The sequence below is a fragment of the Staurois parvus genome, unplaced genomic scaffold, assembly GCF_062004578.1.
Source record: "Staurois parvus isolate SC_StPar_1 unplaced genomic scaffold, SC_StPar_1.0 ptg000306l, whole genome shotgun sequence".
Lineage (NCBI taxonomy): Eukaryota > Metazoa > Chordata > Amphibia > Anura > Ranidae > Staurois > Staurois parvus.
This window is the reverse complement of record NW_028318102.1, coordinates 8,072,985-8,145,073: the sequence shown is the minus strand read 5'-3', so window position 1 is coordinate 8,145,073 and position 72,089 is coordinate 8,072,985.

Sequence of the window (72,089 nt, the reverse complement as noted above, 5' to 3'; positions counted from 1 at the left end):
TGCGTGAATTGGGCATAAATTGTGCTCTGAATGTCATCTAAGTCACGACAATAGAAGAACAGTCTGCTGAACATAATACTACACAAACATTAGATGTTGCCATGGTTTAATTGCACATAACATGTAAACATTCACAGTGCAGGGAGGAAAAAGTATGTGAGGCCCTAGCTTAATGACTTCTCTTAGAGCTAATTGGAGCCAGGAGTGAGCCAACCTTGACTCCAATCAGTGTGATGATATGGATGTGTTGCTGACAGCTGTCCTGCCCTTAAAAAACACACACCTGTTTTGGGTTTACTGGTTTCAAGAAGCACTGTCTGATGTGAACCATGCCTCGCAGAAAAGAGCTCTCAGAAGACCTACGATCAAGAATTGTTGACTTGCATGAAGCTGGAAAGGGTTACAAAAGTATCTCCAAAAGCCTTGATGTTCATGTGTCCATGGTAAGACAGACTGTCTACAAATGGAGAAAGTTTAGCACTGTTGCTACTCTCCCTAGGCGTGGTCGTCCTGTAAAAATGACTGCAAGAGCACAGCGCAGAATGCTGCATGAGGTAAAGAAGAATCCCAGAGTGTCAGCTAAAGACCTACAGAAATCTCTGGCACATGCTAACATTTTTGTTGACACATCTACAATAAGGAAAACATTAAACAAGAATGGAGTACATGGGAGGACACCACGGAGGAAGCCATTGCTGTCCAAAAAGAATATTGCAGCACGTTTGAAGTTTGCAAAAGAGCACCTGGATGTTCCACAGCACTACTGGCAAAATATACTGTGGCCAGATGAAACCAAGATTGAGTTGTTTGGGAAGAACACACAACACTATGTGTGGAGAAAAAAAGGCACAGCACACCAACATCCAAACCTCATCCCCACTGTAAAACATGGCGGAGGGAGCATCATGGTTTGGGGCTGCTTTGCTGCCTCTGGGCCTGGACGGATTGTTGTCATTGATGGGAAAATGAATTCCAGAGTTTATCAAGACATTTTTCAGGAAAATGTACGACCATCTGTCCACCAACTAAAACTCCGCAGAGGATGGGTGATGCAACAGGACAATGACCCAAAGCATACAAGTAATTCAACAAAACAATGGCTGCAACAGCACAGAATACGCCTTCTGGAGTGGCCCAGTCAGAGTCCTGACCTCAACCCCATTGAAATGCTGTGGCATGACCTTAAGAGAGCGATTCACACCAGACATCCCAAGAATATTGCTACACTGAAACAGTTTTGTGAAGAGGAGTGGTTCAAATTACTCCAGATCCTTGTGCAGGTCTGATTTGCAACTACAGGAAACGTTTGGTTGAGGTTATTGCTGCCAAAGGAGGGTCAACCAGTTAAGTCCAAAGGTTCACATACTTTTTCCTCCCTGCACTGTGAATTTTTACATGTTATGTGCAATTAAACCATGGCAACATCTTATGTTTGTGTAGTATTATGTTCAGCAGACTGTGTTCTTCTATTGTTGTGACTTAGATGACCTTCAGAGCACATTTTATGCCCAATTCATGCAAAACTCCACGTAAACCCAAGGGGTTCACATACTTTTTCTTGCAACTGTATATATATAGACTGAAGTGGTATTTTTAATCCCAGACCCTATATCATTTTATAAGTATATTAAAAAGTAAGGGTCCCAACACTGAACCTTGGGTTACACCACTGACAGCCCTAGACCATTCAGAGTATGAATCATTAACCACTACTCTCTGGATACGATTCTTTAGCCAGTTTTCTATCCATTTACATAGTGTAATCTATGTTCCAGAGAAAGAGAGAGCAGAGTAGGTTTTTATTCTCACGTGTTTTTGAGGAAACAAACGTCAAAGAATTGCAGAATGATCCTGAATCTGAAACAGGTCAACAAATGTGTCCAATACAAAAAGTTTAGAATGGAGTTGATATATTTGATCAAGGATTTGGTTCTGGCGGGATCCTCCATGGCATCTTTTTAGATCTAAGAGATGCTTATCTCCGTGTTCCCATCAGGGAAGAATCAAAGAAATACCTATAGTTTGCAAAAAGAGGCCCGGCAGGGATAGTATGCTTCCATTTCAATGCCCTTCCTTTTGGACTATCTTCAGCTCCTCAAATTTTTACCAGTCTTGTCATACATTTTGAAGAATCTAAGTATGAAAGGCCTGAAAATAATTCCTTACCTGGACGATCTGCTAATTTTTTCAAATACAGCAGATGCAACCATGAGGAACCTAGAGATTGCAACAGCTTACCTTCAAGAAACAGGTTGGATAGGGAGAAATCACAGTTAGTGTCATAACTGGGCAACATTCTAGATTCAGAGAACTCAAGACCTTTGCTGACAGAAGAAAATATCAAGAACTTGCAGCAAGGGGCAGTGAAATTCCTGATATCCTCGGATTGCTTCATAAGGGAAGCCATGAGGCTGATGGGCTGGATAACTACTGCAAGTCCTGCAGCTCAGTGTGCCCTGTTGCACTCAAGGCCCCTTCAGAATTGCTTCAGAATTATGTCATGCCAAAGTGGGATGGGCTCCAACAATCCTTAGACAAGAGGATATTGATCCAAAGTCCCTGAAGGACACCATCAAATGGTGGGTTTTCCCACAAATCCGAATGATAGGCCAGCAATGGAAACAAATCCCATAAAAGATAACCATGGATGGAAGTGCCTGGGAGTGGGGAGCGCACCTGGACAAACATCTAAACCAAGGAAGATGGGATCACTTCTGGGCCTCCCAATCCTTGAATGGCAGGGAATTGAAAGCAATATGAGAAGCTCTAAAAGTTTTCAAGTCTCTAATTCATGGGAAGGATGTCCAGATCCTCTCAGGCAACAACACAGCGATTGCGTACATCAATCGACAAAGGGGCACAAAGTCAAACAGGCTGCTGGCAATAGCTAGGGAAATTCTCCATTTGACAAAAGAAAATCTGCTATCAATAACAGCCGTTCATCTGAAGGGGAAATGATATTGCTTAGTGAACAGTTTAAGTCAACACCAGTTGCGCCAAAATAAGTGGTACCTGAGTCAGGAGACCTTTACATAGATATGTGGAAGATGGGGGATTCCAGAGATTGACCTTTTTGTTCACAGATCAGCAGGAAGGTGGAAAGATTTCTCCCTGCAAAGAGACAGGCAAAGTCTGCAAACAGACGCAGTGGCTCATCAGTGGGAAGGGAAGTTACCATATGCCTTCCCGCCTATCCGGTTAATCCCCAAAGTAATCCAGAAGATACAAGTTTCAAAGATCAGAATCATTCTTGTGGAACCGTTTTGGCTGAAGAGGCCCTGGTTCTTGGCCCTGTGCAATCTAAGTTTAGATTTAGTTTCTTGGAAGTATGCCTAACTGAGGTCCCCTTAATAAAGCGGTTCCTGATTTCTGTCTCTAGAAAGAGAACCCCGCCAAGAGCGAAGTTTCCATCATGGGATCTGGGCATGGTCCTCAGAGGTTTTCAAAAAGCTCTGTTTGTACCTCCTGGATGAATGCTCCATTAAGATTCTGATATTAAATACTGTTCTACTAGTAGCTCTAGTTTCAACCAGAAGGGTAGGGGAGATGCATATCTTTTCTGTGGCAGAGCCATACTGTTGTGTGTTTTTTTTTTTTTTTTTATAGAATTGTGCTTACTCTTGATCCAGCCGTTCTTCCCAAGGTAGTGTCAGATTTTCATAGATCACAGGAGATAATTATCTCTTTGTTTTTTGGGAAACCCTACAGTCAGATGGAAACCAATCTCAGAAAATTAGACAAGAAAATGCTTAACCAAGAAAAGATTGGAGAAAATCAACCAACATGTTTGTTCTATTCAACGGGTCCAGGAAGGGCAATAAGGCCTGAAAGAATACTATAGCAAGATGGGTGAAGCAAGCCATAGAAGAAGACTACAGAAGTCAGTCACTTGATCCTCCTGGCATACTCCACAAGAGCCATGGCAACCTCCTGGGCTGAAAAAAGCTAGTGCCTCCTCTAGCCAGATCTGCCAAGTGGCCACCTGATCTAGCTTCCTCACCTTTTGCAAGGCATTATCGGTTGGAACTTCTGTCCAAAGCAGACCAGTCTTTTGGGAGAAAGGTTTGACAGGCAGGAGTCCCACCCTAAGCAGGTACTAGCCTATTCTTTCAAGTAGCTATCCTGGAAGATGACTGGGGAAAACAAGGTTATTACCTGTTAACTGTATTTCTAGGAATCTTCCAGGACAGTGCTAGTTCCCACCCGTACTATTAGCTTGTTCAGTTCTTTTTAGAACGTGACGTGTGTTTGAGTTACTATGTGTTTGTCCTTTTGCTGGCCTTCGGTAATTTCCATATTACTGAGGGGTCATGGCAGTGAGGGTCCTTTTTTAAAACTAATGTGGATCATGTGTTTCCTGTTTTAGGTAGGAGGAGCCTATAGCTGTCCTGGAAATACAGTTAACAGGTAATAAGCTTTATTTTGTTACTTGGGCAGAAATCATTGTTAAGCATGGTTGTCATGACCAAAGAAGTAAGCAGATCTGTATGATCTACCACCAGTGTCAGTATTGAAGATCATTGATAGGATAGTTGGGGAATATTTTTAATATGATTGACTGAAAAACATTACAACCATTCATTAGACATTGAAAATTGTGAAAATAAGGTGCTTGTTACAGCAAAACATATATGTGTGGATTACATCTAAATCCAGTAACAGCATTCACCTCTAATACAATGGAATAGCCAAGTAAGCGCATTGGAATCTTGGCTGTAACTTTCTAAAAGCACTTCATCTGATTAAAATATCTCTTTAATCAGAGATATGGCAATTTCCTTTTTCTGAAATGAAACTGGGCTAGGTCATGTCTGGAAATTGCTAGAGTGGCTTCTCTTGTTCTTGTCTCAGGGGAGCCAGATGTCATTTATTACTGTTAAAGCAGTGCTGAATTATGCTTGTAAAATATTGCTAAATTAATTTAGATGGTTCAGTAAATCAAATAATTGATCGGCTTATGCTCAAAGTCTGCGTCACTGCAGGTCAGACTTACTGCATAGAATGGGCAATGCTTCTATATATTCTTGTTGGAGCCAGGCATACGGGTACAAAACCGAATATTTATAAAGACAGCAATAAAGCAACCAACATCTATAACGAGAAAGATAAATAGAGGGTTGACCCTGACACTGAAAAAAAAAAGTTTAAATCTCTTTACATTTTAAGTAAATGTAGGTAACTAAATGGGAAAGCAGCCATTTTCGTAGGGAGTTGAGCTACAGAATAAACTTTATGGGATCCCTTCTTAATTATTGTGTTTAGAAGCACAAAGCTTTGTTTGTAAATTTATGGTTTTATAAGTTTGATGTAGAGAATCTTGAGTGGCCTACATTCTCTAGCACACCTTTGGGAATAAGTGAAATGCCAGGACTTCTCATCCAACACTAAGTACCTGATCTTATAAATGATCTTTTGACCAAATGATCTCAAATTTCCACAGATACAGTTTAAAATATTTTTGCAAACCTGTCTAGAATAGTGGAGGCTACAAAGGAGTGGGGGTGGGGGAAAAGGCGGGCAGTTCCATATCCATGGTTTTGGAAGGGGACATCCAACAAGTTTCCAGTATATAGGTATGATGGATAGATATCCACAAACCTTTGACCTTATTGTGTATGTCACAGGTGACACCCTGTAGTGAAGGCATAAAAAAGAAAAACACATGTTAACTAGCAGCATCACACACCCTCAATACTGAAATTCCAAGCCACAGACTGAACATTTCTACGTGGGGCAGCAAAAACAAAAGGATGTACAGTAATACTTTGAAAAGGACAAGCAGGGTGCCAGGTCAGCGTGGGTTAAAATATAGCTTTATTTGAAATAATTTACATCTCAAACTCCCTCGGTCAACATGCGGGATGTGTACAATTGGCAGAATCAGTGAAGTCACAGATCACTGGGAAGGTGGAGCCGATGATTACTTTGGAGAGACTTGCTTGTGGGCTCCACGGCGTTTCTCCAGGTCTTCCAGCAGAGTGAAGGAGAGTTGTGACAGGTGCCGTGAATGGCTAGTGAGTGGGCTGCAATGCGTTTCAGAAGCTCTGCCTCCTTTGTCAAGCAGGCCCACCCATGGAGGAGAGGGGTATATAAGAGCTGTCAAATAACGGGAAGCCGATGAGGAGAGGAAGGAGGAGGAGTGAGGATGCAGGCAGGACCGCAATAGAAGTGTATAGGATCTCTAGAGATCGTCATGGACATAGACGGGACATGTATGGCACACCAGATAACCACATCTTGGTGGTCCATCTGACCAAGGAAATACAAACTAAGGATCAAAAGTTAGAGGGAGGAAGGAAGGGAAGGGAGTAATGGAGAGGGAAGGAAAGAGGTCCAGAGGATAAAAATCTACATTTTAAAAGTTGTCATCACCCCAAATGATAGAAAATATTCCCAAGGGCCAATTTTGCAGATTACACAAGAATTGCACCCAGGACATCGACTATATTGAACAGGGACTAGTTTTAACAGACAGGTTTTTAGATAAGGGTGATGATCCAGACCTGGTGACCCAGGCATATGAAGCCTGCCAGTTTCCTTCCTCCAGGACCAAATAGATGCCCACCAATAGTTCCACAGATGTTAAATTTATAACACAATTCCATTATAAACACAGGCAAATGGAGAATATCATCAAATGCCATTGGGGCATTCTACTCACAGGACTCTAAATTAGGTCCAATACTGGCAGATAAACCAAGGTTTATTTACAGAAAAGCACGTAGTGTCAAGAACTTAGTTGCCCCCAGCAGAATTTACACTCCTGCACCTCACACAACACATCCACTGACCACTTTTTGTCACCTCACTGGTATGCATCAGTGCAAAATGTCTAAGTGTGTTACAAATCGGCAAAAACACTTCTCAGATTCGAGAGGAAAGAAATACACCATCAGAAACTTTTACACTTGTTCCACTGAGTATGTTGTCTACTGCCTATCCTGCCCCTGTGGACTCCTTTATGTAGGCCGTACCATCAGGATGGTTAGGGCACATTTTGAGAACACAGGAGGCTCATAGAGGATGGCAGCGAAGACCATTCATGGCACCTGTCACATCTCCCCTTCTCTCTGCGGGAAAACCTGGAGAAATGCCGAGGAGCCCACAAGCGGCTCTGTCCCAAGCCTATGTAGTGATTTGTGGCTTCACTGCTTCTGCCAATTATACACATCCCACTTGCTGACTGAGGGAGTTTTAGATGTAAGTTATTTAAAATAAAGCTATGTTTTAACCCACGCTGACCTGGCACCCTGCTTGTCATTTTGCTTGTCTTCGAGGGATTCCCCATATCCTTGGTGAGGAGCTACTGGTCCCCTTGCATGTGCTTCTGTTCCCATGGTCCATACCTCCCCTACTCTGCATACCTCTCAATGAATTGACTTTTTGGACACACTATTGTGACGTCACCTTCTGTTCAGTCAGTTTCATTATTCTTCATTTACCTTCACTCTTCTGCTGACCCAAACACCAGGCCTGGAAGGCATGTGCGCTCGTGTACATCCCGCTCCCATGTCACTCTCCTCACACTTCTTCTTCTCCTAACCTCTGGGGATATTTCCCCAAACCCTGGTCCTTCACCACCTCACTCACCCGCTAGGCACCCTCCTACCCCCACGAACCGCCGCAACCCCCTCAACCTTATACCTGTCCCCCTCCTCCCCGCATCCATCCCTCCACTCTCGGTTGCACTCCTAAATACCCGATCGGTTTGCAACAAGCTCACTGCCATCCATGACCTCTTTATCTCCCACTCCCTCAACCTCCTAGTGGTCACTGAAACCTGGATCCAAGCCACTGACTCCGCCTCCCCTGCGGCACTCTCCTATGGAGGTCTTGTCTGGTCCCATTCACACAGACCGAGCGGCCGTAGAGGTGGTGGGGTCAGTGTGCTCTTGTCACCGCTGACCACCTTCCAGGTCCTCCCAAACCCCCCCTCTCCATCCTTCTCCTCCTTCGAGGCCCACTGCATCCAACTCTTCTTCCCCACCCCTCTGAGGATTGCAGTAATCTATCGGCCTCCTGGATCAGTATCCAGCTTCCTTGATGACTTTTCCACCTGGCTGCCCTTCTTCCTCTCCTCTGAGCTACCCACCATCATCCTTGGAGACTTCAATATCCCTATCAATGTCAACAATCCGGCTACATCCCAACTCCTCAATTTAACCTCTTCTTTTGCACTCACACAGTGCACACAGTCCTCCACTCACACCAATGGAAACATCCTGGACCTCGTTTTCTCCCATCTCTGCACCCTCCACAACCTCCCAAACACCCCTTTCCCTCTCTCTGACCACAACCTCATTACGTTCTCCATCTCCCCGTCCTATAACGCCTCCTCCCCCAAACGTCAAACCATCACAGCCGTAACCTCCGCAACCTGAACCCGGCCCCTCTCCATTCTGCAGCTGACCATCTGCATGACAGTATCCTTCCACTGTCATGCCCTGACCTGGCCACTACTGCGTACAACGACTCGCTGTCAGCTGCCTTAGACTCGTTAGCACCCCTAACCACACATAGCATTAGACCCGACCGCTTCAACCCTGGCAGAACGACCACACTAAAAATCTTAAACGACGCAGTCGTGCGCTGGAGCGATTATGGCGCAAAACCAGATCGCCTCGTGTGTTCTCCCTCTACAAATCCGCCTTCCTCACCTACACCTCCTCCCTCCATGCTGACAAACAAGCCTACTTCGTAACCCTTATCAACACTCACATCCACCTGTCCTCGCCGGCTCTTCTCCACTTTCAACTCCCTACTCTCTCCCCACCCAGTACCTCACTCACTGCCCACGAGTTTGCCAATCACTTCCAAAATAAGATCGACGCAATCCGTAAGGACATCGCCAATGCTCAACCTACCTTCCCACCTAGCCTCCCTCCCACCATAACCCCACCAACTCTCCCCTCCTCTGACCTCGCAACCGCCCTACCACCCACCACACCTAACGTCCCGCACACTATAACCTCCCCAACACTCTGCTCCTTCAGCCTTGCTACTACTGAGGAGGTCACTAAGGTCTTCTCAGAAGCCAGCCTCACCACTTGCCCCCTTGACCCTGTTCCCACACAACTCCTCTGGTCACCCTCCTCCTCCATCCTACGCTCCATCACCCACATCTTCAATCTCTCTCTCTCTACTGGCGCATTCCCCTCTCCCCTAAAGCGCACATCATCCCCATACTCAAAAAACCCTCCCTGGACCCCACTGACCTGAACAACCTTAGACCCATCTCCCTGCTGCCATTTACTTCCAAGCTCCTTGAGCGCTTAGTCTACAATCGCCTATGCGCCCACCTCACTGACAACAACCTCCTCGATCCACTACAGTCTGGCTTCCGTCCCCTACACTCCACCGAAACCGCCCTACTCAAAATCACTAATGACCTGCTAACCGCCAAAGCTAATGGCCACTACTCAGTCCTCTTACTCCTCGACCTTTCTGCGGCCTTCGACACAGTCGACCACCCCCTCCTCCTTAACAAACTACACTCCCTCGGCATCAGAGACTCTGCTCTCTCCTGGCTCTCCTCCTATCTATCCCAATGCTCTTTCAGCGTTACCTATAACGCTACCACCTCCCCCTCTCTCCCCCTCTCTGTTGGGGTCCCCCAAGGCTCGGTCCTCGGGCCCCTTCTCTTCTCCATCTACACTTCCTCCCTCGGCAAACTGATACACTCCCACGGCTTCAAATATCACCTCTACGCCGATGACACGCAAATTTACCTCTCCACCACTCGCCTCACCCCTTCAGTCTCCGCCGTATCACCCACCTACTGAACGACATATCAGACTGGATGTTGCTCCATTTCCTCAAATTAAACCTTTCCAAAACCCAGCTCCTGATTTTCCCCCCAGCCCGTGCCCCCCTCCCCATCATGACCAACAACGCCACCATCAGTCCCACCCCACAAGCCAAAGTCCTAGGTGTCACTCTAGACTCAAACCTGTCCTTCCAACCCCATGTCCAATCGTTGGCAAACTCATGCAGGCTCCACCTCCGCAACATCTCCAAAATACGTTCTTTCCTAACCCCAGACACTACTAAACTACTCGTTCACTCCCTTATTATCTCACGTCTGGACTACTGCAACTCCCTTCTCACCGGCCTACCTCGTTGCAGACTATCCCCGCTTCAGTCTATCCTGAACTCAGCAGCCAGACTCATCCACCTTACCAACCGCTCCGCATCTGCCACCCCCCTCTGTCATTTCCTCCACTGGCTCCCGATTGCCCACGCAATAAAGTCAAACTACTAACACAGACATACAAAGCCATTCATAACGCTGCCCCAAACTACCTCACCTACCTGATACCCAAATACCACCCTACCCGTAATCTTTGCTCCTCACAAGACCTCCTACTTTCTAGCTCCCTGGTCTCCACCTCCCACGCCCGACTGCAGGACTTCTCCAGGACTTCCCCCATCCTCTTGAACTCACTACCCCAATCCATCAGACTGTCACCTACCCTCCTCACCTAGGTGCACCCTGAAAACCCATCTCTTCAGGGAAGCCTACCCCGCCCTCACCTAACAGCCGATCACCTCCTACCACTCCATCCCCCACAGCCACTTCCTCCTGTACCACTATCCCCTCCCTCCTAGATTGTAAGCTCAAAAGAGCAGGGCCCTTGACCCCCTTGTGTATTGTATTGTTACTGTATTGTCTCATGTACTGTCCCCCACTATAATGTACAGCACTGAGCAAACCTTTTAGCGCTATATAAATACTGTATAATAATATTAATACCTATTGTTGTGGACTGATATACCATTATCGATTTTCATCATTGTGTGAGAGCTGAATGTACTTGTTCATTTTATATACAGTAATACTTTAGATAACAGGTTTAAAACCTGAAGTCTGAAATAATTAAAACATTCCAGATATGGATAATTTTACATAGTTACACTGGTCCACCTTGGACCAATTGGATCCCACTGGAAGCTGGAAAGCACTGTAGTAAGCACCAGTACTCCAGCGATATCCACTAGCTTATGGGTCCTGTGTTGAGTGGTTGCCCTACTGCACTGAGAACACAGGTGGTCGACCGCTGGGCATGGGATTTCAGAGAATGTTTTGCATTTTCTCACTCCATACAAAAATATTCTCTGATTGTATTAGGTTGGCCAGAGTGACATAATTGTCTGGCCTTTCCACCTTATCCAATCCGAGAACGTTTTGCGTTTATCTGTTTATTCAGTAATTGTTTAACTTATCGGTCTTTGCCATCACTTCTCAAATTTCTGATGACTTTCTTTCTGCATTTAATAGTCTGTGCCGTGTGTTTTTTATATATATATATATATATATATATATATATAAAATCAGGAGAGGTGTGGTTGTGGGCTGGGACTGTGTAGAAGCCAGGAAGATGGAATAAACTAAATGGTTGATGTCTTTGGTGTGAAGCCTCACTTTTTGTGTCAGCTGCGTATACCAAGTGGGATGTGTACTTTTGGGGCTGGGACCTGGTGCACCAGGGATTGAAGAATTACAAACAGAAGGCTTGAAGCAGTGATGTGTGTTTTGATCTACAATAGTGAACTTGAATCTGATGACAATTTATTGTCCTGTGCAAAATATGCAAGAAATGTTTGTGAACTGCTCTTTCTTGCTTTGCACCAAAGTCTTTATTATTTGTACTTTTTGTTAAATTTGAAAATTTAATGGAAATGATAAGGTCTAAAAAAAAAAAGAAAAAAAAGTTAATTGCCAGAGGAGATCAAAGCATTGCATGAAAACAATAAAGTAGTATGGCCAAAGCCTGCTGTTGGCTACCATCATTCAGCTGGTCCAGACTGGTGAAAGATCTCAACTTTATAGTTGGGATCCACCCAGATGCCTGGACCAGCAGCTGGCTCAGCCTCTCAGCCGTGCACATCATTGGTCAATTAATTAAAGGAGAAGTATAGCCAAACTTTTTTAGTCCTACTACTTCTATGGATCAGAGGAATTCAGTTCATTCTGCACTGTTGTGACCCGTTTTCAGCTGTGCTGCTGGGAGACTGATCCAGCCACTCCCTTCTATCTCAGTGCTCCAATGAGTGCTGCAGGAGCAGAACAGAGAGCCAATGGCTGACAGAATTGTACCTGTCACAAGTTATCCTTCAGTTTCTTGTTTGTGTATTCTTACCTCCTTGATGCATTTATTTTCCTGATTCTTTTCACATGTGTGGTTTGTCTGTGCTCACCTATGGGCATCGTCTGCTATTCTCTGGGTTTTATTTCCTTCCCTTCCATCACTTCCTGGCCCTCTTCCTAGTTTGCTTGTCTATATAAGACATGCTCAGTCTATCCCACTTTGCCTGAGCAACTTCTTAGTTCTCTAAGCTCCTGTCTGTTGCTACTCCTGTATCTGACTACCTTTGTACCGAGCCCGACTCCGTCCACTGACTGTGCTTGATTTCCGCCTGTTCTGACCTTGGCTTGTCTATCGGATTTGCTGTTGTCTCTTGTCAATACTCTCTGCTCACGTGAGTGGTCTCCACATCTGCAGCTGGGCATACCTGGAGGCTGCGACCTGCTTCTAGCTTGTTGCAAGTCCATCCCCACCATCAGGGGCTCTGGTGAAGAAGCAGGCTGGGGCTTAGACTCCGCACCCTGAGGAACCCCGAGTTGGCGATCTATAAGGGCTCACTACCACACATGCTTGACAGTACCTAGTAGATTTGATATCACATAGTGGTGGGTGAATCTGCCCCTGGGTTCGATTTGCCATTGTTTGACAAATTTGGTTTGAAATTTAGTAAACCTGAATTTAGAGTTGAAGTTTATGGGGGGAGGGGAACAAATCTTGTTAAATTCTGGCCATTGCTAGGGGGCAAACAATTAAAAAATGCACGAGAAGCTGGGCACTCACATAGAGGACATGTATTAATGCAAAAAATAAATTTAGGAAAATATCGTTAGCAGGGAAAGGGTCTTCACATGTAGCTTTGGGAGTAACATTCAAAATATACAAATATTTTAAATAGCATGCTTGGAGGATGCCTTTAAGCTGTACTTAGTAATACTGTACAGTACAATTTCCATGGAGAATGTTAGCAACGACATTCACTGATGGACAATTTTTGGCTGTGAATTTTTTTCTTTCACAGTTAGCTTGATTTACATATAGTACATATAGAAGCAACATGCTAATCTGATTTATTTCATTAAAAAAAAAAGGATTTTTTTTCAAGTAGCTTTAGAATGTTTTTTTTAATCGAACCGTAATATACTTGCTTTGGACAGTGGATAGAAAAGGGCTAGTGGATTGCTGTGGCTTCCAGTGTTCTTGCTGATGCAGTCCTGCCACTCGCAAAATTGTATCAAACTCCCATTAAGAAATGCAGGTGATACAGCAGTGTAAAACTGGTCAACAGCAGACATTTTTAATGGTAAAAAACGAATGCACTAAAGAAAGAGTAAAGGCGACTATTTTACCTTTTTTAAAAAAAAAAAACCAACAGATTGACTTTGGTGTCACAAGAATATCTAATGTGACTGTTCCCTATGCATGCACTAAGTACCAAAGTCATCAACATAATTTCATATATACAAATTTATCTTTTTAATGAAAGATTGGTTTACAAAGAAAAATGATCTTTTTATCTATGTTTGAGGATTCTTTCCACTAACCAAAAATGTAAGGAGAATTCTTCCTATTGACCCTAATGCCAATGATCAGTAATCTCTCTAAATATAGTAATTATTACCAGGGTTATTGAGTCTGGAAAGTTATTTCAAGTTTACTTAAAAAGGTTGAGAGTCTTTGCGAACTTATTGGTCTAAGCAGTAATGGATAAAATCTGTTCAGAATATGTTCTAGTTTGAAGCAAAACAATTCTTGCAAGGTGATTGGCAACCATACAAGGAATGGCTGAATAACAGATGTTTTGTTGTATTAGTGAAAATTCTTCCTCTGTGTCTTTTTTTCAGATATAAGCATTAAAAATAGTCTGAGATATGAGATAATTTATACACAAATCTTTGTCATCCAAAGAACATTAATGAAATAGCATAAGACTGATTAACATCTGTTGTATTAAGAGTTCAATTTGTGTCCTGTTACATTACATCAACCTAATTAATGACATAAATGGAGCCATTAGAATGACTTCCCTAGGAGTATGTGTATCTATATATAAAAGGCACATAATATCTCAAAAAATAAATAATCAATTGCTTAACAGGACAAGAAACAGACTTTTATACACATTACAGGCACTGAAAAATAAATAATTTGTCATAGCATCCAGAAAAAAATATTTTATTAACAATTAGGTCCATATTAGGCTGGCAGACAGCTACATGAAATTTCTCACAAGCATTCTTCTTGGAAAAAATGTTTGCAGTCAGCAGCATGGCTATGTCATTTTAGTACCAGCAAATTTGTAGTTTGGCCTCAACCACGGAGGAATTCACCAAAGAATTTTGAGGTAGCTGCAAGTTCACCAGTTTCAACTTGTCAGACTAGAGAGCTGAGGTTGTATATAGAGGTAGCAAGCTACAACTTGCCATGGGAAGTGATAAAACAGATCTACAGCTGATACAAATACCTGCCACAACACTGTTCATGTAATATTTGCCTTTGAGTATCTTTGTCAGTAAATGTAAACCCTTTATGTAGTCATTTTATCATTACCACAGTTGCAAGTAGACATTGCGTATTTGTTTTTTGGATGAAAATTTCATGTTTTGGGATTCAAATGTTTATGAATCTCCAAACGGACATAGTAACGAATGTCAACAAATCCAAGAAAAGTTATAACGAAATTAACAAATGCATTTGTTTTATTTGGATGAGGTCACATGATGTGATAGTAGTTTGGAGCCATGGGTAAATTAATTACATTTTCAAATTCATTTGATAATAATTTGGATTATAGGTGGATCTGAATTTTGTTCCATTCATTAATTCGGATACACAGGACGCCAGTTGATACTGTCTAATCAGCTCGTGCCATTTCTCTTGGTAGGTTGGATTAGTGTCTGAAAATATTGGTTTCTTCCGATATGAATCCCTCTAATTTGATAATATATTGAATATATAGCAATCTTCTGGAAAAACTGCAAAATATTTCGAACCCACTCGGACCAATGAATGTGCAAAACAAATGTCGAAGACAGGAAATTAATCCTGAAAACGAGTTGGTTCAACAAAATGAAGTTCTTCAATGAACGAATGCATCGAAAACGAAACAAACATTTCCTGTGTGCAAATGTCTAGTTGCAAGTATACATTTATTACACCTAATAATATTTGTGTGCCTTTTCTACATATGTTTTTGGCATACTTAGTCTGCAGGAGGCCTGTGTGAGCCTAAGGTGCAGGTTATGTGTCTTGAACATATATGAATAAGTTTATCGTATACCAATAATTTCAATGAGTAAATCTGCAGAATACAGGTAAATAAATCTTTTGTAATTTACTATGATGGCCCTACCCAAGGTACCACCCATAGAATCCTTGGGCAGCTTCCCTTGAAGTACTTGAGTAAGTTTAGCATATTTCACATTGTATGGACATTAAAGCAGTATTAAACTCAAAAGCAAACGTTTATTGTACTGCAGCTTACTGATTCTTAGATGCGATGGCCGCATTCGTTTCCTGTTTTAGACTATTTTCATCTGGTAATTCTACCAGTAAATTTGCTGTGTTTCAAAAGCTCAAGTTCTCCAACAGAATTCAGCATATTCATATCAGAAGGATTTACATGAATGAGACCATTCAACACTGGCAGGAGTATTTAAAATGATGAGCTTTTATTCATGTAAAACCTTTATCCAAAAAGGGGAAACAAATACTACTTTTTGCTGTAACTCAAAGTTTTAGCTGAAGTTTGGCTGTGATTTGAATTGTGTTAAAATCTGCTAATATATTTAACACTCTGATCCCCCCCCCAGACTGACAATGCTGCCGTCTGTTGTGTTCTATGCTTAATCCTCCAGAGAGGCATCTCACGAATACCAGAGGTATGTTACTGTCCAGATCACCAGGTGAAAACAGAGGGGAAAATTTAAAAGAAAACTGATGCAGCCACCACATTTAATGACTGGTAAGCTACAATTTAATACATTGTTGGTTTTGAGTTTAAAGGAAAAGTTAATCTTTTAACAAAAAAAAATAGTAAATGCACAATTTTTGCTGGTAAAAAAAATGTGCATTTACTATTTTTTGTTTTTGGGAGCCTGAAAAGCATTTCACCAGTCATCAGTAGATTGCTGGTGCCATGCTGGACTCTTGCAGGCTGTCAATGCATCTGTCTGCTCATACCTCATATGGACAAACAGATGCACACTGACAGGAAGAATCAATTAACTACCATAGTGCTCAACAGCATTGTGGTAGTTCATTAAGAACTACAAGCCGACAGATGCAAAGACTGTCAGAGCTTGCAGTTTTTGCCATTCACAGAATACTATGAATGAGCCCTGCGCGGCCAAGTTTTTTTTTTTTTTTTTAAATTGCTACAGGTAGCAGGGGGAGAAGATCCCCCACTAGATGTCACAACGAGGGTTTGGGGGAAAGCTGAGGCCGGTCCTTTCGTAACATGTTACATGCTGAATGAGTGTAATATGTTGCAAAAGGTGAACTTCTCCTTGAACACCGCTTTCATGGCTAATTAGTTTATGTATAATCATCTATTAGCCATGAAATATAAAGAAAAGATATTCACCTCACTGGATCCTGGGGCTGCCTATGATGGATCTTCAGTATGACAACATCTAAGCATTGTTAAGCATAAATGCATTTTAAATGAAATGGTAAAAGGGGCACAACAATTGGGTAGTTCTAGTATCTGTGAGCCAGGATGATATTCTTAGGTATAAAATTGTATCGTAATGTAGTTTTTTTTGTGAACATTTTATGTGCCTTGCCATGTCTTTACTTTTTATGTGGTAAGTAGCACTTCGAAAACTTCCTCTTGAATACAGGTAACAAATGTTCCTTTTTACCGGTTGTTTATTAAGTCTTTTTAAAGACCGTTCGTGTTCTATTACACCTACATTTTCAGTTTGTAATTTTGCTATTTAGACTGGATAAATTGATGTAAATTCTTCAGAGTTTTATGTTCCTGACAATGATGGCATGTTCTGTATCAAGAGAGGGACTTTAATTTGGTAAAAATTGCCTCCTGCTCACACTTTATGAAACCCAGCATTCTACAAAGTCTTTGTATTCATTGTCTGAGGGAAAAGAGGGACAGTTGTAAGTGGGGAATTTTAAGCAATGAAAACATCTTGATTCATTTTAATGCACCTCTTTACTAAATGCTTTCAGCAGAGTCTTTTTTTTTATCAGCTCCAGAGAACTCTCCAAAGCTTTCAGAACTGTTTGCACTTGAAGATGAGAGTATACACGTGCAAATAAAATGAAATGTTAAGGAAAGAATATGAATGCACAAACTGATATAAATATAGTAACCTTTCTATTTTAACCTAAAGAATGTTAATGAATGCTGTGAATAAGCATTTTACAAAATACACACTTGCAATATCAGTGGGTTGTGAAGAGGCATTTATGATTTTGTTTTCATCTATACGTGCTCAAGTTTATGGTATTTGTGATAATTTACTAAATGCTTGGAGTTAGGCAGGGAAATGCAAGTCATTCATGTACTGTACTGTATTTATACATGTTACATCATTGTATTAGCTGACAATGATAAAGGTTCCTGAGTATATTTTTGTAGAGGTCATTTAGAAATGCAATTACAGGAATTTAAATGAATGATGCTGAGATGTGAACTTCACTACACTAGAAATAGTCCTTTAATGTCTGATGGAAAACTGACAGTTCCAGGAGTGCCGATTCCCATGCTCCATTGCAGCTCTTATGGCACCTCCGGCTGACCTCACATACCTGCAAAATATATGTGAGATTAGCAAGGAGAAACAGTAAGAGCTGTGGGGGATCACAGTGATCAACACTTCCAGAGGTGCCAGTTTCCAAGAGGACTTTCGGGAACCATTTCTAGTGATGGTGGAGTTAAGTGGTGCAGGTATCAGGAGAGGTTAGTATTTAACCTCTTCTTTACAGCTTACCTGTCAATTCTTTTAAGGAATTTCAGTTGCAGATCCCTGGGATGCAAATAAATACTCTGCTGATTTCAGTGTCGTAAGTTGTTTGGAGTCACATGACCTAGAGATGGCATTTGAACACATGAATTGAGATCACAAGGTTTACCTTACCTTACTATAATGTTCCTTTAATTTTAAGCAAACCATAAAGTGAAACTACCTGAAAAATGTAGTTTTTAAATTGTGATTGATATGGCTAAATCTAGGGGGGTTATGGGAGGTTGGCTTCAGCCCCAGATTTTAGTTGCTCACCCCCCCCACCCAAAGCCAAGGAACATCCTTGTGTGTACTCTGAAGCACAGTTTTCTTCAACTTCCGCTGCCCACTGCTATCAGCACTATGGTGGTAGCTACATCTATTTGTAAACACAAAGAACTGGGGTTGGTTTGCTAGGACCGCTCAACATCCACATGCATGCTCCATCCCCCCAGCATTAAAGCAATCCAAGGAGGAGGATGGAACCTCCTCTAAATCTACTGTCAGTGATCCACCTTCCAGCTTTCCCTGCTTGGCTGCAGGCTGCACTGTGATGGAATAGAGTGGACACTGATGCAAAAGAGAGTAAGGTTAACTCTTCAGACCCTGATTCTGTATTTGGGGGGGTGGTTCTGGGGACCCTGATGTTAAGAGGGGGGGCTTTGGCGATCTGGATGCAAGTAATGGGACTCTGAGGACCTTGGTGTAAGGAGGGGGAACTCTGGGGACCATGGTGCAAGGAGGAGGACTCTGGGGACCCTGCTGAAAGGGGGGTGTCTCTGGGGACCCTGCTAAAAGGAGGGTGTCTCTGGGGACCCTGATGCAAGGAGGGTGTCTCTGGAGACCCTGATGCAAGGAGGGGGGACTCTGGAGACCCTGGTGCAAGGAGGGGGTCTCTGGGCACCCTGGTGCAAGGAGGGGGACTCTGGGGCCCCTGATATTAATGGGTAGCTCTGTGGACCCTGAAATGAGGAGTACTCTGGGGACCCTGATGTAAGGAGGGGGCTCCAGGAAACCTGATGTAAGGAAGACATTGATATACGAGTGGTGGCTCTGGGAACCTTGATGTAAGGGGGTAACTCTGAGAACTTTGATTTAGGGAGTGACTCTGGGGAACCTGAGGTAGGGAGGGGGCTCTTAGAACCCTGAAATTAGGGGGGGACTTTGGGAACCCTGATATTAGATGGGGTGACTCTGGGGGACCCTGTTATTAGTAAGAGTGACTCTGGGGACCCTCACGTAAGGCAGGTAACTCTGGGGGGACTGATGTAAGGGGCAGAACAGTGATGTAGAGAGGAGACTCTGAGGGGGAACTCTGAATAGGATTCTTGATGTAAGGGGGAATCTGATATGAACAGGTGGGCTCATTCTGATGCTGTGTTTGGACACCATTTTTGTTCCTCAGTCTGCCTCCTTGGAGGCTGTTAGTCACGGCCAGAGGATTGGATGGACCTCTTAAAGAGGTCCCTATATAATTGAGGTCCATTTGTTTACATCTGAATACTTCCTGCTTCTGTGGGCCAGTGTAGACTCTTCCGGAGTGCTTCATAGCAGTCCCCCCCCCTTTTTTTCATGATGAGCATTATGCAGATTTTTGTACCTACCAGAAAGCTTTCCTCTTACCCTGTTTTTTGGGAATTAGTATTTATGTACTTTCTTCCATTCTCTGTCAGCTTAAGGATATATACTGATATACATGTTTTATCGGTTTTCCAGTGACAGCACCTGTAAAGGTTCATGTGGTCTAATTGGACATATACCTCTGAAGATTTATATTCATACATCCTTCAGTGTACCTGGCCGGATGTGGATGCGGTCCCTAAATACTTAGATGCTCACAAATATAATGGTGGGTTTCACCCAGAAGGATTGTAACGGTCTCCTTTACTGTGTAAATTCTTTTTGGAGATGTTTATTATTACTCAAGCCCTCTGTTGCAGTAATCTGGGTGGCCCTTGTGATCCATTTTGGGGGGGCCCTGGGTACCCGAGACTCACTGGTTCCCTGTCTTCTGAGGTGGTGGCAGACTGAAGCCTTGTTTTTAAATGTGGTTGAAGATTGATTCATGTCTTCTCACTCTTCTATATTGTGATTGTAGAGACTTGGAACTATAAAAATATTGTTAATAGACTTAAGTAATGCTCTAAACAAATATATTTTCAATTTTGTAGATTGTATCACCCCTATACAGAGTTCTCTTTTTCCCTGAGGAAGGAGTGAAATCACTCCAAAACGCGTTGGTTCTATGTAAATCGCCTCTGTAATTTTAAACAATAAGTCTTGAAGGTGATGTTCTAATATGATCAGAAATGGTTTATTATGTATGGCCAAACAAATTATTGTTGATACCAAACAAATAGCCTTGATGGTGATGTCATAATATTATCTCAGATGGTCTGTTACGTGTTAGTTCTGATGTGTGTAAATTTGACAAAATAAAAATTTCATATTTTTAATTTAATCTATTATCTATACTTTCAAAGTCCCAATCAATTTATGGGGTTCCCTTTTTCATATTTAACTCCATACTTCATGGATGGTGGCTATCAGGAAACATTTTCTCCTTTTGATGTTCCTAATTAGGAACTAAACTGGGCAATAACAACAATAAATCCCATTTTGAGGATGTACTATCCAAAATTCAGAATATGGAGGTCCCAGAAGGAACCTTACTAGCTGGGGTGGACATGGAGTCTTTATACACGTCCATCCCCCATAAATGGGGAACTATAGCAGTGGCTTGCTTTCTTGAATTGCATTATTCAGAAATGGGAACCCAAAATTAATAAATTTTGGATTTATTAGATTTTATGTTAACCATAATTGTTTCCAATTCCTTGTTGCAAACTACCAACAAATCAGGGGCATGTCGATGGGGGCCCCATGGGCACCGGCTTATGCCTTTTTGAACCTGGGGTTATAGGAACAGGAATTTGTTTATCGAATGCCGATGTACCTCAACCATGTTGTTGGATGGTTGAGGTACATCGATTATGTATTGATATTGTGGAAGGGCTCTGAGGAGCAAATTGAGGAATTTATACTTGAATTAAACTAGAATTATAGGAATATTCAGTCAATATGTTATGATTATAAGGAAATTTAATTTCTGGATCTAGTAGTTTCCATTGACCAAGGCCATTTAATGATAAGAACATTTAGAAAAGAGACAGCAGTTAACACACTATTGCATGCAAAAAGTCATCACCCTGAAACCTTAAAGCAAGGTATACATATTGATCAATTCCTCTGTATATGGAGAAATTGTACTGATACTTCTCAATTTCAACAAGAGGCAGTATCTATGTACAATGGCTTTAGGGATAGAGGGTATTTGCATAGAGTACTTAGAAAAGCAAAGAGAAGATCCCATTCTACACAGAGAGATTGGATACAAGGAACAGAAAACCAATTATATGGGTCCCACAAGATTCATTACTAAATATGGGCAACAATGGCAAGAAGTAAAATATACCTTACAGAGACATTGGCATGTGTTGACAGCCAATTCCACCTTAGCAACTATAGTTGGGGATAAACCTCAATTGATGGCACGCAGAGCCTCCAATTTAAATGATGCCTTAATAAAATCTGAATTCAAAAAGCAACAAACGGAAAACTGGCTGATTAGGCAATCAGGAGTGACTGGCATGTTTTCTTGTGGGCACTGCCAGATCTGTCCTTTCAGTAGAAAAAACATGAATGTTCACAAAAGCAGATTGAACTAAATTTTATGCTCCACTAGCAAAGTTGTATATATGATAGAATGCCTGTGTAAAAAACTTTACATAGGCAAAACTAAAAGACAATTACAAGCTTGCATAGATTAGCATTTGAGAAACATAAAGAATAAATCCAAAACTAGTGAAAAGGGAAAGGAAAACCCTTTGGCCCAGCACTTTAGGGAAGTACATAATGGCCAAATAAAAGGTCTTAAAGTGAATGGAATTTTTGCCCTAAACATATCTTCGAGGAGGGGTGATTTCGATAAACGCTTCAGAAAGAAAAGTTCTGGATCTATACGTTAGAAACCTTAGTTCCAAAAGGGTTAAATATAGAACGCAGTTTCAAGGTTTTCCTTGATTAAATTAAAAGAATTTTTGATAATACAGTATTTTTCACAAAATATCTGTTTCAGATCATAATCTTATTTTATACAATGTTTTTGTTATATTACTATGAGATACTTTATTTGTTATGCCTTGGTCCGATGGCCATCTGTAAAAGATATTTACAATGCAACCTAGTTCTTTTTTAAATTAATAAAACATACTGTAATGATGACATCATGGCACTGGGGGGTGCTGTTCCATGGCCATAATTGAAACTAAGGTATTTAAGCAGCTAGAAACTGACCCCTCCTCGTTCTGAAGAAGTCAGCAATAATTGGCGGATGAAACGCATCAATGCAATGACGTCATCACACGTGAGAAGCATCTATATATGATCTACATGCTATATTTATCCACACTTTAACAATACAATTCCTCTGCTACTATCTATATGGTCTTCCTATCTGCTAACACCGTTTTTTGACATCATAATCACTGTATGCAAGGCTGGACAGATTGGAACTACAGCCTTACTACTATTTATGGCATATTTATCTAGATATAAAATCCACAGAACTTTGCCACTATGCAATAACTTTGATTATCAATATGCATTATAACCAGCAAAGGTTAAAAATCTCTACAGCTGCTATATCTATACTTTGTACCCTTACCTTGGGTCATTTATGATTGATGGACTTACACTGTGTTTTGAACACTATAGAAAACATAATCCATTGATAATATTTTAGATCATACCCTGTTTATTACCATTGACCCTTCAAAGGGGATTTATTGTTATTGCCCAGTTTAGTTTCTAATTAGGAACATCCAGCATCAGCTACCATACCTCATTATTGTTTATAGATATCATTGGCGCTATACAATCCGGATTGCTATTGTTTTAATGGTGTTTTTAGGTGGTTGTGTAAAATTTTCACTGTTTGACGACATCATCAATTATCATCAGGAAATTAATAAAATAGTGTTTTTTTCATGTGAAACTACTCTGCTTGGGTAAGTTATTACCTACCTTGGTAGTCTGCTCTTTGCAGCTGCTTTGTTTTTTTATGCTATTTCTAGGTTAACACCCACACCTAAATATTTTTTGGTGAGTCTGAGAGCCGATAGGTCACCCCGCCTTGCTATGGTGGCACTATTCAATTTATATTAATCAGACAAAGATCACTTTTTGTGTGCAGAAAAGCAAATGTGAAGGAAACGTTTACATTTTTAGAAATGATCCTTCGTTCTGAGGTGTATAGTGGGTATAGAAAAGAATCGACCCCCCCCCCCACCCCTTGAAGACAGCTGTGTTTACTCAGTGCAACTTATACCAACCAAGTGAAAGATATAACACCAACACATCAAAAAAAAATCCAAAACAGATTAAGGTCTATGTGTTTTTCAGTGCTTTTTGCATTTTGCAGAAACGCACTACAGTCCATTTAACATGTTTTCCTATGGGACATGTTCAGATCTATGTATTTTCAGCTGCTGCATTTTTGAAAAGGGTCAATGACTTTTTTTTCCTGCAGCAGATTCAAACATACATAGGTGTGAACTAGGACTCACTGACTTGGAAAAAGCCCCCATGTCGCTATTTTGAACCACCTTTTACTTTAATTACAGCCTTTAGTCTGTTGGGATATATCTCTACTAACTTTGCATATCTAGACTTTGCAATATTTGCCCACTCTTTTTTGCTAAAGCTCAATTTAAATTTGTTGCTGACAGTTTGTGGACTTCAGTCTTCAAGTCATTCCACATATTTTCAATGGGGTTTAAGTCTGGGCTCTGACTAGGCCATGCAATGACATTCACTTTTTTCTTCTTCAACTACTGTGTGGTCATTTTTGCTGTGTGCTTTGAGTTAGTGTCATATTGCAAGGTTAACCTTCTTCCCATTGACACCTTTCTGGCAGAGGGCAGCAGATTTTCCTCAAGAAATTGTTGGTATTTTGCTCCATCCATATTTCCTTCAAACCTGACAAGTGCTCCAGTCCCTGCTGCAGAGAAACACGCATATAACAGGATATTACCACCTCCATGCTTTACTGTAGGATTGGTGTTATTTGGATGGTGAGCTGTATTGGATTTCCACCAGACATATAATTTAGTGTTGAGGCCAAATAATTCAATTTTAGTCTCATCTGACCATAACACCCTTTTTCCATGTGGCCTCAGAATCTTCAAGCTGTGTTTTGGCAAAGCTCAGTTGTGACTGCATGTGCCCTTTCTTGAGGAGTAGCTTTTTTCTTGCAACCCTGCCATACAAGCCACATATGTGGAGAATTTGTGATATTGTTGTCACATGCACACCAATAACCACTCTTTGTCATAAATTCCTGCAACTGCTTCAGAGCTGCTGTAGGCCTCTTGGTAGCCTCTCTGACCAGTTTCCTCCTGGCTCTTTCATTCAGTTTGAATCGACGTCTTGGTTCAATAAGGGTTTGTGTTGTTCCAAATCACTGTGCTTCTAGGCATTGATAAAGCCTTTGAAATGTTTTTGTATCCATCTCCTGACTTGTGCCTGTCCACAACTTTATCCCAGAGATCTTTCGACAGTGCCTTGCCACCCATAGTTTGCTTCAGTTCTACTACCAGGAACTGAAATGCTCCAAGAAAAATCTTTTCATGCTGAGCTAATCATCAAAACCACCAAAGCTGATCACAGTTGAAAGTCAAATGGCTTTGTGTGCCATTAAGATAGTGATTAGCTACACCTGATTGAGCTTACAAGTCATTTTTTAGGAGGGGGTGATCCTTTAACTCAGTGATTCTGTTTTTTTTTCCTGACATGTTGGTGTTATATCTTTCACTTTATACCTTGCACTGAGCAAATATAGCTGAATAAAACAAAAACTGTGTCTGTCTTCATTTGAGGCTGCAAAGCAATAACGTGGGGGGTGATTCTTTTCTATACCCACTGTATTTGTATCTGTGAGAGTGTCACTTGGGACTTAGTAAGGAGTTTTTTGTGTGCAGTGTGTATACAGCGACTAGGCACAGACTCTGTTTAATCATCCCCTCTAAGTCCCTCTCACTGTTAGGCAATATTTGTCCTCTGCGTCACTATTGACCTCTGAACTCTGCCTCACGTAATACTGACCTCTGAACTCACTACTGGCCCTTGTCCTCCACCCTGCTGATCCCTATAAGCTGCCCTACAAACTAATGGCCTCTGTGTACTGCAATACAAACTGCTGACCATATCCTTTTGCTCTGCTGACCTCCCATCCTCTGCCCCTCTGACAATTAGGTTTGCACTGTTGGATAATAGTTTAATCTGTGAAATTCAGCTGCTCATACTTACAATTCCAGCTCTAGTACAGTGATAATAGCGTGTTGCTCTTCTCCACCTCATTCATTCACAAAATATCTAGTATTCTTTTCACTAACTAAAAGGCATTCTGTAAATGGATAAGAGGAGAGGCAAGTAAACCATGGGTCTTTTCTTGTCCATTCATAGAAAGCCTTGTAATCAGTGTGTGGGCTAACATATGGAGCTATGCACTGCATGAGTGATTGCATATTCCTACGGCACAGTCTGTATGGATGGAAGAGTTCATAGAGCCCACATTTTTAGTATCCTAACTGCCATCCAAACATACTTGGCAAAGCATTACTTTTTGGACCACTCACTAGTCTGTTTTTATTGGTAGGGCCTGAATTATATCTCCAAGATAACTCTTGCAGTATTGTTTAAATCTCCAAGTTGTAGCTGTTGTGATCAGGTTTTTGTAATTGTAAGGAAATAATCTCAAAGCCCTCAGCAGTTCTAAGAAGCTACTTCCGTCTTCATGTGATAACTAAGAAAATTGCTAAATATCTGAATGATTGTGAAGCTCCCTTGGAAAATAGATTACTATTAGATGAGAAAATAAAAGTTTAACTATGCTTGAACAAATGGTTTTTCAAAGAATATGGATAATTTTTCAGTCTCATTATTTTTGATTTAGATGCCTCATGGTGGTTCTCAAATGTTTATCATATAATGTGCAAGGTTTATACTTCCCAATTAAACAAAAAAAACTGTGGCAAGAACTAACCCGCCTCTGTCCACAGGTAGTGATGTTGCAAGGAAAATGTTTTTACTGCAACATCCCTACCCACTCTTCCAACCTGCTCCTATTCCCACTGGTATCGTGCCCTTTCTTCTACCTCTAAATCTAAAGGACCAGTTTGCTAACAAAAAAGGGCGTAATCTGTAAAGGAGAAAATTGCTGGTCAAATATGTACACTGGTAGCAGTAAATGCACCTACCTAATTCACATACAGTAGACTTCCTCTCCAAGACATTGGTTAAATTGGTCAACTTTACAGAAGGTCTTTTGATATTGGGAGGCGATTTTAACCTTTGTATTAATCCATTAATGGACTTCTGCGGGGAAGTGGGTTATCTCTCACAAGGCGATTAACTATTTACATAATAAGTTGCAGTCCTTTCACTTGGTGGATATTTGGTGGGTATTAAACCCCAAAATTGAAGGATTATAGTACTATTCTAAAACACACAAAACATATTCACGTTTCGATTGTTTCTACCTATATCAATATTACAAACATAACATTTCTGCCTCAGTTGAACAAATTACGATCTCAGATCATGCCCCTGTAGTGGTAGCACTAAACCTGGAAGTAGAGTTGCAAAGGGAATAGACATTGTGACCTAATGAAAACTTGCTTGAGTATACTGTAAATAGTGATCTCACATCTGCTTTAGTAGAATACTTTTTTAATAACTCCATGTGTTCTGTTTCACCCCAGGCTATTTGGGAAGGACACAAGGCAGTGATGAGAGGGGTACTTGTACCACATGGCATGCACATAAAAAAAGAAAGACAGCATGAACTTGTTAATCTTATTGTCGAAATTCAAAGATCTGAAAAAACATAAACATGGGTTAAACATTTCTGATAAACAGAAACTTTTAAGACTCCAAAAGTGACTAACTAACCTATTAGACTAAAAAATTTAATCTAAAATCGGATATAAAGCACATAGAGTTTGAGTATGGGGATATGTGGTAAGATGCTCTCAAGAACATTAAGAGGGTATAAGGAGAGTACCCATATACATAAATTAAATGTAAGAGAGACTAGTATAGTACATACCGACAAGATCTTCCAAACCTTTCAGGATTGTTATGCTTCATTATGATACTAGCGCAAATGATCTGATGTTGACTCTTGAGCAATGACAACATCTGATTAGGGATTATTTGGTGGAGGTCAATTTTCCAAAGCTATCCATGGATGATGTAAGGCATTTGGCGAAAAACCATCACATATGAGGAACTCAGAAGTGATCACCTCCTCTTTAAATGGAAAGTTTTCAGGCTCAGATGGCTTTACCAATGCCTATTATAAAAAATGTAAGACAAGTTTAGTGGGCCCCATCGTTGAGTAATTTAACTCCTATTACAGCCGAATCACCATTATTAGAGATGAGCGAATTATTCAAAAATTCGATTCGGCTGATTCGCCGAATTTGCGGAAGAAATTCGATTCGATGCAAATTTATTCGCTGCGAATTTAACTTATTAAAAGGGTTTCTAGGCTTCAGAGAGCCTTTATATTAGTGCAGAACACTGTACCTTTAATTTAAATGCCCTTGGAGTCTGCTGGGGAAGAGAAATAATACTGTCAGTCAGTATGACATGCAGATGAGTGCCGTCGATCTTAGAATCACCGCACACTTCACTCATTTGGGCAGTCACGGGGCACGACGAAGAAGAAGAAGAAGAAGAAGAATGAAAAGAAGAAGAATGAAAAGAAGAAGAATGAAAAGAAGAAGGAGAAGAAGAAGGAGAAGAAGAATGAAAAGAAGAAGAATGAAAAGAAGAAGAAGAATGAAAAGAAGAAGAATGAAAAGAAGGAGAAGAATGAAAAGAAGAAGAAGAAGAAGAATGAAAAGAAGAATGAAAAGAAGAATGAAAAGAAGAAGAAGAATGAAAAGAAGAATGAAAAGAAGAAGAAGAAGAATGAAAAGAAGAAGAATGAAAAGAAGAAGAAGAAGAATGAAAAGAAGAAGAAGAAGAATGAAAAGAAGAATGAGAAGAAGAATGAAAAGAAGAATGAAAAGAATGAAAAGAAGAATGAAAAGAAGAAGAAGAAGAATGAAAAGAAGAAGAAGAAGAATGAAAAGAAGAATGAAAAGAAGAAGAAGAATGAAAAGAAGAAGAAGAAGAATGAAAAGAAGAATGAAAAGAAGAAGAAGAAGAATGAAAAGAAGAAGAATGAAAAGAAGAATGAAAAGAAGAAGAAGAAGAATGAAAAAAAGAAGAAGAATGAAAAGAAGAAGAATGAAAAGAAGAATGAAAGAAGAAGAAGAAGAATGAAAAGAAGAAGAAGAATGAAAAGAAGAAGAAGAAGAATGAAAAGAAGAAGAAGAATGAAAAGAAGAAGAATTCCAGTACAGCAAGTGTATCTGCAGAGAGCTCCGCTATTTCTGACAGTTCTCTGACAGTTCCTTCACATTTACAGCGGTTGAAACATTGTATCTATTTGTTTCCGAATAAAAACATCTGTATCCTAAATGGAAACAAATAGATACAATGTTTCAACCGCTGTAAATGTGAAGGAACTGTCAGAGAACTGTCAGAAATAGCGGAGCTCTCTGCAGGGACACTTTTTGCCGGCTGTAGAAGGGATGAAAATCGGCCGATCGGGAAAAATTCGATTCGTGCATCCGAAGTTTGCTAATATTCGGATTCGGTGCGAATCGAATTTTTCCTAATATTCGAAACGAATTCCACTTCGCCAAGTTCGATTCGCTCATCTCTAACCATTATCTAATGAAGCATTATTGGCTAACAATAATGTAATTCCCAAAGTGGAGAAAGATCATACGCTATGTCAAAATTATAGACCAATCTCGCTTCTTAACTGCAAAACAGATTTTTTTCCCCCAAACTGCTGGCCCTGAGACTGCAACTCTTCACCGCCACTCTAGTCTACCCAGATCAAATGGGGTTTATTCAGGGTAGGGAGGCAAGAGATAACACTATATGGGTCATTAACACCATGTATTGAACCGCGCATCAGTTTAACTCCCTACCCTCTTTGCTCCTGTTCACAGATGCCAAAAAGGCTTTAGGCAGGGTGAACGTCAAAATAAATGATGATAAATCCAAAATCCTTGTGATCAATCTTCCTACAAACATTCAGCAACAATTACAAACATCTTTCCCATTTGTGTGGGTAACAGTCCATGTGATATTTAGGTGTACCTATATCAGCAGATTGGAAAAAAATTCTACTCAGAAAATTATGAGCATCTATTAAAATTGTTGCAAACTGACTTGTCTAGATGGCGACAGAATGCACTTATGTAGTTAGGGAGGATACATGTTCTAAAAATGAATGCTGTCCCTCAAATTTTATATTCTTTACATACAGTCCCTATAGCACTACCAAACACCTTTTTTAGACCTATCCATTTGGGGGAATTTGGGGCTGACAGATGTTACATAGTTAGTCTGGCTGAAAAAAAGGCAAAAGTCCATCCAGTTCAACCAAAAAAAAAAATAGTTATCCTATACCCAGCAAAGCATCATTCATTTTGATCCTGCAGGGGAAAAAAATCTTTCCTTCCTGATCCCTTGAGAGGCAATCCCTGGATCAACTTTACCTATAAATGTTAGTAACCAGTTGTATTCTGTGTATCCAAGAAATAATCCCGGCCTTTTTTAAAGCAATCCACTGAGCTGGCCAGAACCAACTCTTGAGGGAGTCTATTCCACATTTTCACAGCTCTTATTGTGAAGAAACCTTTCCGTATGTGAAGATTAAATTTATTTTCCTCCAGATGTAAAGAGTGCCCCCTTGTCCTCTGTGATGACCTCAGGGTGAATAACTCTACACCGAGTTCACTATATGAACCACTGATGTATTTATACATGTTGGTCATATCCCCCCTTAATCTCCTCTTCTCAAGACAGAATAAATTCAGTTCCTCTAATCTTTCCTCATAGCTGAGCTCCTCCATGCCTCTTATCAGTTTGATTGCCCTTCTCTGTACTTTCTCCAGTTTCCAATGTTTTTTGTGAATTGGTGCCCAAAATTGAACTGCATATTCCATATAAGGTCTTACTAATGATTTGTAGAGGTAAATGATATCTCTCTCTCTGGAGTCTATACGTTTTTGAATACAAGAGAGTATTTTGTTCGCTTTAAAAACCGCGGCTTGGCATTGCATGCCATTATTAAGCATGTGATCTACCAGAACTCCCAGATCCTTCTCCACCATTGATTCCCCCAGTTGTACTCCCCCTAGTATGTATGATGCATACATATTCTTAACCCCCAAGTGCATAACCTTACATTTATCAACATTAACCCTCATATGCCACATAGTTGCCCAATTAAACAGTGCATTGAGGTCGGCTTGTACGTTGAAGACATCCTGTAAGGATGTTATTCCACTGCGAAGCTTGGTGTTATATGCAAGACTGAAATTGTATTTTTAATGTTCAGTTGTATTACAGAGCTATAGCACTAGTGCAAATCCTTGTTTGGACCCACAATGAAAATAAGATCTGGGTCAAAATAGAAAAACATATGGCTGGACATAATCTCACGTATAACCCTTTGGTCCCAGTCAGGTATAGGGGTCTGTCAGATGGGGTTTCTCCATTAACAGCTGCACTGAAGGTTTGGGATGTGGTAAATAGAGTTGCGAAATTGGCACCCTCAGTGTCTCCTCTTGCCCCGTTGGGAGAATTTTCCTGGTTTTCCCTGGGAGAAGATACCTCCTTTTTAGGTACATGGGGTCAGCCTACTGACACAAGTTGTGGTGTGCTGGCTCTGTGAGGCAATTTACTTAACTTCTCCGATTTACAAAAGTGGTTTAGCTCCTTTCCTAAGGACTTTTAGAGACATCTTCAATTATCACACTTTTTTTTTTTTTAAGACTTTAGGTGCCTCTCCATGTACGATAGACCCTTTGACCTCCTGGGAAAAGATATGTGCTAAAAAATCCAAAAAATCACATCTATCAAAACTCTTAATGACATACACACCAGGAGAACTACCCTTCTGGAGAGAGTGGGAGAGAGAACTGAATCAAGAAATCCCATTTAGATATACACTATATTGCCAAAAGTATTGGGACACCCCTCCAAATCATTGGATTCAGGTGTTGCAATCACCTCCATAGGCATGCAGACTGCTTCAAACATTTGTGAAAGAATGGGTCGCTCTCAGGAGCTCAGTGAATTCAAACATGGTACTGTTAGATTGCCATCTGTGCAATAAGTCCATCTGTAAATATTCCACGGTCAACTGTTAGTGGTATTATAATAAAGTGGAAGCAACTGAGAACAGCAACTCAGCCACGAAGTGGTAGGCCACGTAAAATAACAGAGCCAGGTCAGTGCATGCTGAAGCGCACAGTGCGCAGAAGTCACCAACTGTCTGCAGAGTCAATATCTAAACACCTCCAAATTTCATATGACCTTTAGATTAGCACAACAACAGTGTGTAGCGAACATCATGGAATGGGTTTCCATGGCTGAGCAGCTGCATCCAAGCCTTACATCACCAAGTGCAATGCAAAGCAAAGCGTCGGATGCAGTGGTGTAAAGCATGCCGCCACTGGACTCTAGAGCAGTGGAGATGTGTTCTCTGGAGTGACAAATCATGCTTCTCTGTCTGGCAATCCAATGGACGTGTCTGGGCTTGGTGGTTGCCAGAAGAACGGTATTTGCCTGACTGCATTGTGCCAAGTGTAAAGTTTGGTGGATGGGGGATTATGGTGCGGGGTTGTTTTTCAGGGGTTGGGCTTGGCCCCTTAGTTCCAGTGAAGGGAACTCTTAAGGAGTCAGCATACCAAGACATTTTGGCCAATTTCATGCTCCCAACTTTGTGGGAACAGTTTGGGGATGGCCCCTTCCTGTTCCAACATAACTGCGTACCAGTGCAAAAAGCAAGGTCCATAAAGACATGGATGAGTGAGTCTGGGGTGGAGGAACTTGACTGGCCTGCACAGAGTCTTGACCTTAACCCAACAGAATACCTTTGGGGTGAATTAGAGCAGAGACTGCAAGCCAGGCCTTCTTGTTTGCCATCAGTGCCTGACCTCACAAATGCGCTTCTGGGAGAGTGGACAAACCTTCTCATAGACACACTCCTAAACCTTGTGGACATCCTTCCCAGAAGAGTTGATGCTGTTATAGCTGCAAAGGGCGGGCCAACTCCATATTGACCCTACAGACTAAGACTGGGATGCCATTAAAGTTCAAAAATCTTTACTCTTACTCATTCTACATTATCACAAAAACACAAGTCATATTATAATTTTATCTCTAGATGGTATAGAACTCCAGTTAAATTAGCACGTATGACTCGATGGTCTACTTGAAATTGCTGGAGAGGGTGAAAAGAGTCAGGATCGCTTGTGTATTTATGATGGCATTGCCCCAAAATTAAAAAATATTGGGATGGTATTTTAATGTGGATAAATAGGTTTTCACTTTTTCCGTTTTTAGTAAAGATCCTCTTCAAATATTTCATAATACACCAATTTCAGTGAAAATGTATACGAATAGTGTCCTACCTTTTCTCTTAAATGCTCTCTTAAGAGTCTTATACTCTGTTATTGGTATATGTCCCACCCTGCAGAACTGGAGGTTGGTACTGGATAAGGATAATGGAGGTAGAATGTTGTGTTCATAAATGTAAAGGGAAATATGACAAATTCTATAAGACGTGGGCCACATGGATCCAGTACTCACCACAAATGTTAGCTAGAGGAACATTTATAGGATTTTTGGCATTTTATTAATGTTTGTTTATACTTAAGCTTTGAGATAACTGTTGATATGGGCTGGTTAACTAGTTTCATATATTTTTATTCCCAAAAAGCATTTATATCAACAAACAGTTGTAAATCTTATTATTTTATGTACTTATATTATTCTGCATGTGTAGTGGTATTTATCTTACTTATTTCACCCTCTCTCTTTAGATGTCCCCCCTCCCTTTTTTTCTTTACTTTTCTTGTTCGTTTTTTTTCCTTGCCCCCCCCCCCCACTTTTTTTTTCCTTTTTCTATGTATTTGTGGTATTCTGTGTATTTGTAAATTTTATTTGGGAAAATCAATAAAAAGATATTAAGAAAGAAAATAACTCAAAGACTAAAATATATAATCTTTAACATATAATTTATTCTTTTTCTTAATTTTTAAATCTGTACCCTTTACTAAGATAATATATGATGCTTTCTTCTTGAAGCTCCTTGTGCAGGTACTTACTGTATAGGGTGATAATGCTCCATTTCACAATTATTCTTCTATGTTGTCAACTTGCCACATGCTCTTCCTATAGAGACTTCACGCAGTCATGCCTATGCACATTGCACAGGTATGTTTCATGTTCCATTGTTATCCCCATCAGTAAACTCTCTGAAATGACATGGAGCAGTTGCTGAAGGCATGAAGTAGCTACAAAAGGGGCTGCATGAGATCAGAAGTATTTTATTATAAAAATGGCAATTATATATACATTGCTTTGGCAATTAGTGGCGTTTCATTCACTTAGGTTTTATATTCAAATGTATGCTAATCGAACCTATGTGTGTGACAATCTTACACACTTACTTTATATTAGTAAAAGTCTGAATAAAAGTTCTTTTTCTTGTAGTAAAATTTCTAGTAAGTTACTAATAATGTTATATGGAGCAAGCGTTGTATATTGTTCAGTTTCTTGCCAAGGCCTAGTCACTAAGAAGTATTGGTAACTTTATGTATGGAGAAAGACTGCCACCATGTGTTTACTTGATATCACTACATGAAAACTTGACTACATTTTTTTTATTTGGATTCAAGAATTGAGAGAACAATGTGTGCAGTGAGAAGCATATAGTGTTTTCATGCCTGAATGTCCAGTGGGTGACACTTTTAGTGAAGCCAACCTACCAGATTGAAATTCACTGACACAACACCCAAAATTTACTGGCACTGCCAAGTTATTACTGGCATATCCAAAGGTTAAAAAAAAAATTGTTTTCGTGCAAATTTCAGTATTTGAGCTACAAAAAAGAGCAAAACACAAATTAGAATGGGCAGCCAGACACACACACTTGAAAGTGACTCTTACAGTGACACTGATAGACATGTACAGCTGCTGCAGCACAGATGAGACACTGTCCTGACCTCACCAACAGACACACATGTCCCCTCCAAACTCCGTCTCTCTCTTCTCCCCTTCCATATGGCACATGAGGCTCCACCACTCCACTTAGGTCCTGAGTTTTTATAATGGCTGCAGTGCTGGCACATGACATCATCACAAATCACGCTTGCTAGAGCAGGTGCCACCTCCCTCCGCCAGACCCGCCCCCCACTGGCGCTGGCTGAACACACAGCACTGCACTCCTATGATCTTCGCCGGCTCAGCGAACAGGACTCTTGGCCAGAACAGTTCCCAGCTGAGAGTCGCAACATATTTTTAACTGGCATGCTTTTCCTTTCACAGGCGTTTATGGTCATGAAAAAAGAACCTGTTTTTTACTGGCTGTCTGCAAAAACACAGATAGTTGCCAGCACTGAACACTTTGTACATTATGTCTGTGCTGTTCATCTCACTCTAGATTCCAATTTTGTTTTACTTCATCTTGAAATTTCCAGTTTTGCAGAAGAGAGGTTTCAATGTTTATGGCATAAACGATTATCTCACAAACCTGCAAAATGGCGAAATATTTCACCTGGTGATAACAATCTGACATCCTATTTTATTTTTAAAAGCCATAAAAGTGTATTTAGAGTTTAAAACTTTTTTTTTTTTTTGTTTTCTCTGTCAAGCTTTTATTGTGGCCTGTGTCCCTTCTGAGGTTGACCCACTCAGTGCTAGGACAAAGTCATCTAGTGGCTAGGAGAAAAATGCCAAACTTCACGGCCAACCCATCCTTATTACACGTGAGTCTATTCAAGACAAAAAAAAAGATTTAAGGGCTTGCTCTCACCAGGGGCGGACTGACAACTCATGGGGCCCCCGGGCAATAGGGGATCATGGGGCCCCTGTGTCCTTGCCCAAACTCAAAAAAGCCTATGAAAAAGGTACTAGGGGCATCTCATGGGGCCCCCTACTGACCCCGGGCCCTTGGGCAGTGCCCGAGTTTCCAAATGGTCAGTCTGCCCCTGGCTCTCACCATGTGTGGAGACCTGCATTCTTCTGCATTTGACCAATGCAGGTCTCTGCAAGGGTGTATGTACCCCATTCACAGCACAATGCAGCCGTGATGTGTGGTGCAGAAAAATGCAGCATGTCACTATGGTTCATTTATTCGCATATATGTGGCAACGCGTTCATATCCAAATCCAGTGGGTGTTCATTCATTTGCAAATATTGTGGCAAACTGCATATGATTGTGCTCCCCTCTGTGGAAAAACACTGCTAAGGGTTTTCAACCTTCCCTATTCCACCAAAAAGCAAAAAAAGTAAATAAATACAGTTAGCTGTCTTCTGAGAACAAAGTGTGACTAAAACCAGAGATGTTTCCAGATATGTGTTAATAATATTACTATTTCACAATTTTGCTGTTTTTCAATTATACAGGGATTTACTTGTCATATTTCAACCTTACTGTCTTACATTTAAAAACCGGTCTATGAATTCTGTTTGTCTTTCTTGTTCCTTCTGCTGCATTGGATTACAGAAAACACACCTTGGGGTTTTAGCACTGAAAACAAATATAAGAAAACCTGACTCCCGTACTATGTGGCCCTTAGGCTACCTAACACACTTAACTCTTTCTTCACTCAAACCCTGGCATATGATCTACTAAATTTTCCCTTTGCACTTAACCTTCCTATTAAAACCCAACCCTGAAACTACATGCTTAAAGTGATACTAAACCTAAAAACAAAATTGTTATGTTTTGCAGCTTACCAATACTTAAATGTGGAGGCTGCATTATTTTTCTTTTTTGAAGGCTTTCCCCCTTTATTTTCACCAGGTGATCTGGCTAGTAACACACTTCCTTCCCTAGGGTGTTCCACTCAGGATGGAGCAGCAATGGAGACACCTTTGGACAGCAGCAGTCCCATAGTACTCGTGCAGCGATTTTTCAAACGCAATTTACAAAAAAATACTTTTTTTACTTTTAATGTACAAAAACACAATATATTGGCCAATTATTTGGTAAATTATAAAATATGATGGCATGCCGAGTAAATAGATACACAACATGACATGCTTTAAAACTGTGCATGCCCCATGCAATTGCGACAAACATTTTTAATATTCTTAGGCAACGCTTTAAAAATCTTTACAAGCTACAAGTCCCCGAAAATACACTACTACTCACTTTAGACATTGAGGTCCAATATTCATCTATACTGCATTCCATGGGATTGCAAGCCATATAGAAAGTTCCTCAAGCCAGGGACCGTAGGAAACACAGACATAAAAAATTCATTTTTGAGCTCCTCCAATTTCTTTTGACACATAACAAGTTTCAGTTCAATGATTGGGGTCATTTTTTTCTACCCAGCCCAAGGCTCTGCCATGGGCATTAAATGTGCCCCAGCTTATGCCAATATTTAACTTTGTGATTGCGAGTCTTAGCTGTTTGATGGGGGAGCCTCTCCAGTGTACCTGTCCCAAGATTTTATCTTGGTTAAGGTACATTGACAGCGTCCTCATATTATGGACTAGCACAAAGGAGGCTGTTGTATTTTGTTGACAGTTTGGCTATGAACCATTATAACCTTTAATTTACCAACGAATGTAATCTGCATCAAGTCACCTTTTTGGACCTGAAAATACAGTTGGGAGATAATCACACAATTAAAACGAAATTCTGTAGAAAGCCAACTGCAACCAACAATGTTTTACATGCAGATAGTTTCCTTCAAACGTGTTCATCTGTAACATCCCCATGGGACAATACTTGCGCATTAATTGGAACAGTACGGAAAGAACGGATTTTGAGACGGAGGCACTGAGTTTAAGGGGAAGATATGTTAAATGGGAATATAGAAGGAAGTGACTAGCAACAGCATATCAGAAAACTAAAAATAGTGTTCGAGAGACTTTGATATTGATAATAAGTCTAAATCTAATTCTGTATCTACAACCAAACTGACCCTCCAATATATATAAATCTGGTGTCAATGGTAAGAAGTATTTGTTCATCCCTGTCACATTTATTTACCGATGACGAGTAGGCTTGTCTCTAAAAGATCACAATTTATTTTCAGAAAGGCACCTTCTATTGGGGATTTACTCATTCATAGTGATATACCATGGACTCCCACCCATTTTAACAAAGGTATGAGAAGATTGGGGTTTGTGAGTTTTGTAAATTTATGATGGAGTGTGAAACATTGATTTTGTCACCTGGGAGGACCCTCAGATGCAGCAAGACTTGGATTGTAACACATTTTGTGTGGTCTATGTCTTAACCTGCGCCTGTGGTGCCTATTACAATGGCAAGACCATCGGACCAGTCCACAGGACATTACAGGACCACATATATTAGATTTCAACATATCACCTAAAATCCCCCATGGCCTGGCACATAATCGAAATATGAGCTTATTAAAATGCTGGGTGTCGGAGGTGGTCATGCCAAACCCCAAGGGGGAAATTTTTGATCAAATTGATCAAATGGTGCTTCAAAAAGAAGCAAAATGGATCTGGAAGTTAGGGGCTACGAAGTTCCCTGACCTGAATAACATCCTGGGCTGTTCTTTGTTTTGAATACGTAAGGATTCCATAGGAGGCTGGGCATGTATTTATGTTTAACTTTGAGATGTATATTTAAAATAATTTTAAATTATGTTAGATTTTTCAAGACTCCTTTTTGCTGTTTTTAAATAATGTATATGTTTGATTACCATATGATGGGTTGATTGGGGCTGGTTCGGCCATGTGAATGCTCTCTATCTGGTGTATTTATTTTGGTCTGACGTCTAGTATCATGTTTTGAAATCACAGCTTTATGGATGATTGTATCTCATTTTCATTTTTGTAGGTTGAATATGACCCCCTGGGGCTGATGACATCAGTATGCATGTGTCATGACTTTATCATGTAGCATGTCTGTGTGGAGTGTGCCATGATGTCATCACATGTGGCATGCATAGTGACCATTTTGAAGAGCATTTAATGGTTGTCCCAGCCTCAGGTTAATGGTTCCTTTGTCACTGATACAGCCGACTTGACCAGCAAAACTGGTTAGGCACCCTCCACCTGCTCTAGATTACTCCTTCCACCCATGATGCAAACTGAGACCATATCCATTGGATCCTGTATGGATAAGTAAAGACAATTATGTAGTTGCTTAGGCTTTTGACCACATTTTTCAGTTTTTTCTCTGTGCCCTGGGCTGTAGCTGGTGACTTAATCACCTATAGAATGGTGCAATATTCTAGTGCAATATAGTGGTTTTTAACAAGTGAGGCATGATACCTGTGGATGGATTGATATTGTCACGGTTCTACATGAGGAGCTGTTTGATCATGTGAAGTTCCCAATCCAGGAGGAGCAATACACCTTTTTGTCTTGTATTGTCTGATGGATTATGGAGAATAGATATTAACACTACCTCCTTAGGAGTAGCTAGAAAAGTTGGGTCCCCCTATAGTCCTGCACATCCAGGCAACACGCATCTTCACACAGGCTTACATCCAGACTCAGAAATCTTTCCTTGAGCTTTGGTTTTGTTTTATTTAGGGGAATTGAACTAGGAGAGTGTTAGGGGTGTACAGGATGCCCAAGGAAACCGATAACAACTAAACTGAGGACAACTTCTGGAACTATTTACAAGCCTTCTCTACAGCACAGTTTGATGAAGAGCTAGACAGCCTCTTCCAATGTACTACTCCAGACCCTAGATGAACTTATCCCCTTCACCCAGCAATCTGGAGGTAACCCTGAACAGCGGATCCAGTTCCTGTCACTTTAGGAGATGAACAGATAGCAGGAAAAACCCAAACCCAAACATTCTTCAAATATATTAATAGTAAAAAGGTCAGGTCAGAGCATGTAGGCCCTTTACAAAATAATCTAGAGTGGGTGGTGACTGGGAACAAAGAAGAGAAGGCAAATTTATTAACCACTATTAACCAGCCACTGCATCAAAACGTTTGCAGGGCGGCATAGCTGCGCAAAACCACGTTTTAAAACGTGGTTTTGCAAAACAGGTAGGGGGCGTGCGCCCGCCCTACCTGTCCCGCGGGTGTCAGCAGCGGGTCTCAGCCGCCGGGTCACGGTCAGTCATTACCAACCGTTTCCCGACGATTAGCGGCAATCGCTGACAAAGAGCAGGGCTGCATTGTTTACACACAGCCCTGCTCTCTGTCAGTTGCCTGTCAGCTCCTGACAAGCTGATCGGGACAGAAGAGTTTATCTGTCCCGATCAGCGTGTCTCCCTACAGTACACACCCCCGCCCCCTTGTAAAACACTCCCCTCACACAGTTAACCCTGTCAGTGAAAAAAATGTTAACTCCTTCCTCCCCAGTGCCATTAGTACAGTGTCAGTGGGTTTTATTTTTCACTGATCACTGTATTGGTGTCACTGGGGATGTCAGTGACCCCAAGTCAGTTCCCACCCAGTGTCAAAATGTTCGCCGCAGTCCTGCCATAAGTTGCTGATCGCCGCCATAAGTCACTGATCGCCGCCATTATTAGTATAAAAAAAAATTAAAAATCCCAGTATCTTTCCCGCCATTTGTAAACGCTATAACTTTCATGTAAACCAATTAATTTACACGTATTGGGATTTTTTTTAGCAAAGGCATGTCGCAGAATGCATTTTGGACGAAATTTGTGACAAAATTTGATTTTTTAATTTTTTTTACTGGACATGTTTTATAGCAAAAAGTTCAATTGTTCATATTGTTTTTTTTTTCTCAAAATCGTCAGCCTTTTTTTTATAGCGCAAAAAATTAAAAACGCACAGGCGCTCAAATACCACCGAAAGAAAGCTCAATTTGTGTGAAAAAAGGACGTAAATTTAATTTGGGTGCAGTGTTGCATGACTGCTCAATTGTCAGTTAAAGTAATGCAGCGCCGTAACACAAACCTCTTCTGTAACCGCTTCCTGACCACTCTACAGTAGAAATACTGCTACAGGGCGGCATGGGTACGCAAAATCATATATATATATATATATATATATATATATATATATATATATATACGTAAGGTCGCGCTCCCGTGGTTTTCACACCCCTCCCAGATAGCGTCAGATTGCCCGTCAGTACACCAGTCATCACATTTAACCCCTTGATTGCCAGGAACACTCTCATGTACAATAATCCTCCATTGCTAGTATAGCGTCTGAACTGGTCAATATCTTTGATCAGATCAGCACTATGCCAGCGTTCACAATAATATAGCGTCCCCAAAAACGCAGCGTTAGCGGGATCAGCCCCGGCACCTGCCAGCACCTGTGATTAGCCCTTACGCTTACACCCCCCCTTCTCCCCCAGCAAGTGCAGTGTCAGTAGGTCACTGTCACTGGATACATTGCACACAAAAACCGCCGTGTTCGCAGAATCAGGCCTGATCTCTGTTAGCACTTGCCGGTAAATTTTGATGACTCTCATATGCGGCAGAGTGCCAGTACTAGTGTCGCTTTACCTTTTGGTGAACTGGCGAGTACCAGCGGTCTAGTACATCTTGGTCTTTCACATACCTCCTTGATTTTTGGAGCTGTTTTTCACGGAATATCTGTATGCGTTGATTGTGGATCAAAGCAATTTATATGCACAACAACCCAAATTCAAACCTTGCCAGACCATTCGCATGGAAACTCATTAAGGTTTTCAAATTTACATTTTTTTTGGGCCTAACCCTCAACATGGGCATTACTAAACTAAATGAATTGCGGTTGTATTGGTCCGCAGACCTGATTCATCATATGCCCGTGTTCTCTGCTGCCATGGCCAGGCATAGATATGAGAGTATAATGTGTTTTATGCATTTCAGTGACAATACACTCTGTCATCCTCGGGGTAACCCTGAATTTGACCGGCTCCACAAAATTCAGCCCCTCGCAAATCACCTTAACCTAAAATGTGCAGATGTCTATACTCCCCAGCAAAACATCTGCGTTGAGGAGTCCCTCATTAATTTTTCTGGCCGCCTTGCATTCAAACAATTTCTCCCCTGATAGCGTGCCAGATATGGGGTCAAGATGTAGAAGACCTGTGAGAGGGCAATAAGTTTTGGATTTACGAGGGAAAAGATAGTCACGTGGAGCCCCTTGGATGCCCAGACTACATGGGGAGTAGTGGCAAGATAGTTTGGGACTTGGTGTCATCATTTCTCCATCTGGGGTACCACTTATACTGTACGTGGACAATTTTTATTCAAGCGTGCCACTATTTAGACATTTATTCAATCTTGGAACTGGCACTTGTGGCAAAGTGTGACCTAATGTGTGCCCACCATTAGAAGTGGGTGGATGCAGGGTGGTATATTCTAATGGTGGGCATACTACACACTTTTTCTAGCAGAGATTTCTTCTCATTTTTTCATTCATTCCACAGGCTGCATATGAAAAAAAAAAAGAACATAGCATATATAACCAACAAGGACCAGCGATGTACTGGTACATCACTGGATTTGAATGGTTATACCAGGGTGATGCCTACAGCTGCAGGCATCATCCTGGTATCGTTTTTTTCAGCCGGCGATCGGCTTTCATGTAAAAGCAATCCTAGTGGCTAATTAGCTGCAAGATTGCTTTTACAAGCAGTAGGAGATGATGTCCCCCCTCCCCCGCTGCCTTCCACGGCCTTCTCGGGCAGTTCCGTGCCATCAGGGGAACCTGAGAATGCAGCCGGTGTTTCTGCCAGCTGACCATAGAGCTGATTGGAGACCAGAGTGGTGCCAATCATCTCTATAGTCTAAGAATTTGGAAGCTACAAGCATTTCATCACTTCAGTTTCACAGGATATAAACCGCGCCATTTGTAAATTGGGAAAGCATCTGGTCACACCGATTTTGGTTTGATTAGATAATGTAAGGGCAGAGGAGATATCTAGAGTCTGATAGACCCCAGATTTCTGAAAAAAGAATATATGACAATGCCCATTGAAGTTATAGGGGTTATTTGCATTCCCTGTTATAGCATTAAAAGTGATTAAAAAAAAAAATGAAAGGTACAATGTAAAAATAATAATAAAAAAATCAAAATAACTAAAAAAAAAAAAGTGAGCTATTGCCGTGAACATCAGATCAAGGGCAGTAATTCTAACACTAGACCTCCTCTGTAAATCTAAAATGGTAGCTTTTAAAGCTCTGCCTATGGATATTAAAATGTTTGCAGTTTGTCGCCATTGCACGGGGCATGCGCAGTTTCAAAGCATGTCAATTTTGGTATCTATTTACTCAGCATACCATTATCTTTTATATTTTACCAAACAATTGGCCAATATATTGTGTTTTTGTGCATTAAAAGTAAAAAAAGTGTATTTTTTTTTAAATTTGCTTTTGAAAAATCGCAGCGCGAGTGCTATGTGCCATAAAAAATTGTAGTACCCACCATTTTATTCACTAGGGTGTCTGCTTTAAAAAAATATATACTGTTTGGGGGTTTAAATTAATTTCCTAGCAAAAAATACAGATTTTTTTCATGTGAACAAAAAGGTTTGGTCTTCAGGTGGTTAGAAGAGTGAATGATGTGTGGCATAAACTTCTAATGCTGGGCATAAAACACCCCACCCCCCAAAACGACCCCTTTTTGGAAAGTAGTCACCCCAAACTATTTGCTGAGAGGAATGTTGATTCAATAGAAGAATTTATTTTTTACCACAAGTTTTTGGAAAAAAACAAAAATAAATATATATATTCTTATTTTTTACACAAAATTGTCACTTAAATGATTTACTGCTCACACATGCCATAGGTATATGTGGAATTACTCCCCAAAATACATTTGAGAGACTTTTTGGCAGTCTAGCCAAGTACAGGACCCCAAAATCCAATAAGCAACTTCAGGTTTTTAAAGGGCTTCATTTCCTCATTACACTTCCAGAGTACCTATCACAGTTTCGGAGGCCCTGAAATGCCAGGATAGCACCTAACTCCCCCAAATGACCCCTTTTTGGAAAGTAGATGCCCCAAGGAATTTGATAAAAAGCACGGTAAGTATTTTGCAGATCTCATTTGTTGCCACAGGTTTTTGGAAAATGAAGAAAAAAAAAACAAAAACATATTTTTTTATTTTTTTTTCTATTTCAAAACCTTGTGAGAAAACATGAGATCTGCAAAATACTCACCATGCCTCTTTAAATTCCTTGGGGTGTCTACTTTCCAGAAAGGGGTCATTTGGGGGGGTTTGGGGCTATCCTGGCATGTTTGGCCCTTTGAAACTGTGATAGGTAGTGAGGAAGTGTAATGAGGAAGTTACGCACCTTCAGGCTTTCATAGTGGTCATTGGATTTCAGGCTTCTGTATGTGGCTAGGCTCCCAAAAAGTCTTACACATGTGGTATCCCCATAATCAGTAGAATGTATTTTGGGGTGTAATTCCACATATACCCATGGCTTGTGCGAGAAATAAATCATTTAAATGACAACTTCGTGTAAAAAAAAAAAAAACGTTTTTGTCATTTTCCAGAAACTTGTGGAAAAAAAAATCTTCCATGGACTCAATATGCCTCTCAGCAGATAGCTTAGGGTGTCTAATTTCCGAAAAGGGGTCATTTGAGGGTGTTTGTACTATCCTGATATTTTAGCACCTCAAGAAATGTGATAAGCAGTCAGAAAGTAAAAGCTGTGTAAATTCCATTATCTATACCATAGTTTGTAGACACTATAACTTTCACAAAAAGCAATCAATATACACTTATTGGGATTTTTTTTAACCAAAAACATGTAGCAGAATACATTTTGGCCTAAATTTGATGAAATTTTAGTTTTTTTTAGATATTTTTTATGACCAAAATGAGAAAATATTTTTATCCTTCAAAAATTTTTCTGGTTATAGCGCCAAAAATAAAAAGTGCACAGGTGATCAAATACCACCAAAAGAATGCTCTATTTGTGTTTAAAAAAAAGGACATAAATTTCATTTATGTACCGTATTGCATGACCGCGCAATTGTCCATTAAACTAGCGCAGCGCTGTATAGCAGAAAATGGCGTAAATTGCAGTATCTATACCATAGTTTGTAGACGCTATAACTTTCACACAAAGCAATCAATATATACTTATTGGGATTTTTTTTTCCAAAAATATGTAGCAGAATACATTTTGGCCTAAATTTATAACTAACTTTGAGTTTACTATATATTTTTTATAGCTGAAAGTAAAAAATATCATTTTTCTTCAAAATATTTGGTCTTTTTTTGTTTATAGCGTGAAAAATAAAAAGCGCACAGGTGATCAAATACCACCAAAAGAAAGCTCTATTTGTGTGAAAAAATGTATGTAAATGTAAATTTTGTTTAGGTGCAGCATTGCATGACCGCACAATTATCAGTTGAATTAGTGCAGCGCCGAGTAGCAAAAAGAGGCCTGGTCATTAAGGGGGGTAAATCCTCAGGAGCTCAAGTGGTTAAAATACCTTGTTCAGTTCTGTGTATACAAAGGAGCATGGGGGAGCTCTTGTCCATAATGGGCATGGTATTGACACAGCTCCAGATGATCCACATTGGCTCACAATTGATATGATCCAGAAATATTTAGACAGAATAAAGGTGAATAAATCACCTGGACTGGATGGCATACACACATGGGTCCTTAAAGAATTGAGCTCTGTCACTTCAAAGCCATTTTTTCTAATTTTTAGGGATTCTTTAATGACTGGCATAGTACCACTGGATTGGCATAAAACCAATGTGGTGCCTATATTTAAAAAGGGGTCAAAATCTTTACTGAGTAATTATAGACCTGTTAGTTTATCTTCTATAGTTGGGAAGATACTGGAGAGTTTAATAAAAGACCATATAGACAAGTTCTTGCTGAAAAAAATATTTTACGCAACAGACTGCATGGATTCATGAAAGACAAAAGTTGCCAAATAAATCTGATTTCTTTTTATTTTCAAATAGTTTTTATTGAAAATTTTTAAAGTCTTAAACAAACACGTTAATATCAAGATATAATCAAGTGCAAGGTTCACATAAACGAGATAACAGAAAATGAAATGAAAATGGGGTATTAAACCCCCACCATCAGGCTGGGAGTTCATTTATCATAATCATACTTATAAGAGAGGTATGTTCATTAGATTGCGAACCATCATAATGAGTAGAAAAACGTGAGGGAATTAAACAGAGGGTGAAAACGGGTATAGAAAAGAGTGGAAGGGGGAAGAAGGGAAGAAGGGGCACCAATGTTCTGCAAATTCAGCATGTCATAAGGGTAAGGTTCGTAATCATGTAATTGAGCAATTGGGATGTGTTAGCCATCGAGACCAGTGTAGTGTGAATTTGTGGTAAAAAGAGTTTCGAAAGGCCGCTCTTCTTTCCATCTCACATTGCAAATTGAGGTCAGCAATGAGACGGGCTAGTAGAGGAGGTGACGTAGAGCGCCAAAGCCTCATAATGTTAGTTTTGGCTGCTGCTAGAATGTGTATGATAATGGTGCGTGAGCGCACCGGGAATTGTTCTATCGTTAGATGTAGAAGAGCTAATTCCGGGTTAAGAGTCGTAGGTGAGTCTGTGACTGAGGAGATCAATTGGAACACTTTGTTCCAATAAGATTTGAGGGACTTGCAAGACCATAGTACGTGAAAAAGTGAGCCAGTTTCACCACATTGTCTCCAGCAAGTTTTTGGTTGCTGCGGATAATAAATGGATAATTTGGCAGGGGTCAAGTAGCATTGGTGGAGAATTTTTAAATATGATTCCCAGTGGTAGCTACATTTCGACGCTTTGTATGTAGTGGCAAAAGTCATTTGCCATGATTGTGGGGTCACTGGGGAGGGGAAGTTCTTCTCCCAATTAGTAAGGGATGATGAGTGGGTCGTGAAATATGCTTCAGTTAGTAATGTATAAAAGGTAGAGATCCCTTTCTTTAGATAGTTGGTCTTGTGAAGGAAATGATGAGCAGTAACTGGGAGGTTTATTTTAAGAGGGATATCCGTTTTATGAAGCAAATGGGATATTCGCATAAAAGTGAAGTGTTCCGTATTGGGAAGATGGAATTTTTCCTGAAGTGTCTGGAATGACTCGGGTTCATGGTTATCATAAATATCTTGGATATAACAAATACCCAACTTTATCCAGGATTTTAGATTTAAATTAGGGGATAGAAATTGCAGAGCGGAAATAGGAGTCGGGATTTGTAAGTTAGTTTTCTGTGACTGAGTGCATGTCAAGAGCTCATGCCAAGCTGTTAATGAGGCCTGAATACATGGATGTGTGTGAGTATGTCCAATCTGTGTTGTGCAAGGCACGAAAAGCAAATCTGTTAAGGCACCTTGTGGATATCTGGAGGGCTCCATAATAGTCCAGATTTTTTCTTGAGTAGGGTGCCACCAGTAGAAGAGCTGGTCTAGTAGGGCCGCCTGATAATAAGATTTTAAATGTGGGAGACCAGCTCCTCCTCTGGAAGGCGGGCGGATCAGAAGGTTGGTAGAGCATCTGGGCCATTTAGAATTCCATAAAAATTTATTTAGAATTTTTTGCATTACGGAGAAGAAAGAGGACGGTATAGGTACAGGTAATGTACGGAAGATATATAATATCTTCGGCAATATACACATTTTTATAGTAGCTACTCTACCTAGCATTGATAGTGTGGTTGTACGCAAGCTCCTAAGTTCTTGTGGTATGGTATCTATTAGGGGTTTAAAGTTTTCTGCATAGAGTTGATTGGTTGTGGAGGTAAGTTTAATCCCCAAGTATGAGATACTGTGTTTTTCCCATGTAAAGGGGAATTGTTTTTCAAGGAGAGCTTGGGTCGGTGGAGGAGTATGAAGATTTAAAATTGAAGATTTGGTTTCATTTAGTTTGTAATAAGATACATCTGCATAGTTTTGTATGTGTGAGCGTATTGAGGTGAGAGATTTGCAGGGGTTCGTGATCATTAGAATAATGTCGTCCGCAAAAAGACTGATTTTGTGTTCTTGCTGAAAAAATTTAATCCCTGAAAAATTGGGGTCATTTCTAAGGTTGGATGCTAGTGGTTCGATAAGTAGGGCGAAAATTATGAGGGAGAGGGGACAGCCTTGTCTAGTACCATTAGATATTTGAAAAGGTTGTGAAAGCGTACCATTAGTGAGGACTCTGGCTGAAGGTTTGGAGTATAGGGATAAAATCGCCGATAGCTTCCAATCCGTAATGCCTAGTTTTTGAAGAGTTAGTGTCATAAAACGCCAGTGAATGCGGTCAAACGCTTTTTCCGCGTCGAGTGATAGAAGAATTGAAGGTTGTTTGTTTGATTCAAGAAGGTGTAATAGTGATATAAGTCGACGAGTTGCATCAGGGGCCTGTCTACCTGGTACAAATCCCACCTGATCAGCTTTGATTAGCATCGGAAGATACGGGAGGAGTCGTTGAGCTATTATTTTGGCATATATTTTCAGATCCGTATTAAGTAGTGAAATTGGTCTATAGTTTTGGACTAATTGGGGGTTTTTACCCGGTTTCGGGATAGTAGAAATTATTGACTGTAGCATGTCAGAAGGAAATTCCCCTTTAGAAGCAACGTGATTATAAAGGTCAGATAGGTGTGGCTTGAGATTAGTCGCGAACTTTTTATAAAATTCATTGGTAAAGCCGTCGTTTCCCGGAGATTTGTTCATGGGAAGTTTAGTTATGATTTTCTCGATCTCTGCAGGTGAAATCGACACAGAGAGGGAGGCTAATTGAGTAGGTGTAAGATGGGGAAGTTCGGTTTGGCTTAGGAAATTTTCAGTCGACAGGTTTGTTGGTTGAGTTGTGTCAGGGTCATCTTTTATGTTGTATAACGATTGATAGTAACACGCAAACGCATCCGCTATGTCTTGTGGATTAGATAGAGGGATAGTGGAAATAGGATGCTGAATCGTGGCTATTTTGTTTTTAATTCGTTTCTGTTTAATGATTTTGGCAAGAAAAGAGTTAGTCTTGTTACCAAGCGCATAGTATTGGGATTTTGTTCTTTGGAGGTTCGCATCATAAACGTGTAAAAGAGCAGTGCGGAGTTTGTCCCTATCTTGGTTTAAAGCCGCGGTTATGGTGGCGTTTGGATTCTGTTTATTAATCTCCTCGTTTCTACGTATAGAAGCAAGGAGTAGGTCTATTTGCTGAGATCGTTGTTTTTTAACGCGAGAAGTCAATTGGATGAGGATACCTCTCATATAAGCCTTATATGTTAGTCAAAGTGTGGTAATAGAAATTTCCGAGGTAATGTTGGTTTCAAAAAATAAGTCATGTGCATCTAATATGAATTTCTGGTTTTCTGGTGTATTCAAAATTGCAGAGTTGAGTCTCCAAATAGGCGGAATCGCCGACCGCTGGGTGTCGTCCAGGGATATGATGACCGGTGCATGGTCAGACCAGGTTATAGTTCCAATTTGGGAGGATGTCACATGTTGTAGAGTCCATTTGTCCGTAATGAACATATCAATCCTAGAATATGACAGATGTGGCGGTGAAAAGTAGGTGTAGTCTCTTTCTGCACCATGTTGGCATCTCCAGATGTCATATAAGTCATGGTCGTGCATAAAGCGGTTAAAGTTGAGGTTGCTGGGTTTTTTATTAGAGGAAGAGTCCAGGAGTGAGTCACTAAGAACATTAAAGTCTCCGCCAATAATAAGTCTGCCTTTCTGATGTTGGGAGAGTTTCCGATAGAATTTAAGTTGTTTACTATTAGGGCCATAAACGTTCACTAAGGTGTACGAGATCTCATTAATTAGGCATATCAAGATAATATAGCGACCTTGCGGGTCAATTATGGTAGAGGTAGGTTTAAAAGAGAGGGCGTCATTAATAGCGATAATAACTCCATTCTTTTTTTTTCCGTTGGTTGCCATAAATAGTTGAGAGAAGCGAGGTATGTACAGCTTCGGGGTTTTTTCCGTGGCAAAATGCGATTCCTGTACGAAGAGTAGGTCAGTATGATATTTTCGGATTTCTCTTGCTAGCATCGATCTCTTAAATGGGGAGTTAAGGCCTCGCACATTAAAGGATTTGATGGTAATCATTTGTAGTTAGGGTCTCGGTTTACAGGCATAGTCGCGTTGTGTTTTATTCTGGTGGTAGTCATGGCCGTAAGGAAAAAGTAGTGTGTCAGATGAGAACACTTGTTGGTGCCAGTGGAAGGGATAGAAGAGGATGGAAAAATAACACTAAAAAAATACTTGCGCATAAAGCAAGTAAACGGTGTAGCTAGGTTTGCTACAACAAAGGTGGGGGAATCAAACAGGATATGACCCCCAAGAGAGTCATATCTATACATAACTGTGAAATTACAGATCATTTGGTTCAGGCCGATCGCCAGAAGTATGAGAATTCAGAGAACGCCTCCAGGGAAAGAGGAAAGGAAATATATCCACGGCTAGTGCCGCTCAGCCCTTCAGGTTGCTTCCATGGTTTGAACGGAACCAGGGTTGTTTTTCTGTGGGTCTGCCGGTAAAATGCTCCAGGCCTTAAGGAAGTCCAGACCGGCCTCTAGGTTTTTAATATTGTAGATTCTGCCTTGATGACGTACTATTAGCTTAGTGGGGAATCCCCATTGATAGGCCATATTGTGATTTCTAAGCGCTTTCGTGATTGGTATCATTTTTTTCCTATTGGCAAGTGTGGCCTTGGATAAATCCGCATAAAGGCGCAAAGTCGCGTGTGAGGATGGTATTGGAGGAGGGTTCCTGGCCGCCATCATAATTCTCTCCTTAATATGGTAGAAGTGTATGCGGACGAGCACGTCTCTAGGAATGGTAAAATATGAAAGTGCAGCGCTAACTTAAACAATGATTACACATAAGATAGATCCCATATGAATGTGGATCGGCAAAAAAGACGGCGTCAGTTCATCAGATGTGCTAAATACGTATACAGTCTCCAACACTTGAAGAGCCAGGGATAGTAGATATCAGAAATGATAAAGAAAAGCCAAGTAATGCACTGACCAGATAGCGCAAGTTAAAGCGCATGGGACATTTAAGACCTGTCCCTGGTACTCAGCCACTGTATCACTGGAGCAAGGCGGTGTCATCTATAGGGTGACCACTAGATGTCATCTGTCCGGATGGAAGCTGTGTCCAGCCACTGTGTTGATGGATCAGGTGGGTGTTGTCTGTAGGGTGACCACTAGATGTCATCGGTTCCAGGAGAAGCTGTATCACGGATCCAGGGATGTCACTGCAGATGTGTTCTTGTTAGGCACAATCCCAGGACCTACTGGATTTACATGCTCCCCAGAAATAAAGAGCCCGTGGAAAAAGGCCTCAAATAGTGCCAAGCTATGTTTATCTTATGTACATGTACCTCCGGTCTGGCCGTTTATAAGCAGCTGTACCTTTGCTAAGTAAGTTCTTTTCTGATTGTTCAATTTTAAATAAACGTTATCACACTATTTGAGGCCTTTTTCCACGGGCTCTTTATTTCTGGGGAGCCTGTAAATCCAGTAGGTCCTGGGATTGTGCCTAACAAGAACACATCTGCAGTGACATCCCTGGATCCGTGATACAGCTTCTCCTGGAACCGATGACATCTAGTGGTCACCCTACAGACAACACCCACCTGATCCATCAACACAGTGGCTGGACACAGCTTCCATCCGGACAGATGACATCTAGTGGTCACCCTATAGATGACACCGCCTTGCTCCAGTGATACAGTGGCTGAGTACCAGGGACAGGTCTTAAATGTCCCATGCGCTTTAACTTGCGCTATCTGGTCAGTGCATTACTTGGCTTTTCTTTATCATTTCTGATATCTACTATCCCTGGCTCTTCAAGTGTTGGAGACTGTATACGTATTTAGCACATCTGATGAACTGACGCCGTCTTTTTTGCCGATCCACATTCATATGGGATCTATCTTATGTGTAATCATTGTTTAAGTTAGCGCTGCACTTTCATATTTTACCATTACTCTGGAGGTTCACGAGGTGCCTTTTAGTGCCAGCAGCTACCCTATCTACATCCTCATACTGCGCTCGATTTTATATATATATTTATATATAAGTTTATTTTATCACGTCTCTAGGAATGGTTGCGGACAAGAAAGAAGGCTTAGGTAGGCGATGTGCTCGATCGGTTATAGCCTCTACTTCAGTGAGTGTGGGGATTAGTAGCTTGAAAAAATGATGCAAATATGGAAGTAATGCCTCGTTAGATACCGTTTCAGGAATTCCTCTAATTTTGATGTTATTACGGCGTGAGCAATCTTCCATATCGGGCAATTTGAGATTGATTTGTTCGATATCTAACGCGTGTTCCGCATGGGCATCAATCAAATCATTGTGCGCTTCTACTATATCCGCTATGTTGGTTTCAATATGGCGGATCCTGCGTTCCTGTGTTTGCACCAGAGTAGTGATTTGGGCCAATGGAGCGGAAATATCATTATGCAAAGTTTGGCGCAGTAATGTCAGCATATTCTTCATACAAATTTCAGTTAGCGGCTGGTCAGATACTGGGAACGCCTCTAAGTCAGGCATGTTGGAAAGTGGTGGCTGGAGCGTAAAATTTAGGGACTGGCACGCATCCTCAGGGCCTCTGTCAAGCCGAGGCTTTGATTTTACAGGGCTGCAGGACGTGGGTGACAATGGAGGAGACAACTCACCCGGGTCCCCTGGATATAGTTGGTGCCTCAGCCTGGGATCCACAGGCTGGGAGTTGTAGTCCCCCTCCTGGCTTCTGCCGTCTCCCTGTGTTTCCTCGTGGCGGCCGCCATCTTGGATTCCCGGCTGAACGGCCGGGAAGAAATTAGTTAATTTCCCTGGTTGCCCCGGGCTTTTTTTCCTGCGGGGCATGTCTAGTGGACTGCGGGCACCCTTCGTGGTCTGCTGTATTGTGTTGGTTTTCCCTGGGGCCGTAGTGTGCCGCGTTAGTGCTGGCGGATGGACGGAGCTGCAGCTACAGTGCGACCATCTCCGAGCCGGCCGCGCATGCGCCTCCCCCGATTTCTTTTTATGAGGAGGTGAGCAAAACCTTAGACAGAGGGGTGGCTGTGGATATGCGGTATACTTGGATTTTGAAAAAGCATTGGACACAGTTCCCCACACACGGCTAATGTGTAAGGTAAAGTCTACAGGCTTGGAAAAATCTGTATGTAAATGGTTTGAAAACTGGCTAAAAGATCGTATTCCGAGAGCAGTGGATTCATACGCTGAATGGGCTAGGGTTGTTAATGGTGTACCCCAAGGTTCAGTGTTGGTGCCCTTACTTTTTAATCTACTTATAAACGATATAGGGTCTGGGATTAAAAATCCCATTTCAGTCTCTGCAGATGACACCAAGCTGTGCAGTGGAATAACGTCCTTACAGGATGCTTCCAACTTACAAGCCGACCTCAATGCACAGTTTAGTTGGGCAACTGTAAAGAAGTATGTTTTATTAACTGGCATCCATTTTGTATAATGCCTCCATTTCTAGACGTGTGAACAGTTAGTTTCAATTTTGTAACTTCTGTCTCGTTTCTTAGACTAGTTTCATTTCTGTAAACGGAACTACCTTATATGGTATCCCTCAACTATTTGCAGTTTCTGTTCTTCACGTAACTATATTGATAAGAATGGAATGTTTCATTGGTCATCCTGAGATTAGGCAACACCTACTGAGTTCTGTATAACCGTTCTTGTCATGCATTAAACTTTCAGAGATTTAGCTTGCACACTTCGGTGTCAGAGCTTTATTTCTCCCAGGCCTGAGGGTGAAAATAATGAGGACAAGGGGGCTACAGACATAGGATGAATCCGTGCAGCAACTATGTGGCAAATGAGGTTTAATGTTGATGTAAGGTTATGCACTTGGGGGCTAAGAATATGCATGCATCATACATACTAGGGGGGGTACAACTGGGGGAATCAATGGTGGAGAAGGATCTGGGAGTCCTGGTAGATCACAAGCTTAATAATGGCATGCAATGCCAAGCTGCAGTTTCTAAAGCAAGCAAAATCCTCTGTCATGTTTCACATGACTGTCATATTGACTGTCATATGCCTTTAAGTGTTTTCTATATTTTGTCTCTGCTCCTCCCTTTTCTTTTGGTTTAGTTAATGCTGTATAGATAGCCCACCCTTTTTCCTAGAAATGCATTGCAGCTCTAGCATCATGTCATGAGGCAGGACACATTATGATCTTTTGACCTATCAGATGTTAATTGTTGTAAGATTCTCTCAGTTTATGGAATAAACTTCACAAGATCTACAAGATGACTTCTGTATTGAGTCACTGCCTGTGATATTCAACTAGGATTAGAGTTATCGCTATCTCATCACAACTGTAAGTTACTGAGATCACACTTTCAATGCTTATATTGGAGAGACAGAACACTTTTATTAAAAGAGGTATACACTCCAGAGAGCGAGAGATAACGTTTTACTCCTGTACAAACAATTAGTAATACCTCATCTGGAGTTCAATTTTAGACACCGATTCACAAAAAGAACATTGGGGAACTGCTGAAAGTACAGAGAAGGGCAACCAAACTGATGCATGGAGGAGCGCAGCTATGAGAAAGATTAGGGGAACTGAATTTATTCTCTCTTGCGAAGAGGAGATTAAGGGGGTGGGTATGATCTCCATGTATAAATAAATGGTTCATATAGTGAACTCTGTGTAGAGTTATTGAGGTCATCACAGAGGACAAGTGGGCACTCTTTACGTCTGGAGAAAAAGAAATTTAATCTCTAAATACGGAAAGGTTTCTTCACAGTAAGAGCTGTGAAAATGTGGAATAGACCCCTTCAAGAGTTGGTTTTGCCCAGCTCAGTGCCTAAAAAAAACCTGGATTCATTCTTGGATACACAGAATATAACTGGTTACTAACATCTATAGGTAAAGTTGATCCAGGGAATATCCAATTGCCTCTCGGGGGATCAGGAAGGAATTCTTGGATCATGCTTTGCTGTTTTTTTTTTTTTTCCTTCTTCTGGATCAACTGTGGGTATATGATTATACCTTTTTTTTTTTCTTTTTTTTTTTTGTTTTAATAGTTGAACTGTATGGACTTTTGTCTTTTTTTTTTTTTCATCCAGACTAACTATGTAACAGTCACTGGTAGGTGGCAAATCTGGTTTCCCACCAGAGTGTTCCTTCCCGTATCCACCCAGGGAGCGTAGAGGTACTCATATTCTCTCCTGTACCTCTGGTGGGTTGGTGGCTTCTTCCAGGCCTTTTAGCTGGGCACCTCCTTCCCTGCCATAAAGGTGGTCCTTTCTTTGGGGGCCAGCGAGTCTCTGAGCTTCTCCCTTTCTAGCTCCAGGCCTGCAAGTAGGCCCCATCCCACTAAGCCTCCTCACAGCCTCCTACCTTCAGGCTCACATCTTTCTAATTGTCTTCCACCTGAACTCTCCCTCCAACTCTCCTACAGCTGAGCAGGCTCCAACACTTTTAAGGATGTTCAGCCCCTGGCCAAGCCTTCTGTTGGGGATTGGCTAGGATCCCTCAAGAGTGCAAGCTAGCCTCTCCTCAGATCCACCACTCTGCCACTAGGACCTTTCTCCAAAGCCCAAGAGCCCCAGAGCCGGCCTGCAGAGCCTCTCAGCTTCTGACCTCAATTTGATCTTCTGGTTATCAAACCCAGGCTGTTACTCAGCCTTCCTCACTTACAATCAGGACTCTAGCTCCCCCTAGCTAAGCTAGGAGGGTGCTACATTTATAAATTGGTCAGTTTTATTATCATGCAGGTGTTTTTATATATGTTTTTTTGTATGATATATAATAAAATACAGATTGTACAGGACACCGGGAATTTGTCCTGGATGGCAGATACATTTTTCCAATATGGGGGAGTGGTCTCGTTAAGGGAGAAAATTGCAGAGACATTGCAGTACTTTCTAGATCAAGGGTCCTCAAATTACAGCCCATGGGCCGGATACGGGCTGCCAAAGACATATATCTGGCTAATCGGAGGGGGAAAAAAATAAAACTGTGCTACAGAAAAGGAGGAGAGTACACCAGGTACAGTGCATTGCGATGTCCAGTGTATTACAGTGTACAGTGCATTTTGGTTTCCAATGCGTTAGTGTACAGTGCATTGTGGTGTCCAGTGAGTTACAGTGTACAGTGCATTGCAGTGTTGGTGTACAGTGCATTTTGTTCAGTGCGTTAGTTTACAGTGCATTGCAGTGCCAAATGTGTTAGTGTAGAGTGCATTTTGTTGTCCAGTGCGTTAGTGTACAGTGCGTTAGTGTACAGTGCATGGAGGTGTCCAGTGCATTAGTGTACAGTGCATGGCGGTGTCCAGTGCAGTAGTGTACAGTGCATTGCGGTGTCCAGTGCAGTAGTGTACATTGCATTGCGGTGTCCAGTGTATTACAGTGTCCAGTGCATTTTGCTGTCCAGTGCATTGAGGTGTCCAGTGCGTTACAGTGTACATTGCATTGCGGTGTCCAGTGCGTTAGTGCACAGTGCATTGCGGTGTCCAGTGTGTTAGTGCACAGTGCATTGCGGTGTCCAGTGTGTTAGTGTAGAGTGCATTGCAGTGTCCAGTGCATTAGTGTACAGTCCATTGCGGTGTCCAGTGCGTTAGTGTACAGTGCATTGCGGTGTCCAGTGTGTTAGTGTAGAGTGTATTGCGATGTCCAGTGTGTTAGTGTACAGTGCATTGCGGTGTCCAGTGTGTTAGTGTAGAGTGCATTGCGGTGTCCAGTGTGTTAATGTACAGTGAATTGCGGTGTCCAGTGTGTTAGTGTAGAGTGCATTGCGATGTCCAGTGTGTTAGTGTACAGTGCATTGCGGTGTCCAGTGCGTTACAGTGTACAGTGCATTGCGGTGTCCAATGCTTTACAGTGTACAGTTCACCGCGTTGTCTAGTGCATTTTAAATATTGTATTGCCTGTTTTTTGCACTACAAATAGGATATGTGCGGTGTGCATAAGAATTTTTTAATATTTTTTTCAAACTATAGTCCGGCCCCCCAACAGTGTGAAGGTCCATGAACTGGCCCCCTGTTTAAAAAGTTTTTTGAGTACCCCCCGCTCTAGATGGTTACATTTTGTAGTAGGGTCCTTATTACCAGGATTTTGGTTCCAAAGGGTTAAGTCCCAGGTGAGGGAGGAATAAATGGCAGCAGAGGGAAATCAGCAGGTATGTCAGGGAAGTGAATGGGAGAGAGACTCACAAGCTGTGTTGCAAGTGGGAGCTCTCAGACAAACTGAGACACGGGCTGCTGACCCCCCAATGCGGCTTGCCTGGCACCTTACTATGTAAGAGCCTAACCCCTGTATGGGACCAAAGATTAAGGGTGAGATTGTACTTTTAGCTTCTGATACCAGATTTTGGACTGTTAATCGACTTTTCCTGAAGTAAGCTTTCTTTTTGTTTATCCATGATCCAAATAAGTGAACTGTTTTGCCTTCACCAAACTGGCTGGCAGTCATAACAGTGTTTACATTTAAAGGGCCAGTACCAGGATCCACGTTTGCATGTCCTGGGTCAGGGCTGCACAAGCTCTGAAAACCTCAGAGGGTGACATGGAGGTGGTTATAAAAGCCCTGTCTCAGAGCACGATAGCCCAGCAGCAGGCCACTACAGAGGCCAACCATTGCCATGAGGAGGCAATGGCCCAGCAACAAGAAACTACTCACTTGCTGGTTGCCCAGTTCACACTCCAGCAAGAAACCACTCAAGCGCAGGTGGCTGCTTTGTAGGAAGCAGTGTTGCGTCTCGCACAGGGTCGCCCTAGCAACCAGGTTGCTGTAAGGGCGAGCCGCTACCTGCAAAAGTTGACACCAAGTGAGGATGTGGAGGCATTTATGGCTACTTTTGAGAGAACAGCAGAAAGAGAGGGATGGCCCCAAGACCAGTGGGCTAGTATTGTTGCTCCTTTCCACATGCAGGCTCCCCAGAAGGCCTATTTTGATCTGTCATCTGCTGATGCCAAGGACTACAAATGACTGAAGGCAGAAATCCTAGCCCGCCTTGGAGTGACAACTGCTATACGGGTACACCACTAGAGGTACCGCCCAGACTGTCCACCAAGGGCTCTGATGCATGACCTGAGTCAGCTGGTCAAGAAATGGCTGCAGCCCAAGATGTTGACTGGCCCCCAGATGGTTGAGTGGGTCATGTTAGACCGATACCTGAGGTCGCTGCCAAATGACCCTCAGTGCTGGGTGAGTCATGGGGACCCCAAGACAGCAGATGAACTAGTGGAAATGGTTGAGAGATACTCTGGTGGAGGATCTATTGGGACCTGCCAAACCTCTAGGACCATTACCAGTGAGGAGAGCCAAACCACCCATAAACCAGGGAGTCAGCACTCAGGAGAGCCAAGGAGTGATCACCCCAGTGTCCCAGAGCTCTGCTCCGGCTCGAAGGAATGAGGGCGTGCTGTGCTGGCGGTGTCAATCCTGGGGCCACATCCAGGCCCACTGTCCCCTGCAGGAGGAGCCCATGGAGTGTAGTGCTCTACGGAGGATGTCCTTTTATGCCCAGAAGGTCTGTGCTGCCTACCTGGACCTGACTGTGGAGTAGTTTGAATGTGACCTTTGGGTGAACCAGCTTCACGCCTGAGCATTGTTGGACTCTGGAAGTATGTTAACACTTGTGGGTATCAGGGTAGCTGGGGAGGTGGGTCCGGCAGCAAGAGCTCTGAGGGTGGTATGCATACACGGGGACACCAAGGAATACCCACTGGTATCAGTAACAATCACCACGGCCTGTGGCACAATTGTCCAGGAGGAAGGGATGGTACCTGACCTCATCCATGAGGTTATAGGAAGAGACTGCCCTGTATTTGTTGAACTTTGTCCCAGTAGACCTTGGCTCACATAGTCCCAGTCGGACTGTAGAGTACACTGATAGTTGCATCTGGGGCAGATGGTCCACCAGCTAAGGAGGCCCCTGAGGGGGGGAACCCACTCTTATGCAGGTCATGGCTGGGGAAAACACAGAGGAGGCCTCTCCTCTGTAGGTTATGTCCGAGCAGGATGAAAGCGCCTCTTGTCTTGGCCATCCTGATCTCGAGGTGTCCTGGGGTGCATTTTATTCTGCCCAAAAGAATAATAACATTGAAAAATTCCTGGGAACAGGTTACCATAGTTCATGGAGTGTCACAAGTACCTGAAGCTGAAAAAAGGTTTCCCTGATTTGTGGTCATTGGTGAGCTGCTATGCCGGGTTACTGAGGTTAGGGGAGAAGTGGTCGACCAGTTACTGGTTCCCCAGCCTTTCTGCTGCACGGTACTTGACCTAGCTCACAATGACGCATTAGGGGGTCACATGGTGGCTGAAAAGACTGAGGCACGAATAACAGACCAGTTCTACTGGCCAGGGGTGACAGCAGAGGTGAGACTTTATTGCAGCTCAGGTATCCAGAGGCCGTTCCCCTAAGGCAGACTACTTAAAAACATAATAAACAATTCCCTAGCAATTGCTTTTGAAGGACCGGATTTCCGAAGGAGATCTTGACAGACCAGGTCACCCCATTTATGTCTCTGGTTATGGCAGATCTGTGCAAGTGGTTCCAAATCAAACAGCTGCTCACATCTAATAAATAACACAAAAAACAGCGCAAAAATTAAATAAATAAAAATAATTACAAATAAATAAATGTCCGTGCAAAAATATATATATAATATTTCAAACATAAGTCCTTATTTTCCCAAAAGGATTTTCAAGACAATGTTCCAAAATGTGCTTCCACCTAATCACCATGTGAAAAATAATATTGACCGCACTCACCAGATGGAGGTGAGTAATAAGCCTCATAGGATATAAGGGATCCTATAGCCCCTCAGGAAGAACTCAAATCGCCTTCACCCTGCTTAGATACAGCAATCGACTCCACTCTACTTCTCCATGGAATCCTCAACAGTGTGTAAGGAAAGAAAGGCTACATAGTGTAATACTGCCACTCAATACCATATAAATCGATAGAATAAGGACACTCACATGTTTCAATAAAATAACAGGCCTTGTTTAATAGCCTCAAAGGATTCAAAGGAACAAGATTCCAAATTGTAAATATAGGGATCTCACGCTTTAAGGATCACTGTAGAGGACGACCAGCTTTCCACCTCAAAAATGGCTGCTTGAACTGCAAAAGTCGGCGTGCGTTCCAAATACCGGAAGTGACGTAGGCCAAGATGACGGCAGACCGGAAGTGTGTCAACGCTGTGGGTGGGGTGAAACGCGTTGACGCACTTCCGGTCTGCCATCATCTTGGCCACGTCACTTCCGGTATTTGGAATGCACGCTAACTTTTGCGGTTCAAGCAGCCATTTTTGAGATGAAAAGCTGGTCATCCTCTACAGTGATCCTTAAAGCGTGAGATCCCTATATTTACAATTTGGAATCTTGTTCCTTTGAAGCCTTTGAGGCTATTAAACAAGGCCTGTTATTTTATTGAAACATGTGAGTGTCCTTATTCTATCGATTTATATGGTATTGAGTGGCAGTATTACACTATGTAGCCTTTCTTTACTTACACACTATTGAGGATTCCATGGAGAAGTAGAGTGGAGTCGATTGTTGTATCTAAGCAGGGTGAAGGCGATTTGAGTTCCTCCTGAGGGGCTATAGGATCCCTTATATCCTATGAGGCTTATTACTCACCTCCATCTGGTGAGTGCGGTCAATATTATTATTCACGTGGTGATTAGGTGGAAGCACATTTTGGAACATTGTCTTGAAAATCCTTTTGGGAAAATAAGGACTTATGTTTGAAATATTATATATATATTTTTGCACGGACATTTATTTATTTGTGATTATTTTTATTTATTTAATTTTTGCGCTGTTTTTTGTGTTATTTATTATTGGTGGTTTTCACTGGTGCACAGCTGCATAATTGTATATTTTCTTTGATTGGCCCTGGGATTTTTTTAGTTTGTTAGCTGCTCACATCTGTCTGTCATCCACAGACAGATGGACTGGTAGAGCGGTTCAATAAAACACTCAAGTCCGTGCTTAAAAGGGTTGTGCAACAAGATGATGATAACTGGGACAGTCTACTCCCAGCACTGATGCTCGCTATTAGCGAAGTGCCTCAGGCATCCACAGGATTTTCCCCGTTTGAATTGGTGTATGGGCGAAGACCACAGGGACTTTTTGACATAGTGAAGGCGTCCTCTCCTCATAAGACAGTTGCAGAACATGATGTACGTTTTTTACTGCGTTTGAGGCATTCAAATTTATTTTAATTACTACACTGAGGATCCTTTTTATCTTTTAAATTGGACTGTCCCCTGAGGATTTTTTTTAGGTTCATCCTTGAGTCCATTTAGTGTGAAGGTCTGGATTTAATGAGTGCCTAGGTCTATGGCTTGTCCCTGGGGATCACCAGCGCATTTTGATCCTTCCTTCGGGGGTCATTACCATCCGGTAAGAGGCAGTGTGTTTGGTGGTGGTGAAGGATTCTTCCTCTTTCTCCTCTTGGCTTTTTTTGTGACATTTATACCAGTGCTGTGGATCCGTGGGAGAGGGACACTTTCCCTATATACCTCAAGCTTTGTGGATTGGACTTTTTTATGTTTCTTACATTTTATGTATAAATTATTTTAGCGAAGCACTATATACAGTTGCAAGAAAAAGTATGTGAACCCCTTGGGATTACGTGGAGTTTTGCATGAATTGGGCATAAAATGTGCTCTGAACGTCATCTAAGTCACAACAATAGAAGAACACAGTCTGCTGAACATAATACTACACAAACATTAGATGTTGCCATGGTTTAATTGCACATAACATGTAAACATTCACAGTGCAGGGAGGAAAAACTATGTGAGACCCTAGCTTAATGACTTCTCCCAGAGCTAATTGGAGCCAGGAGTGAGCCAGCCTTGACTCCAATCAGTGTGATGATATTGGAGGTGTTGCTGACAGCTGTCCTGCCCTTAAAAAACACACACCTGTTTTGGGTTTACTGGTTTCAAGAAGCACTGTCTGATGTGAACCATGCCTTGCAGAAAAGAGCTCTCAGAAGACCTACGATCAAGAATTGTTGACTTGCATGAAGCTGGAAAGGGTTACAAAAGTATCTCCAAAAGCCTTGATGTTCATGTGTCCACGGTAAGACAGACTGTCTACAAAAGGAGAAAGTTTAGCACTGTTGCTACTCTCCCTAGGCGTGGTCGTCCTGTAAAAATGACTGCAAGAGCACAGTGCAGAATGCTGCATGAGGTAAAGAAGAATCCCAGAGTGTCAGCTAAAGACCTACAGAAATCTCTGGCACATGCTAACTTTTTTGTTGACACATCTACAAAAAGGAAAACATTAAACAAGAATGGAGTACATAGGAGGACACCACGGAGGAAGCCATTGCTGTCCAAAAAGAATATTGCAGCACGTTTGAAGTTTGCAAAAGAGCACCTGGATGTTCCACAGCACTACTGGCAAAATATACTGTGGACAGATGAAACCAAGATTGAGTTGTTTGGGAAGAACACACAACACTATGTGTGGAGAAAAAAAGGCACAGCACACCAACATCAAAACCTCACCCCCACTGTAAAACATGGCGGAGGGAGCATCATGGTTTGGGGCTGCTTTGCTGCCTCAGGGCCTGGACGGATTGTTGTCATTGATGGGAAAATGAATTCCAGAGTTTATCAAGACATTTTGCAGGAAAACGTACGACCATCTGTCCGCCAACTGAAGCTCCGCAGAGGATGGGTGATGCAACAGGACAATGACCCAAAGCATACAAGTAATCCAACAAAACAATAGCTGCAACAGCACAGAATACGCCTTCTGGAGTGGCCCAGTCAGAGTCCTGACCTCAACCCGATTGAAATGCTGTGGCATGACCTTAAGAGAGCGATTCACACCAGACATCCCAAGAATATTGCTACACTGAAACAGTTTTGTGAAGAGGAGTGGTCCAAAATTACTCCAGATCGTTGTGCAGGTCCGATCTGCAACTACAGGAAACATTTGGTTGAGGTTATTGCTGCCAAAGGAGGGTCAATCAGTTATTAAGTCCAAAGGTTCACATACTTTTTCCTCCCTGCACTGTGAATGTTTACATGTTATGTGCAATTAAACCATGGCAATGTCTAATGTTTGTGTAGTATTATGTTCAGCAGACTGTGTTCTTCTATTGCTGTGACTTAGATGACATTCAGAGCACATTTTATGCCCAATTCATGCAAAACTCCACGTAATCCCAAGGGGTTCACATACTTTTTCTTGCAACTGTATATATATATATATGTAAGAACCAAAGAGTAGAAAAGAAGTTGGCTGTTGGTACTATTAAGGGTCAGGTTTCAGCCTTGGCTGTTTTCTTCTAAAGACTGATTGTTTCTCACTCTTTGGCTCATACTTTTTTTTACAGGGAGTGATGCGTACTGTTCCTCCAGTCAGACAGCTCCTATGTCCTTGGGGCTTGACCGTGGTCTTGGCAGTTTTACAGGAATCACCATTTAAACCTATTGGGGAAATTCCATTAGTTTTTGCTAACTCGAAAGGCTCTGTTTTTGGTGGCAATCACCTCTGCAAGAAGGGCATCTGATTTGTCAGCCCTTTATTGTAGGGAACCAGTTTTGGTTTTACATCAGGATAAGGTGGTGTTGCGGCCTCATCCGTCCTTTTTGCCAAAAAGTGGTTTCTAGTTTTCATCTTGATCAAGGCATTGTTCTGCCTTCATTTGTTTTGTATACCTCAGTCGACAAAAGAGAGATCTCTGAATGCCCTGGATGTGGTTAGGACAATAAGGAATGACCGCGCAGAATACAAAGGCTGATTCCTTGTTTATTTTGCTGAAAGGACCCAGGAGAGGACAGACATCATCCAAATCAACTATTTCTAATTGGACTAGTCAATCATTCAAGCCTATGGTATGAAGAGCAAGGTTCCACCCTTTCAAGTGTAAGCACACTCTACTAGGAGTATGGGGGAATCTTGGGCTATCCACCACCAGGTGTCAGTTGCTCAGGTTTGCAAGGCTACTACATGGTCTTCGGTTCATACATTCACAGGGTTTTAGGTGGATATCAGAGCCATGGAGGATTCTGCTTTTGGTTGCGATGTTTCGAACAGCTGAATAGCTCCTATTGGGATCTTGGTGGTGGTTGTTATGATGTCACCCAGCCTTAAGGTTATTGCTTTGGGACATCCCACATAGTCACCGTTATGGCCTGCTCTGTGTCCTGTGATGTTTAATAAAGAAAGTTGGATTTTTTTTATACATACTTACCTGTAAAATCCATTTCTTGGAGTACGTCATGGGGCCCCTCCCCTCTTTCTAAATTTTCATTGTTTGCTATAAAAACTGAGTACTTCCTGTGTAGGAGGGGTTATATGGGGGAGGACTTCCTATTTGATTGGACGACCAGTGTCTATTCACCTATAGGTCATTATTATGGCCTGCTCTGTGTCCCATGATGTACTCCAAGAAATGTATTTTACAAGTAATTATAAAGAATAAATCCAGTTTTTGTGCCAACCCACTCACCTAGAGTTTTGGTATTATAGTTATAGTACCGCTAATGCCTCCATTACCACCCTCTGACCTTAGCTCACTGCTGGCTATCTATTTTTCTGATCCCTCCCCTCTTCAACCTAGTTTAAAAGACCCTCCAACTTTTTGGCCATCCTCTCCACCAACAGAGCTGCACCCTTCCCATGAAGCTGCAGTCTATCTCTATTATGGAGCCAGTAACCGACTGAGCAGTCAGCCCAGTTTTCCAGGAACCCAAAACCCTCCTTCCTGTACCAATTCCTCAGCCATTTGTTAAGTTCTTTGAGCTCCTGCTGTCTCTCTGGTGTGGCTTGAGGTATAGGCAGTATCTCTACAAATACAACCTTGGAGGTCTTCTCTTCAATATAACCCCTAGGTCCCTTTAATTTTTTAGGACGCTCCACCTTCCTCTAACTTTCTTTGGTCCCAATATGCACCATGGCAGCTGGGTGCTCCCCAGCCCCACCCAGCAACTTGTCCATCCAATCACTGATATACCAATCCTGAGCGTCTTATAAACATGCCGTTCAATGATCAGGGTCTTTGTGACAGATTGCCCTATCTGTCGTCCTAATAAATGAGTCCCCTACCACCAGTATCCGCCTATCCTTGCTTGTATCCTTGCCCCCCTTTTTATTGGAGCAGTCATTCCCCTGAAAATTAGGTGAAGTGTCTGCTTCATCAATGCCTCCCCTGAGCTGATATCCCCACCATCATGCAACTTGGCATATTTATTGGAATGTACCAACTCAGGACTAGCCTCTCTATGGCTCTTCCCTCTACCCCTCCTTCTGTCACCCTGCTACCTATCTCTGGCCCCTGCTGGGTAATGTCCAAGATCCTTTCCAGGTTGTTCATGATTCGCAGTGGTGCCACCTGACTCTCTAGATCAGCAATGGGCAAACTACGGCCTGCGGGCCGTATACGGCCCGGCGGACCTTTTAATCCAGCCCGTGGAGCGTGATAAAAAAAAAAAACAGCCAGGGCAGGCAAACAATGGCTGTCAGGATGTGTGTAGGCGGGGCAGTGTGATGAACGTGAGGGGAGCTAGGCTCCTCTCACAGTCTGCCCTGAAGACCAGAACAGCACGGGAACACGGCGAGAGGAACGCGCGGAGCAAAGGTAAGTAAATTGACACAGGGGGGACTTGGCTTACTACTTGGGGGGGAATAGTACTATGGGGGATGAAATACTATATGAGGGATGAATTAATATGGGGGATGAATTAATATGGGGAATTAATTACTATAGGGGGGATGAATTACTATAGGGGGGATGAATTACTATGGGGGATGAATTACTATGGGGGATGAATTACTATATGGGGGATTAATTACTATATGGGGGATTAATTACTATGCTTACTATGGGGGAATATTACTATACTTACTATGGATGGCATGGTAGTGGCTGGGCCGGCCAGCAGCTAGTGGGGGGCATAAAAGTTTTGTAAAATAACTCTTTTTATGCTTTTCTACCTTAAATTAATCTAAACATTTAATGTTACAAATTTTAATTTAATTTATATTAATTCACATATACACATCATTCATCTACTCTTGGTCCGGCCCCCGGGTCCAATATATGAACCCATTGCGGCCCTCAAGTCAAAAAGTTTGCCCACCCCTGCTCTAGATCAAAGATCTGGGCTTCCACAGAAACAACTAGCTCACATCTCGCACAACAGTATTTACCCTCAAATGGCTCTTCAAGGCATTTATACATGGAGCAAGATGTGCACTGTCGCATTACCAATTCTGTTGGACAATTATACATGCTACCCTAATAGGGATAATGCTATAATCTCTCTCCTTCTCTCTCTTTCTCTCTCTCTCTCTCTCTCTCTCTTTCTTTCTTTCCCTCCCCAGTACTTCAAGTTACTCAAAATGTTCAAATAATACTCACAATACTCCAGTTTACTCACAGTGCCTCAGTTTTCTCACTTGCTTCAGACCTCAGTCATTCACAGCTATGTGTCCCAATCTCTGACAGCATGCCCTCAGCTCCTCTTGTCACTGTTCCTGCATCCTCCTCTCAGCCAGCTGTGCCTCTGTCATTGTTCCCATACCCTCCTGTCATTGTGTCCGGACTCCTGCTCACAATAGGTTCAATCCTCCTTTGGTACTGGGCTACCGCCATAACAATATCACATCACTAGGGGGGCAACCACTGGATCCTCTCACTGTGTCTCTACTCAGTTACACTCTTGCTTTTCGAGAAATGTTGGATATCCCATTTGACAGAGTTTAGCTGTTTGGAGAGACACCAATGGATTAATGTCCAGACAATGAACATGGCCCCTGTAATTTTCTCAGAAAAGTGTTTTGGCTGCCCACACCAAGGCCTACAGCTCCAGCTTGAAGGAACTATACATTATGGAGTTCCTCGCTGCCACATGTGGGCTTCAACTGGCATAGGTGCTGATCCCCTCTTGACCTCTAATACCTGCAAGAGTACTGCCCTCAAACCCTGGGTAAAGATCGGTTCTTAGCCAGAACAGAATTGAAATTCAGACAAAATGTTTGTTTGGAGATTGGGATATACAGTATGCGAATCTCTGAATTACAATAGCAACCAATTTCAGTGAATCCAAAATAAATTGTAATGAAAAATTAATTCATTTGTATTCATTCGGCTGACATAATGTGATAGTTTGAGCCTTTTTGTTAACGTTTGAAGCTTTTGAAATAACATACTGACATGAATGATCCAAATTGATTCAGATCCTTTTTTTTTTATTGTAGTAAATATTCTAATAAGATTCTTTTTGTATTGGGGTTGAACTTGAGAGACCATTTTGTTTAATTTGTATGTGCGTGGCCCAACAAAGTCATTTGGGAATGGGGAAATGAATTCAACATGACATGATAAATATGTTTTAATTACATTAAAATTAATATAGCCAATCTTCCAAAATAACAAAAGACAACAGAACTTCTAAAAATATGATTTGATCCAGGGCAGCAAATATATAGTCTCCCAAAATAACAAATTGTTCTGAAAATGAATCATTCTAACATAATGAATATGATGAAACAAAGTGATTCACTTAAAAGAGAAGTATAGCCAAAGCTTTTTTGGCTGTATTGTTCTGAACTCCTGTGACCCATTATCAGCTGACAGCGGGCTGAAATCCACTGTCGGCTGATGTCACTCAGCTGGTCCAGGCTGGGGAAAGATCCTGACTTCAAAGTTGGGATCCACCCCAGAGTCTGGAGCGGCACCTGGCTCAGCCTCTCAGCAAGTAGTTGAGAGTCTGAGCCAGCTGCTCCCTCTCCCTCCACAGCCAAGCACTCCAGTGAGCGCTGAGGGGGCTGAGCAGACAGTGGTGACTGGCAGGCTTGCTCTCTGCTCAGAGCGGCTGTGAGAACTCGGTGATCAGCGGTCATGTGATTGCTGAGTTTTCATCCTTAGAGCCAGCGCGGGACAGATCCAGCATCCTATTTCTACTAGTGAGTTCATGGTTACCCTGTGAGAGCACCTCTGAATTCTTATTCATTAGACTGCTTACTGCTTCTAACTAAGTGGGTGTCAATTCCTGTGGTTAGTTGTAGAAGTGGTTGTATTTGCTCTCCTGCCTACTGTTCAGTTCCTACTGTCCATAAGAGTCATATTCACTCTTGCCACATAGCAGTGACCAAGAAACTTTCAGAGAAATCACATTCATGATGTCTAGCGGCTCCTTAGGGGCTGCGCTCTACTGCCCAATGCATGACACCTTGCAATGAGACATTCTAATTTAATGGCTTCCTCTGTGTATGGTTGGGGCAGTCTCTCTGAAGATGGCTCAACTTGACAGCCCCTAGCACAGGAATTGTGACCTTGCTGCCATGGCTGCCTTTGAGACAGAGTTTGCATTCTTAATAAGAAAACATTCCCTCCTTTTCTCCTGTCTGTGCTTCAACATGGATAACTTTGCAGCTGAGCGATTACCTTTGTCACTGGTGGATATTGGCAAGGGACCCCTACAGTAGCTGGGTCTTTTGGAGAAGCTGTATGCTATGAGGCTTGGCTGCTCCAATATCTGTTCTGATAGTGGAGAGCAGCTCACCTACTTAGGTGGTTCTCTTTGAGCAGCTGATGAACGGAAGCTGAGGAACTTACCTTGCACAGGAATGTCCAGCAACCCGGAAAGTTATGGGAAATGGAGTTAGAGGAAACCGGTCCTGCATTCTAGCATGAGCAAATAGGCATTCTGCTACATTTCTTTTTAATGAGTTTTCATATCACATGAATTTTTCCCACACATGAAATCCCTGCATAAGTTTGTGTGACTTATTAGCTTCAAATGCCATGTGCTCATCTTCCTGGTGTCAGCCTGCATCCCAAGAGCTGCACCTGGCTCTCTGACACTTATTTATTGTTTCTCTGCAACTCGTATAGCATATCTGGCTGCCTTAAGCACATGGGAGAGAAGATACATGACAGAGTGGGCTGGAAGGGTAAAGAATGGGTGGGGAGTGGTTTAAGGATATGATGTAGGGAGCAGGGAGGATATGATCATAGCTTAAGGAATATTCAAAGAAGAACAGACAGCGTGGTGAGAAATTTTGCCCACCTTCTTGGTAAATGTGTGGTAAATGATGTGGCTATGATTGAAAGTGCATATGTTTGAGATCTAAGAAAAGGATGGTGGACTTGCGGGGCATATTGTACTTTTTTCACAGCATTGCCAGGTCCTTGAAGGTGCCAAAAAAGTAAGATCATTGGTAATGTTTGGACAGGTGGTTTAACCTTAATGGTCACAAATATGTATGGTTATGTGGTGTTTATGAAGCAAGTACTTGCTAAAGTTTAGTCCAGGTGAATAATGGTGTAAAATTACTGGTGTGTACCCACTGATCTGGTTGTAGATGTCTGGTATGGGTTTAAAACGGACCATGTTATTGGGTGGCACTGTAAAGGACCTGGCTTTAACCACTAGCCTACTGGGCACTTATACCCCCTTCCTGCCCAGGCCAGTTTCCAGCTTTCAGCATTGTTGCACTTTGCATGACAATTGCGCGGTCATGCAACACTGTACCCATATGACATTTTTATAATTTTTTTGTGACAGAGCTTTATTTGGTGGTATTTAATCACCTCTGGGTTTTTTATTTTTTCTTTAAACCAAAAACCACTGAAAATTTTGAAAAAAAAAAACGTTTTTTTCCTAGTTTTTGTTATAAAATTTTGTAAATAAGTGATTTTTCTCAACTAAAAATGACACTCGTGAGCTAAAATGTGATATTCTCTCGATTAAGTGCAACAACCTTATAAGGATGTGAATCTTAACAATTGTTAATAAAATTGTGATGCATCAACACTAAACACATACTCATATTTTGTGCAAAAAAGTATAAAGTAATATCTAAAATGTGTCGCTCTTCACACTTTGTATTAAATTAATAATGAACTTGTGACACACAATAATATAAACGTGACAAAACTGTGCTCTTCAAACAGTGCAACATTTTGTGCAAAAACGCATATAACTATATAAAAAATAATCATAAAATTAATATAAAGTCCACTCTGTGTTTCCAATCTTGCTAGTGTCTATAGAAATAATGTGCCGTGCCACACTCCCAGTGCTCAAGGGTAGATGTACGCTTACCTTACCAATTAGCCAGACTAAGTGGCTAATATCGCTTTTTGTCCCATCAGGACTCAGAGGAGTTTTCCTTATTGAATGCTTGTTTCCCAAATTCAAATGGATATGCTTGTGTTACCGTCTTTCTCCCAACAGGGGTCTCCCTCACTCCTTTTCTATCCACACTGGACCTCGGTGGATGGATGAGGTGAATCTGTGTATAGCTTTCACCTCCCGATATTGTGGGATACCATAGAAACCATGCTCTTTTACATAGGGCGACCCGGCACCATTTTCCCGTGGACCCCATAAAGATGGCTGCGCTCATGCGGTCCACGGGAAAATGGCGCTGGGTCGCCCTATATAAAAGAGCACAGAAAAGTGGCATCCAATTGATTCCCCCTGATGAAGCCACGTGACCATGTGGCGTAACGCGTAGGGCAGGGGCTCTGACGTCACGATGCTGATGCGGATAGCGGCAAATACTGTCAGGGCTCCCAGGTGTGACCAGAGATGTGTGACTGACGCAGGAAAACGCAGACCTCAGATATGTTATAAACAATATAATTTATTAACACTAACAATACAAACATAAACACAGTGCAATACTAAAACATAATACAGTGCAAACAAACCAAACCACCCACAGATAACAGTACATACAAGCAAGCGTCGTCAGGCAGGCCGGGTCAATATCAATAGGGCAGGTAGGTACAGGGGGAGCAAGCGGAGATTGGTCAGGGTCACAAGCCAGGGATCAGAACAGGTAGCAAGCAGCGTGGTACAGAGGGTCAGACAGAGGGATGGTCAGGAGCGAGCCGGGATCAGAGCAGGAGAAGTCAGTAGCGGTTCAGAAACAGGATGCAGGACAGAAACAGGATGCAGGACAGAAACAGGATGCAGGGCCCAGGACAAACACACACCAAGGCAGAGTCTGTGGGTCTGGCCATCCCTTAAATACCCCAGCATAATCAGTTACAGGTGTTAGCTGGCTGCAAAGTTGAGTCTCTGATTGCTGGGAACACCCGCTGGCCAGCCCTGGTACTGCAGATCAAAAGGCAGGTGAGTCCCACCATAGCTGGCCAGTCCATTCCTGACAAATACAAACTGAGGACCTGAGCATACGATATTCGGTTGAAACAGCACTTCAACGTGTGAGTGCGGAATTCTTTTCTTTAATAAAAAGTATCCAAATTTTAAAGGATAAGGCATTATTGTTATTCCTCTTTCTATGGTATCCCACAATATCGGGAGGTGAAAGCTATACACAGATTCACCTCATCCATCCATCCACTGTTTGAAGAGCACAGTTTTGTCACGTTTATATTATTGTGTGTCACAAGTTCATTATTAATTTAATACAAAGTGTGAAGCGCGACACATATTAGATATTACTTTATAAGTGATTTTTCTCCTTCACTGATGTGTACTGATAGGCTGCACTGATGGGCACTGATGAGGAGGCACTGATGGGTATTGACAGGCATCACTGATGAGCACTGAAAGGCAGCACTGTTAGGCGGCACTGACTGGCACTGTTAGGCGGCACTGACGGGCACTGATAGGCGGCACTGACGGGCACTGATAGATGGCACTGACTGTCATTGATAGGTGGCACTGTAATTCAGCTCAGATGGGCACTGATATGTGGCATTGATGGGCACTGGCAGGTGGCATGGATGAGCACTGATGGACACTGACAGGTGGCACTGCTGGGGCTGCACAGATCATCAAGGCACACTGATCATCAGTGCTCTGATGATCTGTGTACATGCCCCCTCCGAGGAATGCCAATTTACCGGCTCTCCCCTCCTTATGAGCTGTCAGCGTGACAGCTCGTGGGGAGAGAAATGCCGATAACCGGCATTTCCCTGTTTACATGTGATCAGCTGTGAGTGGACATAGCTGATCACATGACCGAGCCGACATCTTCGGCTCTTTCCGTGGATCGGTGATCCTCTGTGTCCGAGGGACACAGCGCACCGCTGATCGCCACGCTGCACGCACCGGGAGCCACGCATGCACTGTTGGAATGAGACAACGTCATATGATGTCCTCCCAGAATGAGAGAGCCACCTTGCATCCGTCATTTTACTACATGGCGGGCGGGGGGCTGTTAATGGTTGTATCAGAATTTTTGTTTGTTTTTGAAGAATTGGTATCTAAATCATGTTATTGTTCTCTTGTTATTTAAAGTGGAGTTAAAGTGAAAATAAAATAAAAAAAATGTCAGCAGTTACAAAAACTGTAGCTGATGACTTTTAAAAAATGAAAACTTACCTGTCTTTCGATCCCGTGGTGCCAGCATTTTCAGAGTGGGCATCTGGTTGTGGTAGCTTGTGGCTTCACAGCTGGGTGCTCACTGCGCATGTGCGAGTATCTCTGCACTTTGTGAATGCTCCCGTAGTCTTCTGGGACCTGTCACTTGTCCTAAAAGACTATGGAGAGAGAGGGGATGAGGCAACTTCTTCTTCCAACCACCCAGGCGATCGCAGCAGAAGTGGGAACAGGTATCTGTCAATTTCGGGTACGCGCTCCCCTCCCACTCCACAAAGGGGCCTGTCCTTAAAGTGAAACTTCCCCTTTTGGGTGGAACTCCACTTTTAATGAAAGCTGTGGCCATATTACTTCAATGAAAATTGTGTGTCCATATTGTATTATTTATGAGTTTTAATGTGTTTTGATGTTCAATATAACTCTGACCTCTCAACCCTACCCGAATCATGTAGTTCCTGACCATCTCCTATAGCAAGTCTGCAGTCTCTGACCATCTCCTGTAGCATATTTCCTAGATTGTAAGCTCGAAAGAGCAGGGCCCTTGAACCCCTCGTGTTTTGTTTTGTTACTGTATTGTCTCATGTTCTGTCCCCCACTATAATGTACAGCGCTGAGCAAACCTTTTAGCGCTATATAAATACTGTATAATAATAATAATAATAATATCTGTTTAA